A 72,089-nucleotide genomic window follows, 5' to 3' on the forward strand; every position below is an offset into this window, starting at 1 on the left:
TTGAAATTTCTCGATTAAACTCTTAATTTCTGACCGCATAATTGATAGATATTTGTAAATTGACATGGAATTATCGTTTAAATTTGTTAAAATGTATTGCTTGAAAAGACCGTGTATTGAGGATAAAACTTCTACATCAATGATATTTTCAGGTTTCTCATTAAGAGTTTTGTCAATTTCTTCGATCATTTCAGACTTAGTTTTATCGTTTGTTTCAATGGACAATTTCTCAGCGATTGATTGAATTTTTTCATCTTTAAATAGATTGAGATCTTTTTTACTTTCCTTAAAATTTTTCTTTAGTTCACGCAATTTTTCTATATTATACATGTTTTGGTGATCGGCAATTTGATTTTCTTTAACCCAAGTCCTCAAATAATTTAGTTCTTTTTCATAAATATCTTTATTTTTTAGATGATTTTTCGACTTATAATGACGAGTATAGTGATGTTCGAAAATGTCTTTTTTGCAGTACGGGCACTCTATCTTTTTCCGCTCCATATTTAAAGAGCAAAAATTTGAATCTGCCAAGTTTTACTATTTAGTAAAATATCTTTTTATTAAGCTAAAAATAGCAATAATTCAGTAGATTTCTAAGGATTTTTATCAAAATTTGATAAAAATTAGCACAATTTATGTAGAAACAGCGTTAAATGTTTCTATTTATATAGGAAAAATTTAAAGATTTTGATACAAATCAGCAGAATTTATGATTTAACAGCGTTAGATTCTTCTATTTATATAGGGAAAATTTGTATAACTCAGACTTTGAAAAGTGGAGAATTTTACTAGAATTTGACACAAATCAGCACAAATTGTAGTAAAACAGCTGTAGATTGTTCTATTTAGATAGGAAAAGAATTTATTTAGAGATTTTCTAAATTTCAAATTTTTAGTGATTTTTCGAGAAATTTCGTTCAAATTATCAACTTTTAAGCTAAAAATCCGCAATAATTAGAGATATTTCAGTAGATTTTTAGGATTTTTTTAAAAAACTCTAGTATGTATGCACCTTAAGAGCTGTGGTTTTGACCCTAAAAACGTGTTTTTAGGGTCAAAACCCCGGTTTTTTGTGTATTTTGGAAGTATAGTGTTGATTTTTCACCTTAAAAGTGTAGAAGTATTAATTTTTTTCTATGTAAATGGCACTGTTACAAGAGTTGAATAAGGTTGATGATTTAAAGTTCAAAGAATACAAGAGATTAATAGAATTAGAAGAAAATAAGAAATACAAAATTGTGAATTTGGAGAAAATGAAAGATAAATTCGGGTTTACAATAATTGCCGAGTTGGAAGATTGTAAAGTACACTTGCCAAACAGATTTTTGACTGTTTTGGATGAAAAAAAGATTAAAGAATTGAACAAAAATGAAAAATTACACTTGGTTGTTACTGGAAAGAAGACTATTAAAGATAAAGACTGTGTTACAATTAACTTCGTGGAATAAAGATTTCGAAGATTTCTGGATTTTTTCATTAAAACAGCTTATGAATGTAGAAGCAAACATTGAACAGTAAAACAGCTAAAGATTCGGTTATTTTACATTCGTGAGTTACAGATTCGTTTATTGTCCTTTAAACAGTATTTTACATTGATTTTCTGTCTGTCCCAAAAGTGTCCTAGAACCCTCATATTCATATCTACTTATATATATATATATATAAACCAAAGTATAAGTAATTTATTAATATTAAACTAACAAGGAAACATAACTTTCATTGAAAAATTAAAAGTTTTGCAAATGATTCACAGCTGATTTCAAATAGTTAAAATTTAAATAAAATAATCTAAGTTTAAAACCGAAAGGAAATTTTTATTCCCAACAAAATAATGGACAGTTTCAGTCTTCTTAAAGTTAAATCATTAGACATTGTTACTGATGTCCCGTTGTTAATCCTTTTAATTTGTATATATTCTTGGTCGGTGCAAAATTTTTCAATAGTTACTGAATTTGTTAGAGCTATCCAATAAAAATTCCTTAAATGTTGGAGACAACTGCCCGTTATATACATCACAGGTACTTAAAAAGCCCTTTCCCTCTTCCGGTCTTAGAGTCCCAAATTTTAATTCAAATTGATAAGGCGGTTAGAATATCTTTCAGCGACTACCACTTTCATCAGGAGAGCTAAGAATGTCATTCAAAAGATACATGCTCACGATGTTCTTATTTTTCAGTAAGAAACTGCGAGCAAAGTGGCGGACAACTGCTAGTTAAAACCCCACAGGATTAAACTTTTAAACCTCTGGTCCATAAGAAGTCAAACTGAGGATACCGAGGCGCACAATCCTGAAGAAACTCTACAACAGTGTTTGTTAAAGAGTTTCGGACAGTTAACTCTCCAGTCCCAAGTATTGCTGACAACATGACATAACTCTGTCAACTTTTCTTATAAGAATCAGAGACTTGTGAGTTGTTTCTTGATCCTTTCCAGTACTTATTTCAATCATCCTATGTCATTGTGAAGTATAAACTTTGCTCGGATATTTGCATTCTGTATAAGAAAAACGTTATACGGAATTCGTCTCGAACCAAGATAAATCTGTGCCTTGGTAGCTTTGTTAAATTACCGTAGCATATAAGAAAAGTAATTAAGCATATGTATTACGTTGATTGGTTAAAACTAAGAGCAACATATACCTAATTATAATTAGATAGGTAAGGCGAAATGTGAAATTACAAAGTCACTAATATCACGTTATAGATATAAAATATGATGATGACAGGTATTTTGATGAAGATAAGGCCAGTTTGAATGAAGATATTTATAGTTTTGCTGTGGATAAACTCTTCCCGTAAATAAAATAATCGTGATTGACGGCCAGCATCAATTTTTATTCATCAAATTGGAGGCAACTCTTAATCTGTATTTGCATGTAAAACAGCTCTATCAGTTTTATTTCCACCCCATTCAACATATTGGGTTTGGCATTCGAGATCTTTTTATTAACTCAGTTATATTAAATCACTATTTACTATCATAATATAACATTACCATACAGTGTTAAAATCATTTCAGATGACACTTAACGAAAATCAAAATTGAAATAAAAGTTTGGGTTTGTGTACCTTGGTGTATAAATTCTACTTATTCTTGAAAAATGTCAGATGTTAAGACAATCTGTTCGAGTCAGTATTTCTTGTGGATGTTAGTGCCCATTCTCATTTCTGCCTAACTGCAAGTAATATATGTTTTTCCATCTGTTTATACTTGTGATGCTGGTAGTGGTAAAGCGATTCTTTCCTCATCAACGTGTTTTTCCTAAAACTTAATTGTGTAACTATGTTACCTACAGAATAATTATGTAGGTGAAAAATACCTTACAATAATTTAATCAAATTTGGAATATGAAATGCTGTTAGTTCAAAGGAAGATATCGAAGCTTCTCCATCTTTGAAAGCACTTAACTGAAGAAAGCATTGTTGGATGAAAGGTTCAAATTGGCTTGTCAGAAACACGCTATACTGATTGTATTTTAGTGGTGTTTGCTATGAAATAATAAACGCTACCATATTAGATTTGTCCAAACTAGTTGTTTATGCATGAGGTATTTTAATAAGTATTTGCTTAAAATTGTATTTAATAATAATAATTTTACTGCTAATTTTAGGCTTTGTTTTGTAACCAATTGATTATTTTGTTGTTTTTTACTGGAATTGGATATTAGTGAACAAATGTTAGTGAAATTATTTTGGGTTTTATTCTGAACACCGTTTGTCTCATTACAGATTAATCACTCATTGTAATTCAGTAAATTATAAAGGGGCAACAAAATGACAACTCTGGATTATTCTGTTGTAATGAAAATGAAGTTGTTTTTACCGTTTATTACGGTCAATCGTTACATCTATGTTGCATTAATTTCTTTATTTTGTCTCTGAAACTAAAAATATAAATCTCAAATTTTAACAGTAACTTGCAAATAAAAAAAACTATTGTAAAAGTAACACGTTTTTATTTTAATTTTACTGCGAGAGAAGTAAAATAGAGTAGGAAACAGGATTTTTTCGGACATTTGCCATCGTTCAGTGAAACAAGAAAACAGTAACACTACGTTTCGAGATCTGCAATCTGATCTCTTCTTCAGGTAAAGAACTAACCTAATACATAATTACAAACTAAGTTAAAATAAACAAATCTTACTAAAGCGTTGTGGCACGCCTAAGTCAGGAAACACAACCTACATGTTGTTGTCAACTTCACTAACACTAAAGACATGCACTTATACAAAACTATACAAAACACTAATCATTAAAAGTAAACTACGGAAACAGGTCACCATGCGTCTTCACTCGTCTACTGACCACCTACGACTGACCAGAGGGACTAGCCAATGGCAATCGTGACGGCTGGCTAAAACAAGATGGCGGAAATACAAGGGAAGGGGAACAGGAATGGGCCCTTTCGTTATTATTGGTTCATGCGAGATGAACTTCTTAAAAACCATATTGTGACTCCGCATTGGTTTATTACAAATATCCGATCCGTTTGATACTTTTGGTTTTTCCTCTTTAGTTCATTTTTTAGAATTGGCAACCAAAGCGGCCTAATCTCGACTGATGGTTGACTGATTGGTTGGTCTGCCAATTTAATGTATGTTGCCTCAATTAATTTCTTTTGAAGAAAATGTGGTTCCCGATGTATTATGTGGGCTTCATCCCAATTCATATGATGGTCTTCGGACCAACAAATGGTGTGCAATTTTTGACTTTTCTGTGAAACCCTTTCTCGTGTTTTCTTTGTGTTCTTTTATCCTTACGTTTAGTGGTCTTTTTGTCTCGCCTATGTATTCCCTATTGCAGCTACATTTTATACTGTAAACACAGTTTTTGGAATCCTGTGTGCCATTTTTTGGTTTTTGTTTTTACGAGACTTTGTCTAAGAGTGTTGTGTGTTTTAAACGCGGTTCTAATGTTGTACTTTCTACCTACTCTTCTAATTTTCTCCGATTATCCCGGCACATAAGGGATTGACATAAACGCAAATTTATCACAAATCTGTTTTTCTGACTCAGGAATGATTCTTCTGGTTCGTTTGCACTTATTAATTACTAATTGAGGGTATCCATTGCTTCTGAGATCCGATTCACTTTTCTTAAATTCTTCTTTTAGTCCATCTTTATCTGAGCACAAGCTCTTTGCTCTATCAAACAACGAGTAGGCTACTCCTTCTTTGACAGATTTTTGATGGGTTGGATTGATAATTTAAATATTTTCCTGTGTGTGTTATCTTTCGAAAAACAGTTGTCTTAAGGACATCCCTATCTCTTAATACACACACATCCAAAAAGGGAAGCTTGTTTTGGACTTCCACTTCCATTGTGAGGCGGATGGAAGGAGAATACTATTAATGTGATTCAAAAAATTATTTAATTCAATGTCTCCATGAGAAAAAATAACAAAGGTATCATCCACATACCTCCACCAAATCTTCGGTTGAATGAACTGAGCTGAAGCCAAAGCTTTTCGCTCGAATTCCTCCATAAAAGATATTGGCGAAAATAGGAGACAGTGGAGAACCCATTGCCATCCCCTCATCTTGACGGTAAAATTTTACCCTCTAACTCAAAATAATTTGCATTGAGTGCATAGTTTTAACAGTTCCATAATTACTGGCACGGGAAGTTTAGTTCTATCCTTTAATGTTTGGTCTTCTTTGAGACGTGATTTAATAATTCCGAGAGTTTCTGGAACTGGTTACATTTGTAAATAGACTTTCGACATCAAAAACTTACCAGTTTGTCAGTTTCAGTCAACTTTAGGGATTTTGACTTCTCTACGAAATCCCTGGAATTTTTGATGAAAGAGTCAGTTTTTCCTACCAATGGCGTTAAGCTGTCCAAGAGGACTTTAGACAATTCCCTGCAAGGTGAATCACGAGAACTAATGATGGGCCGAAGAGGGATGGTAGGTTTGTGGATTTTGGGAAGGCCATACATATGGGGGATTTTTGAGTGGTGAGGAGTTAATTTAGATCTAAATTTATCTGAAAAAAATTCTTTATGTTTTCTTAAGGTGTTTGCTACTTTGCGTTCAAATGATCAGTCGGGTCTTTATTTAAAACTGTTATATTTGCCAGTATTTAAAGTTTCCGCAATCTTTTCTTTATACGCTACTGAGTCAAGTACCACAGTAGCGTTACCTTTGTCGGCAGGTAAGATTTTGACCGTGTCGTCTTTCCCAAGGATCGACCTGGCCTTTTTTCTCCTCTATTGTCAAATTGGGTTTTGACAATCCTTTTCCATCCGCCTCACAATGGAAGTGGAAGTCCAAAACAAGCTTCCCTTTTTGGATGTGTGTGTATTAAGAGATAGGGGATGTCCTTAAGACAACTGTTTTTCGAAAGATAACACACACAGGAAAATATTTAAATTATCAATCCAACCATCAAAAAATCTGTCAAAGAAGGAGTAGCCTACTCGTTGTTTGATAGAGCAAAGAGCTTGTGCTCAGATAAATAAAGATGGACTAAAAGAAGAATTTAAGAAAATTGAATCGGATCTCAGAAGCAATGGATACCCTCAATTAGTAATTAATAAGTGCAAAACGAACCAGAAGAATCATTCCTGAGTCAGAAAAAACAGATTTGTGATAAATTTGCGTTTTATGTCAATCCCTTATGTGCCGGGATTATCGGAGAAAAATTAGAAGAGTAGGTAGAAAGTACACATTAGAACCGCGTTTAAAACACACAACACTCTTAGACAAAGTCTCGTAAAAACAAAACCAAAAAATGGCACACAGGATTCCAAAAACTGTGTTTTACAGTATAAAATGTAGCTGCAATAGGGAATACATAGGCGAGACAAAAAGACCACTAAACGTAAGGATAAAAGAACACAAAGAAAACACGAGAAAGGGTTTCACAGAAAAGTCAAAAATTGCACACCATTGTTGGTCGAAGACATCATATGAATTGGGGATGAAGCCCACATAATACATCGGGAACCACATTTCTTCAAAAGGAAATTAATTGAGGCAACATACATTAAATTGGCAGACCAACCAATTCAGTCAACCATCAGTCGAGATTAGGCCGCTTTGGTTGCCAATTCTAAAAAATGAACTAAAGAGAAAACCAAAAGTATCAAACGGATCGGATATTTGTAATAAACCAATGCGGAGTCACAATATGGTTTTAAGAAGTTTCATCTCGCATGAATCCAATAATAACGAAAGGGCCCATTCCTGTTCCCCTTCCCTTGTATTTCCGCCATCTTGTTTTAGCCAGCCGTCACGATTGCCATTGGCTAGTCCCTCTGGTCAGTCGTAGGTGGTCAGTAGACGAGTGAAGACGCATGGTGACCTGTTTCCGTAGTTTACTTTTAATGATTAGTGTTTTGTATAGTTTTGTATAAGTGCATGTCTTTAGTGTTAGTGAAGTTGACAACAACATGTAGGTTGTGTTTCCTGACTTAGGCGTGCCACAACGCTTTAGTAAGATTTGTTTATTTTAACTTAGTTTGTAATTATGTATTAGGTTAGTTCTTTACCTGAAGAAGAGATCAGATTGCAGATCTCGAAACGTAGTGTTACTGTTTTCTTGTTTCACTGAACGATGGCAAATGTCCGAAAAAATCCTGTTTCCTTCTCAATCCTTCCATCGTCAAAAATAAACCTTTAAACAAAGAATTGATTCTCGGTACGGACCGGGAACCAGTAAACAAATCAAAGACCTTGAGAGCTTGCATCTTAACATTAACTAAACACATTAATCATTTTAACTTTCTTGCATAAATGTAAGGTTGAAGACCTTATGCCTATAGGGTTAACTCTAAAAACTCCTTTTCATAGTAGGAAAGCCCAGTAAAATTTTGTCTTCTGCTTCTAAATCTTTACTTAAAGAAAGAATTGCATATCATCATCGTGGAAAGATATCTCCTCCAAAAATAGTATTGAGTGTAAAAAAAACTGAATTAAAAACACTGACGGTACAGAATTCAAAAACATTTCTTGAAAGCATCCAAAATAGATGTATAAAAGTTTCTGAAACAGGATAAGAAAAAGGAAAATCTCCAAAACTGGAAAAAATTAGGCCTTAAAAAATGTGATTTGCCTAAGGATGGCAACGTGAATACGGATGCAAATAATAAAAATGTAATCAACCTCTCTTCAAAAATCCTGAATGAAGCGGAAATATCAGTCTTATCCAAGGGTTTAAACTTTTCTGTGGCACAAAAATCGGTAAAGGCACTGGATTTCGTAACTGGAATCGAGTCGGCTGTTTCACAGTTACCTGAGGAACAGGGTGACCGGTTTCGTTGTGAGGCCAGTCTTTTACTCAGAAAAACTTCCTCCCACAAAACCCAATTTGACAATAGAGGAGAAAAAGGCCAGGTCGATCCTTGGGAAAGACGACACGGTCAAAATCTTACCTGCCGACAAAAGGTAACGCTACTGTGGTAACTTGACTCCAGTAGCGTATAAAGAAAAGATTGCGGAAACTTTAAATACTGGCAAAATTTACAGTTTTAAATAAAGACCCGACTGATTCATTTGAACGCAAAGTAGCAAACACCTTAAGAAAACATAAAGAATTTTTTTCCAGATAAATTTAGATCTAAATTAACTCCTCACCACTCAAAAATCCCCCATATGTATGGCCTTCCCAAAATCCACAAACCTTACCATCCCTCTTCGGCCCATCATTAGTTCTCGTGATTCACCTTGCAGGGAATTGTCTAAAGTCCTCTTGGACATCTTAACCGCCATTGGTAGGAAAAACTGACTCTTTCATTCAAAAATTCCAGGGATTTCGTAGAGAAGTCAAAATCCCTAAAGTTGACTGAAACTGACAAAACTGGTAAGTTTTGATGTCGAAAGTCTATTTACAAATGTACCAGTTCCAGAAACTCTCGGAATTATTAAATCACGTCTCAAAGAAGACCAAACATTTAAAGGATAGAACTAAACTTCCCGTGCCAGTAATTATGGAACTGTTAGAACTATGCACTCAATGCAATTATTTTGAGTTAGAGGGTAAAATTTACCGTCAAGATGAGGGGATGGCTATGGGTTCTCCACTGTCTCCTATTTTCGCCAATATCTTTATGGAGGAATTCGAGCGAAAAGCTTTGGCTTCAGCTCAGTTCAAACGAAGATTTGGTGGAGGTATGTGGATGATACCTTTGTTATTTTTTCTCATGGAGACATTTGAATTAAATAATTTTTTGAATCACATTAATAGTATTTCTCCTTCCATCGCCTCACAATGGAAGTGGAAGTCCCAAAACAAGCTTCCTTTTTGGATGTGTGTGTATTAAGAGATAGGGATGTCCTTAAGACAACTGTTTTTCGAAAGATAACACACACAGGAAAATATTTAAATTATCAATCCAACCATCAAAAATCTGTCAAAGAAGGAGTAGCCTACTCGTTGTTTGATAGAGCAAAGAGCTTGTGCTCAGATAAAGATGGACTAAAAGAAGAATTTAAGAAAATTGAATCGGATCTCAGAAAGCAATGGATACCCTCAATTAGTAATTAATAAGTGCAAACGAACCAGAAGAATCATTCCTGAGTCAGAAAAACAGATTTGTGATAAATTTGCGTTTATGTCAATCCCTTATGTGCCGGGATTTATCGGAGAAAATTAGAAAGAGTAGGTAGAAAGTACAACATTAGAACCGCGTTTAAAACACCACAACACTCTTAGACAAAGTCTCGTAAAAACAAAACCAAAAAATGGCACACAGGATTCCAAAAAAACTGTGTTTTACAGTATAAAAATGTAGCTGCAATAGGGAATACATAGGCGAGACAAAAAGACCACTAAACGTAAGGATAAAAGAACACAAAGAAAACACGAGAAAGGGTTTCACAGAAAAGTCAAAAATTGCACACCATTGTTGGTCCGAAGACCATCATATGAATTGGGATGAAGCCCACATAATACATCGGGAACCACATTTCTTCAAAAGGAAATTAATTGAGGCAAACATACATTAAATTGGCAGAACCAAACCAATCAGTCAACCATCAGTCGAGATTAGGCCGCTTTGGTTGCCAATTCTAAAAAATGAACTAAAGAGAAAACCAAAAGTATCAAACGGATCGGATATTTGTAATAAACCAATGCGGAGTCACAATATGGTTTTAAGAAGTTCATCTCGCATGAACAACCAATAATAACGAAAGGGCCCATTCCTGTTCCCCTTCCCTTGTATTTCCGCCATCTTGTTTTAGCCAGCCTGTCACGATTGCCATTGGCTAGTCCTCTGGTCAGTCGTAGGTGGTCAGTAGACGAGTGAAGACGCATGGTGACCTGTTTCCGTAGTTTACTTTTAATGATTAGTGTTTTGTATAGTTTTGTATATAAGTGCATGTCTTTAGTGTTAGTGAAGTTGACAACAAACATGTAGGTTGTGTTTCTGACTTAGGCGTGCCACAACGCTTTAGTAAGATTTGTTTATTTTAACTTAGTTTGTACTTATGTATTAGGTTAGTTCTTTACCTGAAGAAGAGATCAGATTGCAGATCTCGAAACGTAGTGTTACTGTTTTCTTGTTTCAACTGAACGATGGCAAATGTCCGAAAAAAATCCTGTTTCCTTCTCAATCCTTCCATCGTCAAAAATAACCTTTAAACAAAGAATTGATTCTCGGTACGGACCCGGAACCAGTAAACAAATCAAAGACCTTGAGAGCTTGCATCTTAAATTAACTAAACACATTAATCATTTAACTTTTTGCATAAATGTAAGGTTGAAGACCTTATGCCTATAGGGTTAACTCTAAAAAATCCTTTTCATAGTAGGAAAGCCAGTAAAATTTTGTCTTCTGCTTCTAAATCTTTACTTAAAGAAAGAATTGCATATATCATCGTGAAAGATATCTCTCCTCCAAAATAGTATTGAGTGTAAAAAAACTGAATTAAAAACACTGATCGGTACAGAATTCAACAACATTCTTGAAAAGCATCCAAAATAGATGTATAAAGTTTCTGAAACAGATAAGAAAAAGAAAATCTCCAAACTGGAAAAAAATTAGGCCTAAAAAATGTGATTTGCCTAAGGATGGCAACGTGAATTACGGATGCAAATAATAAAAATGTAATCAACCTCTCTTCAAAAATCCTGAATGAAGCGGAAATATCAGTCTTATCCAAGGGTTTAAACTTTTCTGTGGCACAAAAATCGGTAAAGGCACTGGATTTCGTAAACTGGAATCGAGTCGGCTGTTTCACAGTTACCTGAGGAAACAGGGTGGGTGACCGGTTTCGTTGTGAGGCCAGTCTTTTACTCAGAAAAATTCCTCCCACAAAAACCCAATTTGACAATAGAGGAGAAAAAGGCCAGGTCGATCCTTGGGAAAAGACGACACGGTCAAAATCTTACCTGCCGACAAAGGTAACGCTACTGTGGTACTTGACTCAGTAGCGTATAAAGAAAAGATTGCGGAAACTTTAAATACTGGCAAAATATACAGTTTTAAATAAAGACCCGACTGATTCATTTGAACGCAAAGTAGCAAACACCTTAAGAAAACATAAAGAATTTTTTTCAGATAAATTTAGATCTAAATTAAACTCCTCACCACTCAAAAATCCCCATATGTATGGCCTTCCCAAAATCCACAAACCTACCATCCCTCTTCGGCCCATCATTAGTTCTCGTGATTCACCTTGCAGGGAATTGTCTAAAGTCCTCTTGGACATCTTAACGCCATTGGTAGGAAAAAAACTGACTCTTTCATCAAAAATTCCAGGGATTTCGTAGAGAAGTCAAAATCCCTAAAGTTGACTGACAACTGACAAACTGGTAAGTTTTGATGTCGAAAGTCTATTTACCAAATGTACCAGTTCCAGAAAACTCTCGGAATTATTAAATCACGTCTCAAAGAAGACCAAACATTAAAGGATAGAACTAAAACTTCCCGTGCCAGTAATTATGGAACTGTTTTAGAACTATGCACTCAATGCAATTATTTTGAGTTAGAGGGTAAAATTTACCGTCAAGATGAGGGGATGGCAATGGGTTCTCCACTGTCTCCTATTTTCGCCAATATCTTTATGGAGGAATTCGAGCGAAAAGCTTTGGCTTCAGCTCAGTTCAAACCGGAAGATTTGGTGGAGGTATGTGGATGATACCTTTGTTATTTTTTTCTCATGGAGACATTGAAATTAAATAATTTTTTGAATCACATTAATAGTATTTCTCCTTCCATCCGCCTCACAATGGAAGTGGAAGTCCAAAAACAAGCTTCCCTTTTTGGATGTGTGTGTATTAAGAGATAGGGATGTCCTTAAGACAACTGTTTTTCGAAAGATAACACACACAGGAAAATATTTAAATTATCAATCCAACCATCAAAAATCTGTCAAAGAAGGAGTAGCCTACTCGTTGTTTGATAGAGCAAAGAGCTTGTGCTCAGATAAAGATGGACTAAAAGAAGAATTTAAGAAAATTGAATCGGATCTCAGAAGCAAATGGATACCCTCAATTAGTAATTAATAAGTGCAAAACGAACCAGAAGAATCATTCCTGAGTCAGAGAAAAAACAGATTTGTGATAAATTTGCGTTTATGTCAATCCCTTATGTGCCGGGATTATCGGAGAAAATTAGAAGAGTAGGTAGAAAGTACAACATTAGAACCGCGTTTAAAACACACAACACTCTTAGACAAAAGTCTCGTAAAAACAAAACAAAAAAATGGCACACAGGATTCCAAAAACTGTGTTTACAGTATAAAATGTAGCTGCAATAGGGAATACATAGGCGAGACAAAAAGACCACTAAACGTAAGGATAAAAAGAACACAAAGAAAACACGAGAAAGGGTTTCACAGATAAAAGTCAAAAAATTGCACACCATTGTTGGTCCGAAGACCATCATATGAATTGGGATGAAGCCCACATAAATACATCGGGAACCACATTTCTTCAAAAGGAAATTAATTGAGGCAACATACATTAAATTGGCAGACCAACCAATCAGTCAACCATCAGTCGAGATTTAGGCCGCTTTGGTTGCCAATTCTAAAAAAATGAACTAAAGAGAAAACCAAAAGTATCAAACGGAATCGGATATTTGTAATAAACCAATGCGGAGTCACAATATGGTTTTAAGAAGTTCATCTCGCATGAACCAATAATAACGAAAAGGGCCCATTCCCAGTTCCCTCCTTCCTTGTATTTCCGCCATCTTGTTTTAGCCAGCCGTCACGATTGCCATTGGCTAGTCCCTCTGGTCAGTCGTTAGGTGGTCAGTAGACGAGTGAGAAGACGCATGGTGACCTGTTTCCGTAGTTTACTTTTAATGATTAGTGTTTTGTATAGTTTTTGTATAAGTGCATGTCTTTAGTGTTAGTGAAGTTGACAACAAACATGTAGGTTGTGTTTCCTGACTTAGGCGTGCCACAACGCTTTAGTAAGATTTGTTTATTTTAACTTAGTTTGTAATTATGTATTAGGTTAGTTCTTTACCTGAAGAGAGATCAGATTGCAGATCTCGAAACGTAGTGTTACTGTTTTCTTGTTTCACTGAACGATGGCAAATGTCCGAAAAAAATCCTGTTTCCTTTCTCAATCCTTCCATCGTCAAAAATAACCTTTTAAAATAGAGTATCCTTTTCTTATATCCACATAGGTGTGCGGTAAATGTTCGAACATTTCTATCTGGTTTTATGATGATGAGTTAAATATTACTGTATTTATGAATATGACGGTTGTTTTAAGTGTGTAACTCTAGGAAAACTACATTCTGAGAAAACATATTGTATTATGTTTCTAACTATTACGTGCCTAGTTTCGGGTGCAATTTACTTTCAGACTAAGATATTTCTGGTGTCACATTTGAGCTCGCTTTGTTGCCATGATCAAGAAGATATACATAGGCAAGTCTGAAAAGCCTACATCTGTCAAAAGGCAATTAAGATGGATTTTATAATAGTTTTTAATTTTATAACCAAAGTTAGATAATAACTCTGTCTTCCGTATCCGCTTTTTAGTACTGATCAAGCCGCTGCCTTCATAGTATTTGATAAAACATACCTTTTTATCTGAATGTCTTTTTAGACTGTGGTCAAAAATACTCTGTGTACAACAATAGTTTCAGGAAAGGTTTAAATAATAAGTTCTTTACTATCAAGCTTATCTTATCGTTTCAAGACTATAAATTTAAATAAATTGAAATAGTAGTTAGATTATTAAACATGTGGTTTTGCTGTCATATAAAAATGTTTACACACGGTACAGTTGGGATGGGTTTTTTGCAACTATAGAAGCCAGTCTGGCTTATCACGGAGGGATTTTAGAAATAGAAACAGACCTGTATAATAACCAGGGGAGCCTAAGAATGTCCTTGTAATGTTTTAGTACAATCGGTCTAGTAGATTTTACGTGATTGATTAAACACACACACACACACACACACTCACGCAGAGATAGAGATATCATTAGGTTTTTATATAATATTATAATTGTTGAAATTTGTAGTATCTCAACTATTTTAAAAATTATATGTCCTTTTCAGGCACCTCTTTTATATTTCACTTCTAGGTATTACACTGTTGCAGGTATATCGGTTAGTAGCTACCTGATAGCTATCAGTTACAGTTCACAGGCACAATACCCACAGACTTATGAAAGACAAACACGCAATAAATTTGACTTGCATTAATGCTAATGTCATATCTGTATCGCTGGGATCTGGCTATATATTTTAGTGTTATATTCGGTCCACTTCAGAAATGAAATTTTTATAGAAACTACAGCTGGATATATCATTACCCATTTTAACAGTAATTTCTTATACTTATTTTGCATGAGGTATGAGTAAAGACCATTTTTGAATTATGTTTAATATTAATGCGAGTGGTGTAGCCACATGCAGTCATTGAATAAGTATTATAAAATAAACAATCGATTGAGTTTTATCGACTAGTATGAGGCATATGTCGATATTTTACAATTTTATGTATTTCTAGGATATATAAATAATTTTTCTAAATAACAATCCGAAATTAAAATGACTTTAACCTTCTTAAAACAGGAATATTTTAAATAACGGCTTGTCTAGAGGCATATTTAGATATAATTACAAATTTTATCCTGATCACCTTATAATAAATTGTCCTTAGTTCAAATCCAAAAATTAATTATTGAAATAAAAATTGACATTATTTTGATCTTAGAAATCCAAAGGATAGTAACTACTTTTCTGAATAATCAATTATAGACTACGTCTAAATTCCTCCAGTTCTCAATAAACATACTCTCCTATCGGATTGAAGCTTAAACCGTTCACGTATGGTTTTCAAACCGTTTTTGTATTTCATTATTTTATAACTCTTTAGGATAATAAAATAGCTCAAATGATTCTAGATTACTGAAATATTATCTCTCTCGTCTTTTAAAAACCTCTGTGATGAGGAAATAAAATGTTTATCTTCTTAGTCTAACAAGAACGAGAGGAATATCAACTAAAATACAATCAAATATTCTTTTAGTATTTAATTTACTAAATCTCTCTACAATCAGTTAATCAACTGAATTAAAGTACAATAAACTCTGATTATTGGAAAAAATAAACCTTTTGGAATAAATTTAAAGTAGTTATATCAAATAGGCTAATAGCTTAACACTATAAATCGTGACAATCCTCAATAACCGTGTAACACAATTTATTTTGATAATAGTGATATAATAATTTTCCATAAATTGGCTTTGTTTTTAACATGATTTACAGTTTTCTATTCGACCAATTATAGTGATACATAAATCCAAATGTTCATAACTGTAAGTACATTGAAATTTGTCAGAAGGCGTGTGTTCAATAAGCCAACAGTGGTTTGAATTTAAAAATGTTTTTCCTCCAATATAAACTTTGAAATAAGATACATATAACTCAGAAAGTTATAATAATACGATTTAGACTGTTTTAAAATAAGCATTTCTCTATTTATAACAGCTATAAGGCTTTTAGTGTAGATTATATAGTAATATGTGATAACAGTGAACTGATATAGGAGTATTACGGTTAATTTGGTTTTCTGAGATCCATGTGTGTGCTTATTACGTCTCCAATGTGAGATAGATATTGATATCATATCTTGCCATTAAGGAACTATTTTAGTTGAATTCGTATCTCAAATTATTCACGTTTTTAAGTTAAACTTAGGGACATGAACCAAATTAATTTTTAAATATGCTTAAAGGTATAAGTTAGTTTTTAAAAGGGGAGTCGGAATGACCCTATCTCGCCAATGTTAATTTGTATGATTTCAAGTACGCATTACAATAAAACTATAAAAGATATCTCAATTATTTATTTTTTTATTTTAAATACAATCCTTTAGCCTACATTTTAAGCACAGGAAATTTAAATATATTAATAAAAATATCTAATAATAAAAAATATAATAATAATAAAAATTATTATTAATAATAAAAATATCTAATAATAAATCTAATAATAATCTAATAATAAAAATATCTAATATAAAAAAAATCTAATTATCTAAGTAATGATATTAATAAAAAATATGTTTTATTTTTTTAAAATTTTGAATAAAAATTGCTTTGTTTTTATAGAAACAAAGTGATTTAAAATTTATAATAAGAAAAACTACTAAAAAAGCTGTATTTAAAATATTTACTTAAACATGACAAACAATTTTTTTTTTAATTGTTGTGATTTCTCTAATGGTTCCAGAGTTATGTGTACCGAAAGTGTTAAAAATATAACTTTTCGGAAAATTCTAATTAAAGTCTAGGCTAGGCTAATTTCTTTTGTTAATCATACCTTAGAACATTCCAGCTCTATAAGCAGGCTGTTCTGCACCTTCCCCTTCTTCATAAATGTCCTTCCAACTTCCTTTTTGCTGCTGTTGCCTTTCTACGACATTTTTTTTCTATCTCGTCTATTGCTATTTAAGCCTTCGCGATGCGGCACAAGTCTTCACGTTTCAAAGCGGCGGCGACACAATTACTCCCAGGAACTATTCCCAACTTCCTCAGGATCTCACATTTAGCTATATTGCCATCATTGTAGCAAGCCACTGCATCATAAACCTCTAGCTCAAGTACAGATTTCATTATAAATGTTGATTTTGGTAGCCTAGCCCATATTACGTTATTGAGCGATTCGCTGGGGTTTTGGGTTTTTCCATGCAAACACTTAGCTAACGATGCTGGGTTTGCTAAGTCCCTGAAAATTGGCTTTATCTCTTACAAAACAATGGGTTTACATGGGTATGCTGGTTGTGGTCATAGCTTTCGCCAGATTCTAGTGCTTTTTTATACTTACACCACGAGTCCTGGCCATTTGGGCAAAGGCCGTGCTCAGAATTTTCATTTGTCGAACCCATATGGAAGTATTGTGCCCAAACAGCTGTCTTCATTCCTTCTAGAGAGGTAACATTTCTTCTAATTCCTAAGCCATAATACAATAATTGCATTGTGTTTATTGTGCTAAAAGTAAGACGACCCTTACCTCCTATTGTTTTCCCATCAGCCAAGAGAGTTTTTACCCATTTTTTCTTTAGGGACCTAAGTCTACATCCCATCCGTTTCTGGATGTGCCCTATACATTCTTTTTTTCAATCTCATAATCTGGACCATAAGGTTTTTCATTTGAAACTGTACTATAGGATGCACTGTCACCATCCCCTAGATAGTATTTATATCTAACACCATACTTAGCCTCCGACTCTCGAAACATTTCTAAGACGCCTTTCACCTCCATCCCTCCACTTGACCCCTGATAATTAGCCACACAACTAGCATCATGGTTACCTTGAACTCTCTCCTTACACCTGCAATGTTTGCTGAAAATCTTTATGTCAAGCACTTTGCATGCATCCCCCAATGGCACTGACAATCCCGTTCAGAGAAGAATGACCGCGTCTCTGCCATGAGCCATCAAAAATTGCTGTTGGGTCATGTTTATTATCATTATCTTCTACTGCTTGTGTTACAGCTCTTTCCATTGAATATTCACTCACCTCCTTGGCAGCTTTTAGTAAAACATTGGTGTAGTATTTGAAAGCAGCGGGTTTAGGTAGGTTCATAATTCCGCAAACTATTTTTGCTGCCTGCTCTCCTTTCCCAATACTTCTAAAAAGCGTAAGCCGTTCTAACATTGATTTCAGATTTTCCAGTAGGTAATTTACTACTGTTATAAGAACTTATTTCAAAATTACAAGAGTTACACTTCATATGCAATTTTACTTGTAACCCTTGTCTGTTACTTGTATTTAGTGACAGAGACCCTCCCCACTTTACACAAACCGCAATATCACAAAGCATGTTTTCTAAATGGCCTAGATTTATTATATCATTAGGCCTATCAAATACGTCTCCTATATAGTCATCATACTTGCCTAATGATGCCCTTAGTTTCTTTTTTGAAGAGCTTTCCTTAGTACTAATATTGTCAGATGGAGTTTGGTTATGGCCTAGGCCTACCTGTGTGGAGCTGGCAATCGGTTCATTGTTGTTGATATTTATAATTTTACCACCTGGGTTATGAGTACCATGAAATACATTTTTACGTTTGTTGAACACTTTTATTCTAGGCATTATTACTAAAAATTACTTGTAATAATAATATTTGAAAAGAAAACACAACTTGAAACTCACTTTGCACTAATAAAATAGTAAACAACAACAACAGAAACAGGTGACAGTCAATATACTGACTAGTGACAGACTGAGTAAACAGTATTGCCAACATAGCCTTCTCAGTGAATTGAAAAAATAAAGTCAGAATTAGTGGTATATGTAACAAAATGCATATTACTGAAGCATTGACCGCGCCAATAAGAATAAAATGTGCGTGCACTGAGTTACTAAAACTCGAATAGGAAAATATATAATGACCAGAAATTCATAAATGAGGTATCAAATGAAACAAGAAAATCAGTAGAATAAAATAACATTAAAAACTGAAAATTGATAATTTTGACCATTTAAGTCATCCGACTCCCCTTTTCTCTAAGAAACTCATTTAAACTTTCGTAGGTGTCATTAGAAACAACAAATCGTCAAGCAACCAATTAGATTTCTAAAAAATAAATCTGAGTAATCAAATAGAATAGGAGATATTCAGTACGTATAAGCAAACCATGCAAAAAGACATTTTTACTGATTGGGATTGTGAGAAATGTCAATAATCCTGATAATTACGTTTGCTAGATTAGACAATATTGGTACCACTGTACTTTAACTGCTGTACGCGGTATGTTGGCGAAACTGGGGTGTAATTGGATTGCAATCCTTTGACAAATTACTACCAGTTGCCATTGTTATAGATGGAGCGAATTGGATTGGAATTGTTGTTCAGTTTGTGTAGTTCCATGTGGTTTCGTAGAATCTAGTTAAACATAGTAACTTTACGTTTACTAGAACATTTGCATTTAGTTATATTTTCATACGTATATACACGATATGTTGTGAGAGGTTGGCAAACCACAAGATATGATGCTAGACACTAAAACAAATATCATTTATATATATATATTCCTACGTTGTGCTAGTTGAATAAAAAAATATTTAACTTAACTGCCGTGTTTGTAAAAACATTATATTACTTCAGTTAGTAATTTAGGTGTTGGAATTTTATTTCAACTATAACATCTGTTAGAGTGACATCTGTCCTCCTACCATCCACACCTAATTTTAATATTAACAACTAACTGTGCATCATTAAATGTTGTCGATACTCACAACAATTATTATCTATGGTCTAGTATTTATTTGAATGGAGAAACCTGCAATCACTACTTTTTAACACCGACTGACTCCCTCACTTTAACCTTACCCTATCGCGGGACAAGTCCGAACCGTCCTTGTAGATATCACTTATCTAACCAGCTGATTGAACATTAGCGAACCGGTGACAAAAAGACCACTCACTCCCCTCATTAAAGAGTCCAGGAACTGTTGTTAGGTTATTGGACATAGAAGATGTTCATAATTTCAGATGTGTCTTTGCCAAGTCATATAGAAATAACGGGTCGCTTAAAATACAAAGTGAAGAACCCACGCGACGGGGGCACGCGCGTGACCTATGGCAGACGGAGACATTCTCATCGAGATAATTGACCTAAAAGAGGATGTTACGCAGATGATGTCAGAATCGTCTCACTATACGAATGATGGAAGTTATTGATCATACTGTTCCGCTTTTATATTGTGAAAAGTAACAATTATGTTAATTTCGGGAGAGATAAAATAAATTTAGGTAAAACGAGTGAATTCTAGTAAGCTGTTGTAGGTTCTTTGCCACAATTTTTCCATTCCTTGGAATAACTATTAAGTAAGATAAAGAATTCCATAAGATGTGCAGTGGGGTATGATGTATTCTTGTTCTGGACCTAACTCCAAGGCAGCGATGCTCATGCCTAATCTTCCAAACAGTTCAACTTAGCTAGTAATTCATTTTTATGAAACGGCTCCATATTGCATGTTGTTGACTGTGGAATACTGTAAAATATCTGAGGATGTAGGTGTGATAGGTGAGACCCTGCGTAACAGACCGCCAATGACAGAGCTGATCTAAGCTCACAGACGCAGAATAGAGCCAATTTGTACTCAACCTAGTTTTTCTGTGTAGTAGAAAGAAATTCCCTCTAAGAAAGGAATCAGTTGTTAGCTGCGCTAGTTTTGAAGGATGCATTGATGGACTGAGGACACAAGTGATACCGTACATATTTTATTTCAAGCTCACCGATTGAAAATATTAAAACTAATATTCCACAAGGTTTTAATACACGATAATACAACTCTGCACAATGCTGCGAAACACTTTTGGAAGCTGCATCACGATATTTTTACAATAATTTGTAAATGTTTACTCTTACGATCAATTATCGTTTTGTCATATTTAAGAACCTGCCTGCTTAATTGTGTAGGGAGAATACATAGAATACTGGTAAATACAGTTAGAACAAAGAATTTAAATGAAGATCTGAAAACATGGAACGCTGCCTACACGAGTAAAGACATCGAAAGCCACTCAATCTTTGTAAGCACTTGACCCAAGAGGCCATTTATTGGGCGACAAGGTTCTAATTGGCTGTCAGAAACACGCTATACAGAAGGGATTGTAATGGTGTTTGGTATATAATTACGAACCTTAAGATTACTTTCATCACTCTGTATAATTTCCCACTTAAAATTTCATTGAAAATTTTCTTTACTAATGAATAATCACTTCTTTTTTTGGAGTTTATTCTTTTAACTATTATTTTATGACTGCTCGTATTGTGATAAATTCATGAATGTTGATTTTCACATAAAACCCAAGCCCAATAAATGTAAATTTAAATCATATTCCATTCTCTTTGTATTTTAGGAATACGGATGGATAAGTTTCATTTGAAAATATCAATCTAAGTCATATTAACATCTGAAATATTCCCGCAATGCAGTTCACTGAACAACATTGACGTTAAACGGAGACAAACAAATAACAAAACTGGGTTTATTCAAGTTACAAGCCAATCTCGTCCCTTATATTGCTCATAGCTATTAAACTTAACGGTCAATAATCCATGTATATTGAGCTGTGATGTCCATAAAACGTACAGTACATATCAGACATTATAAACTACATGCTTAGTTCAAATGTTCATTGTTACTTAATATCTATAATATATTCGCGTCATAAAAAACGGTAAACGTTTCAATATTTTTTTGCTTGTCTCTTGAGAACTTGTCAATCTTCAATTATTCCGCCAAACTTAGTGGTAAGGTTTAAAACCTTTCTACTAAAAAATAGAATTATGTGTTTATTAATAATAATGTTTCCACAAATTGTTGTATCGTGAATTGTTGATTTTTGTATTTCGCTAACTTTTACCTCTACTGCTGCTTAACTGATTTGCTATTTATTCATCTCTGCAACAACCTACTTAAGATAATAACATCGTTCCTGTACAACTCTTCAAAATGGCAACTATTTAAATTTAATTACTGAAATAAATAAAAATTTCAATTTTTATAAAATTGACTAAGTGAAATTTTAGTACTCCACTTAGCTTCCTCGTTGTACAACTTTAAAAACTCAAACAAACATCTGTAAAAAGTGTTCATTTAGTGCATTGGTTCATTTAGTGCATTCATTTTGGCTTTGGCGTTGTCATACAACCTTCATCAGTAATTGTGGATTCTTTTATACTGGTACTGGTTTATACTGATTTATACTGAGTGTTTAGTTTAAACTCTGACGCATTAACACGTCTACAAAGTTGACTGGCAATGTGTTGTCACCGCCACTACGATTAAATGTGGTAATCAAAGTATTGCAGCCAATTTTTGTGTCTGTGAAACTTGCAATGCTGTCTTACCAGAAGTGGTTCAAACATATCATTGGATGAATTAAATTAACTTTTTGATTATACATTACTTTAATATTAACCATAAAAAACAATGATCATTGTATGTATTTGAACTTTTAACAATAAATTGACTTAATAAATTAGACTTCGTATGACAGCTAGATTGATTTTAGAAGAAACTATGAGCGTAGTTATTGGAAACTGTAAAGTAGAACACAGACAGATATTTATTTTAAGTATTTAAGGTTCATACTAATATCCAGTAGTATATTGTCTAGAAACCAACTATTCAGCAAATAGTGTTTCTCACTAACCACAATTTGTCTTCTTTTCACTGAATAGTTCCTTGTCTCATTTTCCACAACTTAATAAATCGCGTTGTATTACAAGACCTGTTGTATTACAAGAATTGCTTGTCTAAGGTGTACTCAAGTTGACAAACAAAGCACAAGAGACAAACTGCCCCGTCTCCAGGGGACAACCCAGTCTATTACGGGCAGTTATCGACCTGAGGTCCATATGTTTGTACTGAGTCCAGATTCTATTATCTCATGTTGTCAGTTGGCTCTGCAACTTTGTTTAGCAATTAGCTTGACCAAATATAATATAAAAATCTTTAATATTTTGTTATTTCATACAAAATGAAATAATAAACATATATCTGCAAAATATGGCCTATATAGTAAACTAATTTGTATTTTATATCTAATACTTATATATCTTATCTAACTGTATATTTTATAAAACTGTACAGATACAAATGCTTTCATAATGAAACTATTTACGTGTTTGTTTGTTACGTGTTTTTTTTTTTTTTTTTTTTTTTTTTTTTTTTTTTTTTTTTTTTTTTTTTTTTTTTTTTTTTTTTTTTTTTTTTTTTGATCTTAACCACTTTTTGGAAATGTATTGATTCTTTCCAAATCATGTTCTTAAATAGGGTAATAATAAATCAGTTTGAATGTAAACATATGGCATTTCATACATTTTAGATTCTTTTTTGTCAATTTATGTTTTTAAAATAAACCCTTTATTATAGCCAAAACATCCTTTGCTTATTTGATTTGTAGGCGTTTTCAAATTGACTTGATTTGAAGACGTTGCATGGTCTTCAAAACCACCAACCTCTAGCCTGCGAGGGTAGTTACGGTGGAGTTAAACTACAAGTTTAGAATAAAATGAGCCATCGAATAATCTTAAATTTACTAAGGCTCGAAGAGACGAAATCAATTATATAAAAAAAATTAATGTTGGAATACTTTATCCATAAATGGATGCCGTGTGAGCAATGGTAAATGCTCATTTGAATTGCAAATTACGCCGGGTAGAGAACCTAGAGGATTCAGATTTTAACCATTCGTTTTCTTTTATAAATACATAAAATATGAAGTGTATAAAATGTTTCACTCTTCCCACCCACCCCCCCCCCCCCAAAAATTGGGAATTTGAAAGGATATATATATATATAGGAATTTTAATATAAAACTAATTTGAAGGTCACGTTACAAGATTGGTAATGATTAAATTAGAGGTCTCTTAATTTGACTGCTTGAAACATAGTGTACTCATTTTTGGCGAAATAGTCCGAAATAAGCTTTTCGGTGTTGCATTACCAAGATCTTTAAATTTATGTATCACTCCTTTAGGGTCATGCCATTTAAAGTTTTTGGATTTCTCTCTATTGGCCATTTTGGGGAAATGGGCGGGTGTAATTTAAAAATGCATTAAAAATTACCTCAGGTAACAAAATCAAATGTTTAAAAATGAGATTAAAAATTCAGAACTGGACCAAAGTTATGTATGCGACTTTTATGACACCTGGGACGTGCTTTCACTTATAAGCTTTAATTTTTCTATTAGAAGATGGTATTTAACCTTTATAAAATGGATGCAGGTACTTAATGAATGTTACATTGTTCTTTTTTGGATTTCTTAATGCACTGATTAAAACAGTCGAAAACGCAATCAATGAAATGGTTTTACTATGTTTATCAGCTAAATTCAAAATGAACAATATTTTTAGTAACAGCCACATTGTTAAGCTAAACATAAAAAATAGTCTAAATATAAAAATTACATGGTTACTGCAAGTTTTCTATAAAATTACATATATATATATATATATATATATATATATATATATATATATATATAAACATATGCGTTTAAATAAACAAACTAACATATAATCGGAAGACCAAATACCTGTCGAGCGACTTTTATTTACATTGAATTTGTATAAAAGGCAATAGCCTTATTTAATTTTAATAAACATTGAATCAAAAAAATTTACTTGCTCCGCCGGGACTCGATATAAACACACACACACACACACACACACACACACACACACACACACACACACACACACACACACACACACACACACACACACACACACACACACACACACAAATATATATATATATATATAAATAAATTGAAAAATGTTTTTAATATTCTATAAATTTTAGACCTGGTATTGGTACATAGTCCAGAAACGTTCATCTAGTATAATTTTTTCCGACTGTTTCAAAGTGAGTCTTTAGAGTTCTGACTATCTAATGTTTTAGGATATTTTCTAAGGAACATGAGTACTTATCTAGTCACTAAAATATTTTAAAAAAACTTTAAAACTAATGGGTACTCCTTACAGAATTTACACACTATACATTTTAACAATTTCTAAATAGTTGGAAAATTAATTAAACATATGGTTGTGCTGTCACAAAATAAATGTTTACACGGTTGATTACATTTTACAGGTTCTTTCAATTAATATTCTACAACTTTAGACACCAAGAGGGGATTTTCAGTGGGGCGTAGCCCTGATGGGATTTTTTGCTGCTTTAGAGACTAGTGGGGAGTAGCCCGGAAGAGTTAACGAAATACGAATAGGCATCCTAGAGACCCTAGGAACGTCCATGTAAGAATTTCAGTACAATCGGTTAAATAGTTTATACATGAAAGCAAAACAAAGGCACTTGCTAAGACGGTTGTTTTATTAAACAATTAATTTGCAAACTTATAAAAGCTTATTAACTCCGCTGGAGAGTTTCCAAACAACAGTTGTTGGTTATTCGTTTGTTGCAGCTTGAGGTTATACTTTATGGTGGAGACTAATGTCAGTTTAAAGTTTCACATAACTTTTTCAGTGACACAACTTTTATAAAAACTGCAGCCACAGAATACCACGTTTTCTAGTGAAAGTTCACCTCACTGTATTTACTTATTAAAGTTTCCCTGATAAATTCAATTTATTGTATATGTAATAAAATGTATATAATCAGTGTAATACGACATTAACTTTTTAAATCACATTCATTTAAATTGTAATAGGAGTAAGAATAAACAGGACATCCATATTAGACAGTGAATTACCTATCCCGTAACATACAGTACAGGTGGATACTCAATAATAATTAGAGCATCCCCTATAGTAGGGGAGCTTAGAGCGTTCGCCATCACGTGGCACCAGGTGGTGGAAGTGGCTTTAATTTGGCCAACAGGCTTCCAGTCTCATAACTGTAATATAGCTTCCAGCTCTATTCCATCTTAGTGCTACCATACATTACAAATGTAATATCTGACTTAGGCTTCTCGCGTGATACCAAATTATTTTTTTTAATATAGTGATCTAAAATCTAAATTATAAATTCGTAATGATTATTATTGTTGACCAGCTAAAAGTACTGTAACCAGGCGTATAAGTTCTACCACAATTGTTATATACGTTGTTAGCACCTGTCTAAAAGTTTTTTGGTGTATTTCCAAAGGTACTGTTAGGTAGACTGTATACAGAAATTGTAATTTTATCGTTACACTTCTAATATGTTAAATCCTGGTATAATAGATAAAAAACTACCATATAAATAAATATATATAAATATATATATATATATATATATAAATAAAACACGTGTGTGTGCGTGCGTGCGTGTGTGCGTGCGTGTGTGCGTGCATGTGTGCACGTGTGTGTGTTTTCATCTGAATAAAATGTATTTTGTGTGTCACAAGGAGATGAAAATAAATATATCTTTGATTGCAGGATCGTATTTTCTCATACAAGCATCAAAACTACAGCTTTTTGATGATTTAATATTAGTATATTTCATATTCATCCGCACTTCAGTGTATTATATTAACAATCATTCGCAATATCCAAATCAGTTACTATGTCTCCTTAAGTCGAAGAGGCATAATGTGGCCTTCACACACACGCTAAAATTTACATAGTTCAGGATAAACAACTTTTACAGGATACCGTATCATTGCTATGCTACCTAAAAGATTACTAGCAGTGTATTAGACAGAGTAATGTAATGGAAATACTCTGTGGGCGGGAAATATTTCGGGCAGTAGAAACGTGATACTCAGGACATTTGCTGGAAACGTGAGAAGCCTCGCAACGTTTGATACGTCTGGGGAATAAAACGTTTTGTGCTTATTAACATTTTATATGGGTAAGTACAGTTTTAGTTATTTTTAAAATATTTATAACTGAACATAATATTGAATGTAACTCACTAAAGCAAATTAATAATAAAAAATATAGGAATAATTTCTAATCAAAACTAATCACATTTTTATATTTAGTTTGATGAGCCAAGAGTGACGGTCTATAGGTCAATGTGTATAAATGTGTTTACTATATGTATCTATCGACACGATATGTCTAGCACCAATGTAGTTGCCAGAATAAAATGTAATAAATATGTAGGTATAATATAGATAAGGAAGACTGTCATGTTTGTATGTATCGTCCTACAAATTATCTCAAAACTTATAATAAACTGAACATGCATGTATGAATTACAGATAGATAAAATTGAAGTCTTCTATTTCAGTGATTACATCTCCATCAAAATTAAATTAAAGTGTGTGACGGTGGGTTTTAAGTATAACATGCTAAGAAAAATATTATTCGAGAAAACTTATCGATCCATATTTATCGTATTTGGTACTAAGCCTCTCTAAAGAGGAGCCAGATCTAGAGCTAGCTTAACCCTTTGCCTAGGCAGACTGGCAAATGTCTTTCAGGCTGAAGTTACAGCCCTTGCATAATGCGCGAGTTTTAATGTGGAAAGAGGCTACAAAGGCAAAACCATCTACATTAACTCCGAAATCAGGTTTGCTCTGCATGCCTTGGCCAACCATGATTGTATTTCAAAGAAAGTATGAGAATGCCATAAGGTCATGAAATTGGTGACGAAAACCAATAAAGTTATTCTAACATGGGTGCCTGGACAAAGGGGAATCACAGATAATGAAGAGGCAGACAGTTGTGCTAACTTAGGAGCCAACTTACTGATCCTGCACCAACGTATGAGGTTTCATATAACTTACCACGTACATCGGTTGCCAAGTGGTGTTTTAAAAACATCGACAACATTGGAGAAAACTGAGGGGAACGAATAAGCAAAGCGGATGCTGAACGGACCATCAAGGAACATTGCAGCAGATGTCCTTAGAATGAGTAGATCGGAGATCAGTAAGATGACTGGTTTAATTTCAGGTCATCGGATATTCCGAAGCCATCCGAACAGAATAGGTATTTCGGTTCAAGAAACACTGTGCAGGAAATGTGGCTAGGCTGACGAAGCAGCCGAGTTAATAGCGTCATATTTGAATGTCCGGCATTACAGACCAAACGCCCAAGGTCCCTAGGTTTTCTTAATAATACAGAAGAGGGGTTGGAACAGGTAAGCGTTGTTGAGAGGATCTCGTGGTTTTGTAAAGGCCTGGGATTTGACACAGCTCAAACCTAGAAAACGCAGGATGGCTGAGAGGGAACTACCAGACCCAGGAAACCTGGCCCTCTGTTAAAAAAGCCTCTCTAAAAGAAGTATTTAATTATGAATAAACACAATTCTGAAAAAATATTACTCGTTAAGGGCTAAAAGCGCCATTGTCATGTTAATATGCACTTAAAAATATTCTATATTACCGGAAAATATGCAGAAAATATCCCAGCAACGGGAAACGTGATACTTTGCCTGAATTTCCCCTCGAACGTGACCAGCCCACAAACGTGAGTTTGATAGAAAAGTCACGTTGCTCCACACCTGTTTGAATCGCTTTCCATACACTATTACACAGTTTTTCAATCTACATCATAGTGTAAACAATATTGATTTGTATAAGAATTTGCTATCGGTACTAACCAAAGACGTAAGAAAGAAATCTACGGCTATTTTATACGTTGAAGTCGAACCACGCACCCTTATTAGTAACTATCAATTTTAAAAACTGACGATTAATTTTAAGTCGATGTATTTCATGAACATTTCCTTACATCGTAGTTCACATTGTAATAAAATTCTGTAATTTGGTAGTCATATAAATAATTAACATTATTGTTAAAGTAAATAAGCACATTTTGTTCATTTCATAATAGTGAATTTTTTTTATTAAATATAAAAATGCCTCTTTCAGAAAGTTTTGGTTTATTTGGAGGGAGGATTTTTGTAAGCGGAATAATCGTTTAAAAATATCTGAATAAAAATTTGTTGTATGTTTCAACTGCGTAATTTGCCACTGATGAATCCACGGAAGCAGGCTGTTGTCACGGGTCTCGTCAGTGGCGTAGCGAATAGGGGAGGGGTCCAGGGGGTCCGGACACCCCCCCCCGAAATTTTAAGACATATTAAAAAATAAAGCATGGAGCAGGAGAAAAAAGGAGAGTTATCATTATTCTTGTCTATAAACATTAAATTAATTTGATGTAATTGATTAAAGTGACTGTTGTTAAAAATATAATTGTCCTTTCGTTTAAATCATAAAGTATCAAACGATACTTTTGGGCTCGGCCTTTCGGATAGTGTAATGTAATCACGGTATTTCTATAGGGCGCGGTCACGTGACGTCGCAAAGTAACCTGAACCGTAACACGGCGAACAGTTTTAAATTAGCGACCACTTCGTTCAAATTCGTCTTGGGGACGTAAAATTGCTGCTTAGAATTAAGTTACGACGTTGATTTTAGGTGTCATTAAACTGTAGACGTGTATATAATTATCGAAAAAAAATATATAAAATCACTTTCGGTCGGAAAATACACTTGAAAAACACTACTGATTAGAACTTAACTAATTTTGACTTCAGTGATTGAGGTAAACGTGGTGTTTTCCATTGAGTTAGGTCAACGATTTTTATTATCATTAAACTGCACACTGTACCTATATAATTATCGAGAAAAAAAATCACTTCCGGTCGGTAAATACCGAAGAAAAGCTATCTACAGATTCAAGTTTTGACGATTTTGGATTTCACTGGTTGAGTGGTTGAGGTAAAAGTGGTACTTAGACTAATACATATACAATTAATTAAACCTTATAAGGTTTGTATTCATCGCTAAACGTCATCATACTACAATACAGTGCGGACCAGTCTGTGCGCGCGGCTTTGGAGTTACTACCCCCTCTTCCCCCTGCCGAACCTTACTGGCCCAGCCGGCCGGTTGCACAAACAAAACAACTAGGCAAGGTCAGACAACAGAGCTTTGCATCTCGGTACGTCATTCTGTTCTTGGAACTCGTTGCTATTCAACGGAACTACCTTCGTGTATTTTCGGAAATCGTCGTACGTTCCCGGCGGACAGTCTGCTACTACTACTTGCAGTCTAGCTTCTGTTGAGGTTATGTTTTAGATTTAAGTTACGAGTTTTATGTTTACACAGTGTGATATTCGCACAAGTGAAGTAAATAATCAAAGTAGTGAAGTTGTAGTTTTGTTCAGTTTATTTAGTGTTGGTTATTATATTGTTCTTTAAAATGAAAAGATTCTTATCTTCAAATAAAACTGAACAAGGAAGTAAACAAAGTAGTGATTCCGCGTCAACTTCTGCAAATAGCGATGCCGAGGCAGCTGAGGGAAGCCGTAAACCAAAATACAGAAAATATGACGATAATTATTTAGATTTTGGTTTTTCTTGTATTGAAATTAATAATGAAGAGCGCCCGCAACGTGTTGTTTGCATGAAGGTTTTATCAGTCGAATCTATGCTGCCTAGTAAACTAAAACGGCATTTAGAAACTGTCCACTCAAACTTGATAGGGAAACCAAGAGAGTTCTTTAAAAGAAAGGAAACTGAGGCAGTAAAACAAAAGGCTTCTTTTTCTAAACATTCCAAAGCTAACAGCGATGCACATTTAGCTTCATTCAAAGTGGCATATCACATTGCAAAATGCAAAACGCCTCACACAATTGCGGAAGAGCTTATTTTACCAGCTGCCGTTGACATGGCTAAGATAATGATTGGCGAGGATGCAGGGAAGCAGCTTCTTAAAATTCCTCTGTCAAACAATACAATAAGCAGGAGGATTGATGACATATCTGAGGACATTAACAACCAGTTTATAAATAGTTTGAGAGGTAAAGAGTTCGGAATTCAATTAGACGAGGCTACTGACAGTCACAAAGACGCTAATTTAATTTGCTACGTTAGGTATGTGAATGAAAACCAGTTGATAAAAGATTTGTTGTTTTGTAAGGAAATTGAAGGAAGCACCTCTGGTAAAGAGTTGTTTGATATTGTTAACAATTTTATGACGGAGAATGATATTAACTGGGAAGACTGTGTTGGGGTGTGTACTGATGGAGGCCGGTCAATGTCAGGCCACTACCAAGGACTGCAATCTCGCATTCGGGAAAAAGCCCAAACGCTGTTTGCACACACTGTATTATACACCGAGAAGCACTGGCAGCAGCAAAGTTCAGTTCAGAGTTAAGTGCAGTTATAAAAACCGTGATCCAAGTAATAAATTCTATCAAAACAAAACCAATGAAAGCCCGTTTTTTTCTAAACTATGTGATAACACAGGCGCTCAACACTCGTCGCTTTTGTACTATAGCAGTGCTCGATGGCTATCTCTGGGCAATTCTCTGCTAAGATTGTTTGAGCTGAGGCAAGAAATCCAAATTTTTCTGAGTGAAGACAATAATGCTCTTGCTGATATGTTTATTGATGAAAGTTTTCTCCTTAAACTGGCGTTCCTGACAGATATTTTTGAACGTTTGAACATTCTTAACAAGTCTTTGCAGGGGAACAATACGGATATTTTTCAATTGACCAGTAAAGTTGAAGCATTCAAGAAGAAACTTATGCTTTGGGAAAAAAGTTTGAAGAATGGAGATTGTTCGATGTTTTCAACTTTGAATCAGTTTCTTAAAGAAAACGATCTTACTCTGAAAGAAGAAATGAAAACAATGTTGACTCAGCACTTGTCTAGAGTACAAAGTTATTTTGAAGACTACCTGCCAAAAGATGAAATCAAAGCGCAGCAGTGGGTAAACGACCCTTTTCAAACTGAAATGCCTGAAAACTTCAGCAATGAAGAAGCAGAACAGCTAATTGACATTTCAACGGACTTGTCATTGAAATCAAAATTTCAGTCCCAATCCTTGTTTGAGTTTTGGAACGGTATTGAAAACGAATTTCCACTGTTGAGCAAAAAGGCTTTGCGTGCAGTTATTCCATTTGCAAGTTCTTACCTTTGCGAGTGTGGTTTTTCCGCTGTTGCAGTGATAAAATCCAAGTATAGAGCAAAGCTTAACATTGAAAAGGAAATTCGGGTTGCTATATCAAAATTTACACCCAGGTACAATGAGCTTATAAAAGACAAACAAGCGCATCCGTCCCATTGAAACAGAAAGTTATGGACTTTGTTATTTATGTATAATACTGTATTTTTCAAGTTATCATTTCATTTCTATTATAGAATTTTCTTATAAAGGGAGTCGTGTTTTTCTTATGGTTGTTTTAAGTTATTATTAATACATTTTTTGCAATAAATCAAGTACAATCCAACTTTTGTGTGTTTAATGATGTTTTTTTACCGTTGTAAGAACAAGGTAAACCTGGTGTGTTGTTAAAAAAGTAATAACAATCTTATTAACAATGCTACGTAAAGTATAATAACAAATAACTATTAAATTTTATACTAAAAATTTAATTATTGTAATTTAAGTGCAATGCAAAACGGATAAATTATACTAGGTGCGCCGCAAAGCCATGTCTGTACTCAAAGGGAGCCGTGGGCCAAAAAAGTTTGGGAACCTCTGAATTACATTCATCCGTATCCACATGTGTATCTACATGGGTGTTCTTATTCGAGAGGATAGTTTAATATTATAAAACCTGATGTATTTTTAAAGAAGATAAAGTAAAGTAAAGAAGTAGAGTTATTGCAAAAGTCTGAAACAATTGATGATATGTCATATAAAAATACTGTTTTAGTTTTTGTATTATTACTCGAATGAATGAATACACATGCTCTGTACAGATCGAGGACTTTACCGGCGGACCGCTACGCGCTGACAAGATATCAAATATGGGCGCAGAAGAGTGGTTAGTAAAGTGCAAAATCGAAAAGGACTATGCAGCCGCAGAATGACAATATTAAAGAATAAAGAACCCTTTATTGTATCACTTGGAGATGGTTCGGATGCAGACAGCAGTGACAGTAATCCAGAAGAAGAGGGCCATTTGAATGAGATTGAAGAACTCCGATGAGAAAACAATAATTCTAAGTCACATTTGTTGTTAGAAAATTATATGTATTCGAGCTTTTAAATTTACAAAATATTATTGAAATGACTGAATAGGCAAATATTATTAAAGCAACGATAGGACATATCTTTTTTTTCATTGTCATAGTGTCGTTTATCGTGTTTTTGAAAAAAACTTATTTGTCAATACTAATCAACAAATCGCAATCGTGAGTTTAATCTGACGTTAAAGACATTTTTGCGCCTTCATCTCAGCGGTGAGCACGTAAACGCAACCTGCAAAACAGAGAGTGTTTATTTGTTTACATATAGTCTTACAGATAAATTCATTGTTATATGATTGTTGTAAATCGTAAATTCATATAATTTACTGATTGGATTAACAATTGGTATGTTATATACAGTAGATTTAAATTTGTTATCAGTATAAAGCAAAGTATTTACAATTGCTTTAATACTATTTCAGCCGTTTAAAAGTCTCCATCCCGCCACTTCCGGCAGAGACAGCTGACGGTACTCCACCAATCAGATTATAGCACTTTGGTTCCGTTTCCGGGCGCTTCCTCAATCAAATTTCCTGTCACTGGGTGAACTTTGCCAATTATAACACATCAGTGTTCAACGTCGACTCGTCATACCAAACGTTGCCCTTCATTCAGCAATAGATTCTTCAAATATTTACTACCAATCTTTCGTAAACTTCATATTATTGTTACATAATCCAATTAACATAAATGAAGGGGTTTTTATTGATAAGTAGGCTTATCTATACTATTCGTATGATATGATAATTGGACTCATTAGGTAGTTGTGCAATGTGTTTGGATTCACTGGTACAAATGCTCTCACGCATGCACTCACAACACTAATAGTTGGGATGATATGATAATCATCGACCTTGTTCCCAATGTGCTTAGATCAATTAGTGCTTTATTAATTCTTATTGCATACAGTTAATTTTATTTTATATGCAACCTTCATAGAAATATATTGAAAACTATTTCAAAATCTACGCTCTTGTGAAATAATAAAGCGGAATTTAAAATGCTACATTAAACTTTTAATCTTATTTAACGCGCCACGCATTTATTGTTTAATACTATTTCCATATCAAAGAAAATTAGATAAAATAATAAATGCTTGGCGTGTGGAATATATATATTTAATCTTCTTGAAATTACCATGAACATAACAATGTTGAAAAGTAGTTTATTTACGCCATCATATCAGGGCAGACAAGTAGTTAGGGGTTACACTGGACAAATGTGTTACTGTGTGTACAATAGTAAATGGTGTATAATCTTTCAATTTATATGTGGTACATTGTATGTAGTGGTAATGACCATTATTGGCTAAGCATTAGTGAAGCCTATCAGTCGAGGGACCGAAAATAATTTCTGACTATCTGCCTGTCAGTACCATATCTAGAGAACAAACTAAACTATATACTTGACGTTTGTCATGATTTTCTTTACAAACAACATCGAGTTTAATAATGTATTAAGTCACTCCATGGTATTTTGCTGAGCCTTATAGAAATTGATTCCCAAATTGATTTTTCACAAGTATCATTTTATTAGAGGAAATTTTTGTAAAGTTATCAGATTGTTTCAACATTTGAAATCGTTCAGTAACACAATAAATCAGTAACATTATGTGTATATATATATATATATATATATATATATATATATATATATATATATATATATACACGATATATATATATATATATATATATATCGATAAGTTACCTTACCTACTCAGATAAACAAAATATGGGTATTGGCTACTAGATTACATTTTTTTATTTTAAAATTTATCTTCAATTTATGCTAAGTCTTAAACTTTGGGAAGGAAGATGACCTTTGGGGTCAAGACATATGGATGGACACGTGAACTGTCCATCTGAATGAAATATATACATAAAGATCAAATTATATCACAATTAATAATTCTTGTTATGTTGTACATATAGACTTATGAAAAGTGGATATATTTGTAATTAGTTTAGAGGACATATCTATAAAGTATAGTTACTATCTCTGGGATTCAAAGAACTATCTATTCAGATTTATATATTTTGATTACATTCACAATAATATAGCAATTTCTTTAGCTTGGGGATTTAAAAAAGGTGCAAGAACGATGAAATAATGCATACATCGGCTTTTTGGCCTATTAAATGTTATCGTCTTGATGTTTTCACAAAAAATTATTCTACACATCTTCGTTGACGCTCAGCCCAATAAATGTCGGCCGCCAACATCCAATGCATCTGTGATTGTTACATTTCCACTTACCACTGAAATTACGAACGTGCATGACTGTTGCTATTCTGCGAAATTAAATCATGATATACCGGCATAATTGTTTTAAAAGTTGTCACTTTAACAACCTAGTTTTATAATGTGACAACCATGCAAATACTGTTAATGTCTGTGTGCTGTCACAGTTATTCTTTTTATAACTGATGTTGCATGATGAACAAGTGAATGTTTAATGCTTTTATTGGATGAAAATTTGTCCGTTGGTGAATAAAAAGAAAATACGAGTATAATGATAACTTATCGACTATTGCCAGCACGCAACGGCGAGACTGTAGCGTGTCCACTGGTCGTGTGGTTTTTATCCGATTGTTTGAACTTCTGAAACACAGTTCTTCATGCTTGTTGTTGTACTTAGCGTTTAGTAAAGTAGCTATATTTGTAATAAAATCTGTCGTGTATAATTAAAATTACCATATATTTAGAAAATTAAACCACTCCTGATCCAATTTTCGAATCTTTGAGGAATTTAGCAGATATGATTTACCAATTAAATGTTAAGGAGAAGTTGATTGATCTCGTATGGCGTTGGAGCCTCTGACTAGTATTATTTCCTAAAGTCAAGTCACCTTATTGATGGATTGTTTTTATCTAAATTGGAAATAATGTTCCGTAGAATGTGAACTACTAACTCGGATAATTCTCAATGTTCTTTGAGCTAAGGAAGGCTAAAGTCCAAGAATCAAGGCAGTTTTTAACAAAAGCCACCATACAAGTGTTTTGGACCACTTATTTTATGGCATACAGAACGAATGATAATTGGGATTTGTGGTGAGCGCCTTTAAAACCAAGGAACAGTCCAGACTAAAACCAACAACCCTGGATCATTCAGAAATGTAGGGGTTATGGAAAAATATCAACTTTTTGGAACAAATTTTAATTTCCTTATAATTTGTATTCACCTATGAGAATAAGCTGACATTACATGCATATTATTTAAAGGAATACACTCATCTAAACATAAAATAATAACAAAACGTATCATTTCATTTTTTAACAATTTAGTATACAATAAATTGTAACATGAATGACTTAAAACTCCGGAAATATACTTACTACTAACTGAGCTATGTTTGAACTACTTCTGAGTTTTAAAATTTTAAACAAATATAAAAACACTATTATATTATGTAGATGATAGACCCTGTATGTACTCAACAGTAGAGAGCTGGGCTCATAGTTATGCTACAATGGACTAATAAGATTCAATAAATAAATATGCTTAGTAATTCCTTTAAAGGATTGATCAGATTAGAGTCCGGATAACGTTGGTGACATCGCAGTGAATGTTTTGAATTTCTGGCCATTGATTCTCTAAATCTAGTGTACTATCTAGACTGGTAATCCTTAACTTAAGTGCTAGATTATCTTTCATCGGAATCCCTTACTATAAAGAGAATTCTTGAAATTCATATTTTCGAGCTAAGGTTTTAGACATAGTAAATGTGGCTGCAATTTTCATATCATGAGATGTCACATTCTTAAACATCAAAGTCTCATAACACCTTGGGAACTCTGCATTCCTCAGAGACCAGTTCTACCGTAGATACCAACCAAAAATGTTGATAGTTAATTGTGAAGTACAGACCTAGCCTAAATTTAAGTTATTATATGCTTTATTACTTCGAAATGAATTATATATTTAAGAGGTACCTTAATAACTTTACAGAGAGGAGCATTATTTGCAAATTCTGGTTTCTTTCCCTTCACTCTTTTCTTCGGCCAGTGAAATCTACGGAATGTTCCATTAAACCTACTGTGTACTCCTTATCCACGATAAACTACTTCATGAGCTTCTCCTTCCTCAATTGTCCTGAGAAGGCGAAACTGAATTTAATCTTCTGGTTTCTGTGTGCTGATGAAGTTACAATTTTAATTTATAGTAAGTATAATAATACAAATTTCATTTTTATAGAACCTCTTATAACCTATGTTTCCAGATCCTTTAATCCTTCTATTCCCAGAAATTCGTCATCTTTCTGTCACAGATCATTGGCCAGAATATCACTATGTCCTGTTCTGTTTCCTCCTACTGTAAAGATATAAATAGTGCGTATTCACCAATTTTTATATTAGTGAATTTATCTTAAAAAATGAAAATATGCACATTCGCCATGTAATTACTTTTCTTATGTGTAATTCTCCATTTCATCTATTTAGAGAAATTTCCATCACCCACTAAAGGATTTTTTATTTATTTTTATAATTTATTTTATTTACTTTACATTTTTTTAAAAGGTTTTATTTTGATATTACTTGTTAAATAGTGTAGTAATGTGATGTATGCGGATATTTTTACATATATGTGTATTCTAAACATGTAGAGTGAAGCATAACCTCTTAATCATTGATTACGAAACATTTCGTCACCGTGTCTTCAAAGATATATATATATATATATATATATATATATATATATATATATATATATATATATATATATATAGAAATTATATGGAAGGTTTTTTTCACCATGATGAAGTTTTCAGACCTTGCTCCTTCTTATATGGCAACACCTTTATTGATCCTTTTTGACAATATTATTAAGAGTATTAGACGTACTGGTTAAAAATTTAGAATATTGCAGATTTTCCATGTGAAAAGGATAATAATTGACAGAATCAAGTGACCGAATTTAGCATTCTGCACTAACTAATTCATTTCATTTGGTGAACTTAAATGGTTTGTTTTTCTTGTGTATGTATTGGAGTAGTCAAACAAAGAATTATAATAACTAATTAAGTCAAGGTTTAAGATACGTGAAATGGAAAGATAAGGCCTGCTAGCAAATCAATTTTACGGTTGATTAAGTAAAGTTTCTGACAACATTATATTTTTAAACATATAAAAAAGATACGTATAAGTAAAAATAATTTCGACAAATATAATTTCATTATTTGAAGCTATACTACAGCTTTTTTAACTATTTCATTGAAATTTGAAACATATTAACGTGAAGCTGTTTGCATAGGGCAAGTTGAGAAGCCATATATGACGTAGTCTATGGATAACATATAAACGCTAGAAAATGTCACAAATATAACAATCAGTTTACAGTTATATATTCTCAATATATATTGTTTATGCGTTCTCGTATTGGAATATACTCGTATTTTATCCAGCACTCACATAGAGTTAAGTATTTATTTCACAATAAATCGTTAAACTCGGATTTTATCAATTTTGTTTAGATAACTTAAACTACTGATGTTCAATCAAAGCTGTGTAAACAATGACAACAATTTCTACATAAAAAATCCTATTTTCTGTTAACAGGCAATATAATACATGTAGGCTGCTGGCGGAAATGGAAACAAAATCTGATCAGTTAATTGACATAACGAGATCAGTTGACAGATGTGGGAGAGCAGTACAAATTCGCTCTCTATTTGATTTCAATCTAAATCATTGCTTATTAGGTAATAATTATCATTTCCTTTGTAGCACAAAATTGAGTAAGCAACATTAATAAAATGTATTAAAAGTTATTTTTAAGAAATCAAAAATTTATAGTTTAAAACACATGATTTTGTAAAAGAATTCGTAAAGTTTCTTAGCCATCAGGAATAGGTACTCTTGTTTGCAATGAACTTTATTCTTTTTTTTGACTAAAATAGCAAAACTGTTGACATTCTCAACAAACAGCTAAACTTGATATGTTAAGGACGTAGTGCGGTGGTACACGGACACGCACTCAACTCCCAGAAGTGAATGTTGGTATTGTGGAATCTAAGGTAGCTACGGTGTCTGTCGGTTCATAAATATTTCACAAGTAAAACACCGCTTTTACAGATATTGCCTCTATTTCTCGAAATATCACAAATATCACTCGTACTTTTAGATTTTTCTGTGTTACTTGTTTTAGCGCATATTTACTGAATTCCTACTAAGATGTAAGCAATTCCTATAAATCATACGTGATAAAATTAAAATAAAGTACGTATACAATGCGACTTTTGAATTCGTATTTTTTATATTTAATTGTTTTTAAACAACAAAATTAATCGTTTCCAGTTAGTTTTTATTTCAATTAAAACTATTGATTAACTCATCTTCTATCTACTTAATTAAGAACAATTCTATGCATATTGCTTTATACAAAAAATTTGATTAGGAAATAGGTATTAATGTTAAACCAATGCATCGCGAATATTACCGAAACAAAAAATATACCTTAATTATGAAAACCGTGTATTTATACACATAAAGTAGTTGCAATGGGGCTTCTTTGACATTTTACTTTATCCAGCTAAGAACTAAGCTAGGTAACTTTACAAAGCTGTTTTGTCACGTGACTTTCCCCACCATCCTTAACTCATTACTTTGTCAACGTGAGTTGACTATTTTTTATAATGTCTGGTGAAAGTGATTATTTAACCAGAACTTTTATTGCTTTAGACAAATCACGTTAGTTATTATGAATAATGACTGGTAAAAGTTTTTAATTTATCACATTAACGAGTGAATTTGTTGATTATGCAGAACCAAACATGATACATAATGACAAATTAATCACTATAACTTGTAAAATTTGTAAGATCAGTATCATATCCCCCCTCCCACGACTAGTACATTACAGGTTAGTTGCACTAGATAGATTCCTCAACCCCCGTAAAAATTGTACTGTAAGTCTGTTATATTATTTTATACACTCTGCAGTAGTCAAGATCTCACTGTGTTCGTTTGTTACCTACAACGACTGTCTCGTAGTGTGTAGCACGTCGTGGCATGTTCGTGCCTGTCCCTCTCTATCATTTCTTCTACCAGTGTACACATACCGTACAACAATGTCTGAGAAACCCATTGCAAGTACTTTTATGTATAAATTGATGTCATTGTTTACACTACTTTGCTGGAACATCAATAGTGTAAGTTATCTAAACAAAAATTATAAAAACAGAGTTTTAAGAACTATTATGAAATAAATACTTAACTCAGTGTGAGTGTTGGATATAATACGAGTATACTCCACTTATTTACTATTTACCCCTGACAGCATCCGCTATATATTTGGCTGGAAGGGAATAAATGGTTAGTTCACAATACTCAGAATTATTATGTGTATTGTCAACACTCTTGTGCAAGAAGTAAAAAAGCCTCTAAGGATTCCTCTAAATTCCCTATCTTCGGCACTGCAAAATCTTTTACATATTCAATATACGAGTATCATTTCATTCCCTTTTATAAGAAAGCTATGTGAATATAAATTTGCTTTTCTAATCAGTTATTTTTAAGGGTATGAAACCATTTAAAGTCTTAATTTTAAAGTAAACATATTGGCTGAGGGTTAGCGAAGTATATCTATCACTCGTGGTGCTGGAAGTTTTTATTTCTGTCTATATTTCTGTCTATCTATCTGTCTGTTCGCACGATGTCTTGTAAAAGAACTAACCTACTCGTACATACTTTACATTTTGCATGAAACTTCATTCACATACTACCAACACCGAGTTCGATGATGGTCTATGTCATTCCAAGGGATTTCGTCGAGTGTTAGAAAATAATTTTACATTTTTGTTATTTATAACCACGATGACAACGACGAAATAACAGAATATATAAATTTGTACATAAGCTGAGTACAATAATATGAGATTTTAACATGTGGCTTATCAAACACATGAATAATACTTATACTGTAAAAATATAAAATAGAAGAGTAAATTCAGTTAATGACAAGATGTGATGTAAGCACTCTCTATTGTTGTAATACCCTTCTTATATCACCGGAACTTTTATAAAATGCTATAAAACCAAACTTTATGAACATAAACTTGAATTTGTCGTGAGGCGAGATATCTTGAGAAAGATTTCATATTACAAATTTTGTATGTATCTTAATTTTTACATAGGCAAGAATGAGTTCTATGATGGTGCATATCTATGGATAACTTTTTTTCTGTCTGGGGAATCTAAAAATGTCTTTTCTGTATGTCTATCTATCCACAGGCCATCTTGAGAAGGAAATGAACTAAGCTTAAATTTCATATACGACCTAAGCGTAGCCTGGTATACGACAACGTGGTAATTTTATAACATTTTACGGCAAATGTTCACAACCATCCCGTTATCAAGTTAAAATACTCCATTGCCAAAAGTAGATTTAAAACAAGGAACCAATTATTAAAACATTACCAGACGTATTACTATATATACCTAAATTAATAAATATTACAAAGAATAACCATAAAAACAATGTGTATAGCTAGCTATTATAGTGGGAGGGGTTGATTCAATGTGAAGGTTGTGTTTAGCTCCACGTCATCTCCCGCTCAGTGCAGATTCTGAAACCTGACATTGTCACAGACTTGACTCATAGAATCTGGAGTCCACGTCAGATACAAAAAGTCGACCTTGAAGACGTTAAAAACAAACTCTGCATCGTTTCGATATGTATTTTCAGAGCCTAGATATAGACATCCTAGAATACAAAAGAGCTATCCTGTTTTACCCAGCAGCCAACTAGTGTAAACAAGATGAGACGTTCTCATTAGGCGCTGTACTGAGCGGAAGATAAAATGGAACTAACTCAACATTAGCATGAAATGTAAATATGGAATTCATTATGCTACCCCTTGAATTACTTTATGTAAAGGCCTTTTTTTAACATACTCAATTGATTGTCGTTTTAAAACATGATAAAGTAAAAGTTTAAAGCATGTCTCAAAGTGTAAATCTCTAATGTAAAGCTAATATTTGACTGCCAACAACTTTAGTTACTGTTGTGTTTCCAGTGTTTACACATCCTCATTGTTAACACTTGCATTACCACCTCAAACATCCTGATGAACATCTTACAGTATCGCCTCAAATAAGCTTACCCGTCGCAATTATTTTTCCATATCGTCATGTTACTTTTCACCTTTCACATGGTAGGTAGAATTAAAGATAACTATAGTGTACTGAATACGAACCCTTACCACAAATTCAAAATAAAAATAGTTTCAGAATTTCGAGACACTTAAAATACAAAATATAGATTATTTTTGTAGTATTATATTCAGCTGTTTATAAGTAAGTAACAGTCACCACTTGAGGTTGAATACCATATTATTTCAATATAAAGTTAAAGTTATACATATTCATAAATTTGATGATACTTTAACACGACCAATGGGTAATTTATTTTTTAAAGGAAAACTATGTGTAAAAAATGGTTTAAAACATTCAAACTATATTGTATGAAAATAATATAGTATTAAATAATATACTATATATTTTAGGTTGTAAATCACAAAATGTAATGGACGATTTCGTGATCTGGCTTTATTATTGTTTTAGAATAAAGCTTCAATAATTCTGTCTTGTATAGGAAAACATACACATTGATACTACACAATGATTTCAGCCTAAAGTCAAGCATTGGATGAATCTGTTGTAATCTCCCACATCGCTCAGCTGATCTCATTCTGTCAATTAACTGATCAGATTACGGTTCCGTTTCCGGCCGACAGTTCACTTCTATAACCGCACATTATGTAGGCAGTGGTTTGCACTTTCTGCAGATCAATAAATTATTGTTGTATAGCTAAATAGCTAAACTTTTCTTAATATTCACTTTTCGTTTAATCTTATCTTAATGTAATCAATAAAGACCAAAACTTAAAATAGGAAGCAGAAAATTCTGAAATAAATATTTAGTTTTGCGAGGGTGTAAGATCAATATAATATAACCAAGTTATGTTTACTTCAATGGGGTCACCCTAAAAGCTTCACGAAAGTCAATCTTCACTATAAGAACCCTACCTGGTTTTGTTTGAAAGTGGTAGTGGAATTTTCATAAGATAAATATCGATCGTTAATCACTTTAGTTTTGGTTGAGGTCAAAATGGGAGGGTTTTTATAAAAGATAAGAACATGAATCCTTAATTATTTCTCAGTTCTTATCTTTTCTAGCTTAACACGCTTACCACTATCAGTTTGACACATTAATAATTGGTATTTTATAGTCAGTCAACTAGATAAAGAAACTGAAAGTCGCTAATTTAGGGTATGTATAGATTCAGTAAACGGTGATAGGCTATAACATTTATTTACCTGTCTAAAGGTTGTTTTAAGGTAGCTAAGAAAATTATGGCATGAGGAAAAATTATTATTTCATATTTTAAACCTTTTAAGGACTCCAATTTCCGCTAAAAACCAGCCCACCTGCCCATTTATTGTTATAAGATAAATATAGAGTAGTAAGATATATATTTAGTAGATAAAGGGTTGGTTTTTGTAACACGTACAATATTTTACGTTATTCCAACAAACCAACAGAGAAAGATCTTAGGGAACCCCGTTAGTAACTTTTCGTTCTAAACAGAATAAAGTAAACGTTTGACGCAACCCTCAGAGTGCAAATTTATAATCTACAGCTAATATGTGACTGCCAACAGCCTCAGTCGCTGTTGTGTTTCCAGTTTGTACTCATCCACATTGTTAACACTTGCATTAACACCTCAATAAAGGGTGTCCTATGAGTAACTAAAAAAACTTCTCAGGTTTTCTCTCATCTCTCAAAATAATGAAAAACGTTCGTATTATCATATGTCCGGAAACACTTTGTTAGTGATCTACGGCTAGCGAAAGATTTCGACCGATATTCTAGGGAAGGACGGAAATAAAGCGAAACTGATGTTAAGGCATAAAGATAAGTTGTTAAATTTATTGAATTTTATGTAATATTAATTGAAAAATATAATACAATATGTCCCAGAACCACCCAGTTCTGAGGTATCAGACAAAATATGTAAAATTCGGTCTCGAGAAACATATTTTGTTTAGACCTGCAGTACATTAACTTAATTAAATCGGTGTTAAACACACACATTTTATAACCAACATTCATATATAGTATAATTCTGAAGAGAATAATGTAAAATAATGTCAATAACAGAAAAGAACACAAAGTTTTTAAAAAATACAACATATGAAGAGTGTTGTCTCAACTACCCTTACCTCTCACAGTTCTTGTTCCATGTCGTTATTTTAACTTGTCGCTCTCAAAGTATAAGACCATAATAAATGTTTAACACAACCCTCAAAACATACATCACTAATGCAGGGCTAATATTTGACTACTAATAGCTTCATTAGCTGTTGTGTTTCCTGTGTGTACGCATCCACATTGTTAACATCTGCGCTACCACCTCAAACATCCTGTTATACATCTTACAACATATGTAATGTCGTCTTAACTGCGCTTACCTCTAACATTTATTGTTCTATACCACGACATATGTAATTTTAGGATACAAATAGGTTACTTGATGCCTTTGTTAATTAAATATTTGGGTTATTAAAAATAAATCGTTAGCATAACTTTTTTGTGAGTTTTGCGCAGGCAATACAGTATGTAGAAGCGTGAAAAAACCACTCTGGAGATTTTTCAAAATAAATTAAGAATGGGATCGTTAAACGAGAGTTCATTTACTACACTCCTATAAACCACTTCTTGTATCGGCTTGGTCCCAAAGCGAGAAATCCCACAACGAAGAGTCCCACAGCAAGGCATATGACAGCTCAGTGTGTCACAACAAGGCGCCTAGTTGGGGAAATATTTACCGTTTAGTTCTTCGTTGTGGGGTTCCTTGCTGTGGAGAGCATTATAATCGTGGAAAAGTCCCATAACGTCAAATATGGACTATAAAACGAATACCATAGAAGGAATGTTTTAATGAAGAATCCCACAGCAAGGTGATGAAGGGGAAGGCCTGGTTCGCGTAGGGAACTTTGGTGTCTGAGAGGGAAATTCTTTAGCAGCGGGATTAAATGGCGTCACAAGTACACGCATATTTCAAAACATATGGTGTAGTTAGCTTAATCAGTATTTTGCTGAAAATTGTGTCGATGGATTTTTAGGTGTTTTCTGATTTGTTTCTAATTTTATTGTCGATTTTGATAGAAATTATCAGCCTATAATTGTAAAAGGAAGGGGTAATTTAATGCGCCCCGTTCTCTTTTGGGGTTGTTTTGACCGGACTAAAGTTAGCAGACGTAAACTGTTTTACTTGACCCTTTTTTGCTGCAGCATATGCTCCCACTACCCTCATAAAAATAGTCTGATAAAAACAAAAATTATTTTGCCATTTCGTAAGCCACTCAATTATTATCTAAGGTGTTATCCGACAGATATCGTTATATAGCAGAAAATAGCTAAACAAAGTGTATCACAATTAATTCACTCTCATAAAACATATATTTCTGCATTTATTGTTAACAAAAATAGTTAAGTATGTAACTTAAATTATTGTATAAAAATGGAGACAACTGGCTCAAACCTTTCATGCACAATCCACTATATATGTGAGAGGCTTTGAATCCAATTGATGGGTTTTATTTTTAGAGCCACTATTAGACACGATTAAGGCTCATAATTATTAATATTCTATAGCTTTATTTTAATATTTAGGATGCTATACTTAGCTACTAATGAATACTATTTAATTGTAGTTAATTTGTCAAAATAAGTTATATTTTCTTTTAACATTAGATTTTAAAGTGAAATACATACTTTGTAACCATTATACAACAAAATAGTTTGTAGCAGACAACTAATAACAGATGATTTGCACGCTTATGTGACTTAGCGACTAGGTGGTGGGGGGCAGCACTCCGGCCTGTGTTATTGTCTGGACTTATTCTAATACACGTTTTCTTCGTGTTTACACGTGGGATTCATGCCTACTTCGTGGTTCCAGCCTATTTGAGTCTGCACTTTGTGTTTATAGATTTTCTTCGATGTCTATGAATGTCACTATTCTATTCCTTTTAGTGAGTTTTGGCACATGGTGATAGCTTCTGCTTACAAAGATATTTAATGAGAGTAGAATTTGTATTCAATAATTTTGGTCGCAATTTAACTAGGATAACTGGTCAAAGGAAATGAAATTTGAAAATTTTAATACATGATACTCCATAAATAAATTAATATAATTAATAAATGGCAATGTAAAATTTCAAGTTTACTTCATTCAAGGTCACTTTTAATTATTTGGTTTTACGTGGAATGGGCTATTTTATTTAAGATGTGATCGCTGATCCTTAAATTTGTTTTGAATGTATTGTTAAATTTTACTTGTCATCTACCCTTATCTGTGCTGCTGCAATTCTATCGCAATATCGGTATACTGTTACATAACGGAATTGAAAACTGTTAAATATATGTGAGTTACAATCTATTTTTCTTTGCCATGTTTTGGGTGAGAGGCATGAAATAAAAAAGGTAGTCAAAACATTTTACTAAGTAGTCCAATAAACCGATCATATTTGACTAATATAGTTTCGACTAACAAGTGATGAAATGTGAAATATTTTACCTTACCATGTGACCATTTATGTGGTACGGTCAGGCGATAAATAGGTTTATGATAATTCTCTCTCTGATAATAACTCTCTTTTTTTCTCTTCCTACATCTTGTTCATAATTACTTTTAACTCTTTATGCACTTAGATATTACACATTTATTATGCAGTTTCTGAGTCTAACCTTTAAAGTTGAAAATAAATTGCATAAACACAATAGACAGGGGTTTGTGTTGGTGTTCTTTTCAATGAAGTATTAATAAAAGATCAAACAGTACCGGTATGGTTAGAACGGACATGCTTGTCTTATAGTTTAATGTATTCAAGGTTACCTTGTTAAAATTTGCATATACAAGGATTCAACTGTGTCAAGGACCAAACATACAATGACTTACTTAGTTTAAACATTTTCTTATTACAGTAGTTGACTAACAGATTAAAGCCACAGCTATTTTTACTGTTTTGATTTAATTTGATTCATAATCAAATTAGTGTAGTGTAATACTTCATTTTGAATCTTGACACACCATCTCTAATAAAAATTTACGATTATTGAAAGAAGTTACTAACACAATACACTTAAATGCTTAAGAATCATTTTACATTAACACAAATCAAGGAAAACGTATCAATAATAAAGACGGACCTGTTCCAAATTCAATTCTACTCTCATCTCTATTTATTAAAAAATTAAAATGTAATTCCGTTTAAATATTTTTTAGTGACTAGTCATATTTCCAAATCCTTTACCAAACGTTTTTGTAATACCTATTATTTAGAAAAACCTAAATATTTATTAATTTGTGAAGTGCCTCATGATGGAATCATTGATTTCAAAAAGGCTTTGCAATAACAAAATAGATACTGGACAATTTTTATTTATTTACCAGTGATATTAAAGTTTATAAATTGCTTTATTCACCTTTTGGTGACTAGATACTATCCTAATCTGTTGATGTTTACTGAAGTAAGAAGTGTTGATGGTCCAAAAGTTTTTCTATAGTTTCCCTATCACACTAATTAGCCTACACATCATCTGCAAGAACGAATGTACAGAATTTTGGAAGTACGACTGTCATTATATACGATCTCTCTGACATATAAAGTCGGAGGTGAAATCTACAAGCTTCTCTTCTACCTTGTGTTTTAGAGGCAACTGACTCAGCGAAGTACAACAATAACTCTGAGTTACACAGACACGCGCGACATCTGGTGTTTTGTGCTACCATCGTTGTTATAGTGTTACTACCATTGTAGAAGTACATACACAATACAGACTTCAGTTAAGATGGAAGTTTATTACCTAATATCTGAGAATGTAGTATAGATTACTTACGATATTACATGTAGTATTGGAGATTAAAGCTTAGATAATTCATTTTAAACATATTTAACCATTTAGTACGCAGACACATTTTAATAATAACAGTTTAGAGTAGATTACATTGTAAAATTAAAAGGAATAATAAGGCATAAATCCTTTATTACCAATATTATCTTTATTCGTGTGTACTATAATTAATCATTTGAAAAACTATGACATAACACTAGGTGTTCGTCCCTCTGCATATTCCTTTGACTACTATCTGGTCGTTATTACATTCTTTAAATTCGTTATACTAATGATTATCTTGTATCTCAAACATCATTTACTGTAATTTTGAGTGTATGTTTGGATTTGAAACGGCAAAATAAACCGTACTGAAACTGAATCAGTTTATAGTTGTCTTCACGATCAGCAGTTTCAACTTATATTTGCTGCTACGTTTTCGTTTTTATTATTTCTTTCTTATTTGTGATAAGTTTTTGCTGACATGGTGCTAACTATTAAAAAACTTTTATCGTAGAGTATTTTGTTTGCTCATACAAAATTGGTCGTGCCATGAGCTAAATATTTCATTACACTGCAGTAAGTTTCCATGAAAATGTTCACAAAAAATCGCCATTTAATTCTGTGATTATTAGTGCTGTTCAAATGTGTTTAGGAACAAGTAATGTTTAGCCACAGCGGGAAGGCTGTTCACTTCGCCCAACTACTGAATATACAAATTAAAACCACAGAAAACAAGCCGAAACCGATTATCGTTTATTAAACTGATAATAAGCAATACGTCGTTAAGAAGAAAATATTGGTGGTTTTACTCTACAAGCTACAAATTGGGCAACCTTTGGACTGTATAAACAAAACAGATTCAGAGTTCAGTACTGCGCTTCAATGTTAGCAATGTGGTAGGGAGAACCTGAAGTTCTAACTATTGCGTATATGATTATTACCTATCTGGCAATTTTTGTGGGGGGGAGTGGTTACACCAGGTAGGATCTAATACCTCATCAAATATCAAAACTATCAGTAACTGTTTATATATTGCTTTATTCACCTCTTATTTACTAAAAGCTCTTTTATTATATTAACACTTACTTGTAGACTCCAAACGCTTGACTAGTTTTTACCTAGTCTGTATTTTCTCTGCATTTTTCACCTCACCATAGTTTTCAAATGAAAGCCATGTGCACCAGGGTTTTAAAGTCCTCACATTCTTCTAGAGAGGCCATAGCATAGTAAGAGTGTAACCATATGGTGCACTGTGTCAGGGAGGGGGATCGTTGGTCCATACTTTGTTGAAGGCAATAATAGAAATTCCGTTAGTGTAGCCTAAACCAGAACCGATGTATGGTAATTCTTGATCGTTTTACTGGAGATCTCAGGAGATTTATTCATTTCCAAATACTGCATTTTCGTCCAAAATGTTTCAGCAAGATTGCGCAATCAGCCACAATACCCTAGACAACATTGCTTTCTTTCAATAAACTTTAGCATCCGCTTCATCTAACAAGAAACTTTCCTTACCTTTCCCATTCTCCTTATCCTAAACCACTTGACACCTAGGGAATGTTGAAGGAGATGATTTTCCGTAAAGATCCATCGTCCAATCAAGGAAGAAATAACATGTGTATAATGAGCATGGAACAACTAATTTTCACCAAAATGGTGATAAACATTCTAGAACGGTACAAGTGCTACCCCAAACTGAATGGAGGTCGTGTTGAACATGTACCCGAGTCCAACATACGTTGCTTCCTTTCACGTGTTTACTACGATAAAGCTATTTACCAGTAAATGAAATCGCAAAATTACAGCACTCTTTTGTTAACTGTAAACAATTAATTACAACAAAATTGTAATATGTATTGTTATATATATTTACGATAGAGTATCTACTACTCATATATATATATATATATATATATATATATATATTCAATAAACATTGTATATAAAATTCAATAAAAGTATCACAAAAAGTACTTGCTCCGCCGGGGCTCGAACCCGGATCTCATACTTGCCGGGTGAGCATGCTACCACTACAAGACAGAGCCCTTACTTTTATTACTCAATGATATTGTATTTGGTCGTTTATGTCACATCTGCGTTTAAACATTGTAGTCTAAATATATATATATATATATATATATATATATATATATATTTATATATTTATATATATATATTTATATATAGAATAATTATTGTATATGTATATATATATATATATACAGCAATTAATAATTCTATTTATAAACCGAATGAACGAATTTCTGGCCCATTTAAGTACTGAAAGAGCCATAATATCTTTTGCCACATTTCAGTCGAGAAGTGTTTGTCAGTTGGCGAAAAAACATACTGATACTAACGAACAATGAAAACAGAGAACTCCGTGGATTTAATTGGTTGTCATACTATGTTCATCAGATTTTGTTGTAAAGTCTAACGGAGGCAGCTTCGTTACGAAATACATGGTTGGATTGTTTTGTGTACAAATAAAACTCACGGAATATTGAACTTCACAGCTAGTTTTAAACGTTAAAAATACATACTTCTTTGCCAAAAAAACAAAGAAAGAAATTTCAAATATAATGTTGTTCCACTAATATAGGTAACATTAACCAAGACGTATATTTGGTGTTCATTGCTATCATGTTTATCCATATAAATCCAACATTTCATAACAGAGAAATGTCTCACTAAAAACAAACCTGAAATTTTGCAATTTCATTCCTTTTATTCATTTCCTGTTATGTTTCAGTAATGCGACACAATGATAAATTTCTAATAAATTTTTAGTGAATGAGTGGTGAGAAAAACTTAATAATATTTTCATAATTTATTCAATTTAATTATTATATCTACAGGTGATTTTCACTCAGGTGGATGATTTATACCTTATAGAGTTTTTTTGTACTAAAACACACTCAAATCATACTGTCGTTGAAAAATACATGTTTATATACTACAACATTTAGTAATATTTAAAGAATGATTGTTACTTATGAAGTACAGCGTATAATAAAACGCTGTAATATTCACTAATTAATTACAACACAATCTGTACACGGACACGGATTACCACAGAGTAAAATCCCTTGAACATAAATTTAGACCTGTTTTTAGAAAAACACTGATTCTAGCAAATACTTTACATAGGCAATAATCTTGCTGGTATTTTATTAGAATCATGGCAATAGTACAAACATGTTTCTTACCTAAATGATTTTTAATTTTAATTTAAAGAATATTTTGCTATGACAACTAAAAATGTATAGAAACTGGTTGATCTCGATTTTCTATCTCAATCTCAAGTTTATAGGTCATTGAGATCTTTTAAAAATCATTTACTCTTTTGCTCCTTACCAATCCACTCACGGGCCAATGAATGACACGTGACTAGTAGAATTCTCAAACAATCAATTGTCGAAAGCGCTCCTGAGGCCTAATTGTATAACACTCGAAAAAAGTAAATAAGTAAAGTAAAGTAAAAGTAATACATAAAATAGTGTGATCATGAACAACAAATCACATGGTCTTTACACGCTCAGAACAAATTTTCAGTCAGTCATGAACGAAAGAGTAAAATGAATTAAAAGTATTTTGACGGTAGTACACGTAATTGCCAAAAAACATCTAATTGCATACAATTATAACGTATATGTTTGTGTGTGTGCGGTGACAATTCAAGGGACAAATGTTCAGGTGCAGTTGGCAGCACTGTGTCAAGTGACATATTGCAGATGTCGGCTGTACAGATGGGCTTGGTAATAGCGGGTAATATATCACAGTTATCACCCTCTGTACAGCAACAAAGGCAGTGTTTAGTTCACTATAGATACATGTGTGTGTATGCAGTGACAATTCAAGGGACAAATGTTTAGGTGCAGTTGGCAGCACTGTGTCAAGTGACATATTGCAGATGTCGGCTGTACAGATGGGCTCGGTAATAGCGGGTAATATATCACAGTTATCACCCCTCTGTACAACAACAAAGGCAGTGTTTAGTTAACTATATACCATCCTACCAGGTGAGTACTAATCTTCAACTGCAATCTAATAAACGTTTCTACTGTACTGTTGTAGTCATGTTTATAAAATTTCTTCTAAACGTTCAAAAAAGTATATTAAAGTTATTCAAATAATAGTTCTCTTAATTATTAGGAACATAGATAACAACACTATTTGATTTTATATCCAAACATTTTTTAAATTTCGCAATTAGTTACTAATAAAATAATAATAATAATAAATGTATGTATTGGTTAGGCTGCTATCCTATTGTTTATCCATCCTATTGTATAATATACGTTATTAAGAGCACTTACCACATTTTCCAGTAAGGCTTACTTGCTGTGTTTTAAATTTGCGTTAACAATTATTTCATCATCATATTCTATAACAGTGACGCCTGATTTAATGATTTTTAAAATAGTTCGTTCAAAACCTGATTTCATCCCCAGTTTACGCTACTAACCAATACTTGAACAAAGCTTACGACTTAACTTGATAATAAACATGCAGTGCAGGATGAAAGTGTTTATAACGTGGTAAGTACCCTCTAATCGTAAACATAATCACCGTATAGTGTGACTAACATCACTTAACTTCCATATCGCTCAATCTATCTCTTATGTATTTTAAGTCAATTTAACTGGCATTAGTTCAGACATCTAACATTTTTTCCGTATAGATACACATAATAACTTGCGTCATTTTCATGACAGGCAACTACTAAATAATTACTTACTAACTTAATAATAATCATACAATTAGCTACGAGTATAAACAGTCAATAGATGTCCTTCAAAGATTTCGAAGATATATAAACATACATGCAATCAATAAAGAACCTGATTAAGTGTTTTCTAAAAACATATAAATTAAAGCGCTACATAATCTCTAGATCGCGTAGTGACATTTGAGGTATGCCTCTTCCTGTCCATAATATTCATTTTCTTATCAAATGAGTGTACTAACATCAGAAATTTTCATGATATCAGAGAGAGAGAGAGAGAGAGAGAGCGCATACATATTTTTGGCAAATAAGTAAAGTCTTTTCCCGGCCTCAATTTGTATTTGGAGTGTAAGCTTCCAGTCTCGGCGGGTACTATTTGGAGTAAGCTCTTCCGTGTAGGAGAAAAAGATACTGAAGCTCATAGAGAAGTAAGATTCTGTGAATCGCGAAGTGTGTTATGGCCTTAGGTAACATCTTCCATTGAAGCCAAACTGACTATGTCTAAGCAGGACAGTATGGTGTCGCCGATCCAGAAAAAAGTAACGTCCAAAATTCTACTTTAGAATTGTACAGGCATCCATCCTTGTACTAAAACACATTTCTTTCCCTATACCTACTCTGAAACTGACCAAGCATCACTGTGTGTCACATGATCAAGTAAGGATTAAGCTTATTCTTTCTGAATGTCTGAAGTATTGTATGTGGGGCCACACACACACTATGCATTTTTAAGTTAAGTTTAACCGTCACTGACCAGGGGCTCACACTGCGTACGTCTGAGTTGATTTTATCAACAACCTCGCTCAACATGCCCGGCTCATACGACAAGTATGTCTGATAATCATCTGAGAATAGATGAGGAAATAATAGCACACAGATATGAGAAAGTAAAAGGGTATAAACAAAATAAAATTGAGCCAATGCAGCTGCCTTGAGAAACTCTATGTTATCTAAAAAAAAAAAAAAAAAAAAAAACAGCAATGATAAGTTTCTCTCATCTTATTCAGAGCTGTGAAAACTGTTAGCTCACAAAGCTTTTTCGGAAAACAATTGAATTTCTTCTTAGACACCAGCATATGACTTATAAAGTTCAACTTTTAATAGCGAATAATAAATAAAACAACAAAGTTAACTCTTCCTATGCCCTGTTCGCCTATCTAATCATTGTATGCGAGGGCAATACAACTACATAAATATATCACAGACACATATCAGATTACTGTAAATCTAGATTGAATTTAAGTAATTTACTTCCTTAAACGTGATAAACTTATAAACTACTCTCTTTCCTAAACATTTGATTTGTATGAATACGAATAGTAGAAATTGTTGAGGTAATAGTTAATAGTGAAGGAAATACATACATTTCAACAGGCAAATTGGTATTCATTAAATAATGGTTTGCAGTTATTCATGTTCTTTAAAAAGGTTTATTGTCTTTGTAGCATTTTAGCATAGTAACGTATTTAAAAGTAAATGCGTTTAGTTTAAAAAATATTTAATTTTATTTCGATAATAAAATATATTACTTCTTTTATAGACATTTTGTAAATAATTTACTACTTCACTATCCGGTATCAGTAACAACAGCTATTACAGTTTACTACTCACAAACTTGAATGACTCATAACGCAACTTAACTGCTCCATAAACTTGATAATAAATCCGCTAACATGGCGGTAGCTGTTTTGTCTGTGGTAATGTCAACTTCTTCTAAAATAACGAATGTTAATTGATCATCTATAACTATGAATAATGATGAAATAAGCTTTATGACGTGAAGATTTATTGATGTCTGCTGTCGTTTTCTGAAGTAAACTTCTTTCTTAAAAGAAGCTATCTTAAAATAATAAATGTTAAGCGGAAACAGGCAATACCAGAACTTCAAATCTACGAATGAGTGAAAAAATTCGGAACTATATCGTGATTTGCTTAAGCTTAATAAAATATCGATTAGCCTGAGCATATTTAGATCCAAATCAAAATAAAGAACATCAAAAGCTAGATATAAAAAACGTCTTCCATACTTCCATAAAAATGTACCTACTTCAATACTTGTGCTAAAATCAAACAACTAAGTAAAAAAATTAATTTGTATTTGAAATAATACAGAATTACGCAAATCAGAGCTGACAACCACCCGTTTCCGAGCAGGTACGTTGCTGCGCGTATTGGGAGCCGCCTAAAAACTAGCGGGCGGTACATCGTCTGCAAAACATTTTTATAACGTATTTCGGACTTTTAATAATGATATATTGGGCAGCATGTAAAGAGGACGAAATGCTTTTTATTTTGGTAGAGGTTTCGTTATCGATCCTAAAATCAAATCTTTGTTGATTATCTATGTTGGGTTATACATAATATATTTTAAAGAATATAGTTTTCTTAGAGTGTGGTCTTATAAATAAAATTATATCACTGAATTTCTTCTCTGACAAGGCAGATTTAATACCATGCTTAATACTTGTATAGAGTACAACCTATAAGCACAGACTATAATAACAAGTATTATTCATTCATTAAACACAAATGCCAATGCACAATGCCTAGCAATATTCAACTATCGAATTTATCCATTACTATTTTGCACAGTTTTGAATTTGAAAATTTCCTTTCATTGCTTATGAAACATTACACAATATATTTATAGACGGATAAATGTTTATAATATATCAATATAGAATTATTTGTGTTAAACATGTGTCCTTTATAATTTGATCCCACTCTAAAAAGAAAGTGTAGCATTTCATGTAGCAACTTTCATTTCATCAAATTAAAATTGTTATTTACCTTTTAGTCCCTATTATTTTAGGTTGGATAAATTTTTCAGTATCTGAAAATCGGGGATTTTTACTACTCCAAAATAATATTGCTTACATTGCGATTTCTCTTATATTATAACTAATTCGTTCCTGATATCCTCTTTTACGACTTTATTTTTGTAATGACTTTGTTTGGGATTCATCGTAAGTTTCTCATACAATGATGAAATTGTTGGGTTACATACCAAAAGGTTTTAATTAGATAGTAATGTTGCACCATTTAGTGCTCAATCCCTACAGCTGAAATTTCAATTTGTACTCTATTAGTTTATAACTCGTGATTACGTTCCAAATTACTTTGGTTAACACATTCCATGTATTCCCGACATGATATTTGTGACTTTTCCTCCTCTGAATTATCTTTCTTCCTCTGAAGTACAGTTTGGACGTAGTTGCGGACTTTGATTGTAGCCTTGGTTTCATTTGGAGGTTCCTTATTGTAATAGTTTAGGTTTTAGTTTGTATACAACTTAGCAGAAGTGTGATTTCTAAGGGGATCTTTTTTTCTCTGCCGACATAAACTGGACTAAGACCAGAGGGAATTTACCATCTCTCCTATAATATAAAAAAGGTGTTAAAAGTTGATGGATCTTCTGATGAATGGGTTAAAGCTGAATGGGTGTACAGAAGCGACATCCTGTAGTAGTATCGTGTATCCAGAATGATCATCGCTTCTTCTTTCTTCTCCAACCCTACCGATACAGTACTCTTGAATCACATGTTGATCTTCCTATTTGGTAACATTAAAACCTTGTCGATTACAGATTTTTGTCGCTTCAATTCCAAATCATTCAGTTCATTTTTTGATCCCTTATTTACTCAATTATTTTTTTTATTTCTTCAATGCTAGCTAGTATGGTGTTTATTGGTCAAGAAATCAGTCATGACCATGATCTGATTTTATATCATATATGTGTATACGTACATACAATTATTTCTCAGCGTTACGACGTCTCGCTGAAGAGGTTTTACAATAAATGAAATATTTTTATGGATAGACATACGAGATGCAGTGCTATTGATTTATTAATCGACATGGATGATTATATATTACATTTATAACGATTTCTTGTACCTTAAATTGCTTACGTAAGGCTACTACTGTCACATAACTTATAGTAAGTATTTGTAGGGTAAAGTTATTCTGTTTATAACAGTTTTCTAGAAAAATACCGAAGGGTACATGTACATGTAAAGTACATACATTTTTTGTACTGTAAAGTACATGTAAAAATGACTTTGGGAAATTTGTCCAAAGAGAAGTGTAGTTATCCAATTGTTAATTGTTATATGGTTAATTGCTTTCTTAGTATCTGATGTGTATCAAGTTTCATTTTAGTAATTTAAATTTTTACCAGACACAAATGTGTGTAGTCCAGAAGTGGAATAACGAGAAGACCAGCGAGTCAGGGTTGTCTCACGATGCGAGAATGTTGCCATAAAAATGTGTCCCTTGGTTTACTTGAACAATTGATAAAAATAGTAAACATAAGTTGATTAACCACTGTTATCGTGGGAATGAAACAATTCCGAACAATGTTGTTGTGTGGCAAACTTGAAAGATAAATGTAATGGCTCCAGTTATAGCGCCGTTTCGCAACAAGAACCGTCACTATTCAGGGCAATCTGATGTACAGTTTTGCTCAGCAAGATCTACAGGGACCAGAAATATATGTAGAAAGTTGATAGTAAAACCTGCATACTAAGGGATAAATGTGCAGCAGTTGGAATTCTATTTCATACTGATATTAGTTACAATGTTTAAACTTGTGACGGGTTGAATAGGACATTAAAACACAGTCCACGCATAACTCCACGTTTATGATCATGTTTTATAAGCTACAAAAGCAGTCAGTATTCGATATTGCAGTTTTTGTTACAGTTTTATTACCTGTCTCTGTTACTGGCTCACAGTGTTCTGAACAGTAGCTTATGACTTACGATTATATCAAATCAACGGTATTTTATACAGCAGTAATATTTAAATTAATATAGAGAACTTTTCTGAAAACGTTTTATTCTCAAAAATTAGCTTACAATAGAGGGTAACTGGATTACGGACATTCATGTAACATTTTTTGTTGCGACTAAACTGCAACGTTTCCAGAATTAAAATGTGGTCTATTTTAAGACGCCAAATTCTAAAACAGAAGATAGAATGATTATATCTTCTGTCACAGAAGAAAGGATCTTCTGTAACAGAAGATTAGAATGATAAATCTTACAATTAATTTAGCGATAAATACACTGACGTCACAGTTTAAGAAAAGCCGTACTTCAAAACCACAAAAATGAACATGACATCCAACTCCAATAAACTAAATTGTCTATCCACCCATATTCCCAACTACCAATGCTACCCTGCCCACACATGTAACACAGAGCCACTGATCCTGGAAATCATGAAGAGGCACAATTCCTGTTCCGTCTCAAATTACGTGATTATGATGCGTCCATCACGTGTTTTAGCTGCACATATTTGTCATTATGTATTGATTTTAATTGAATTGGCAGAGTTAACTGGAGCTAGATTTCAAGTATTCTTATTGTATCAATGTATGGATTTTTGTTTGTTATTCTAACTGCCTCATCCTTTTACATTCATTATTAGTTGCATCCTTTTAATAATAATAACTAGAAATATAGCAAATACCATTTATTGAAACGTTAAGTGGCTGTAATTTCAACTAGTTAAGAAAGTTTTTTTCAGTTTATAAACGTTTAGCGATACAATCATAAAGTGAATGTTTTTGAAACTTGACAAATTATATGAAAGAAACTGATTTAAGCCCGCGTGGAACCATCCAGCTGATCTACGAGACAGTTACTTCCAAACTACTTATTTTGCTTTTACCCACAGCAATAATTTATGTCTTGTTCATTTATTATGTCCTGATATTAACGCAATTGTAAAGTTATTAGCAGGAATCAGATAATTGCGTTGTACGGAAGGATCTACCGTTGGCTTAGGTGGTATTATAAAGGTATTGTGATTACATGAAAGCCGCGGAGCTTGCTCTAGTAACTAACACCAGTAACGACACCTGCGCCTCTAGCGGCGGTTTACATAAGCCGCTTTAATGAGCGGTCTCTTGGTAACTTACTCGAATTGTTTTCTCTGGTTGTAGATTAGAATTCGTGGATGTTTCTGAACATTTGTTAAATAGTTTTTATATATTATAGAGGTGCCTCGAGAAAAATTCCTTAAGTAATAATATGAAACACCAATAATGCTTCTTCTGTGTTAATTAATTGGAATGTATAATATATAGAATAAAACAACTGGATGGAGGGGTACTTTTCATGCACACGTGTATAAAATAAATGGAGTAAGTTATGCTCAGAAGGTTCATACATAAAAATACATATTTGAAATCAAGATGAATTTATTTGTAAATCAGATAATTTTTATCCTTATATCACTGCTTACTTTGTGAACACCATTTCAGATCACTGAAGAACGCTCTTTTATATAGACAATCTAATAAAATATATTGCTTAATTAGCTTACACTAGTTTATTAGTCATGTATTTTTTCAAAAGGTTTATATAATAACTGTACGGGAAATATGCAGATTCACTTACTGCGTTTAAGAAAGAAACATGTTTGCACAAACAATTCCTGTTACATTATGCTTAACCTTTCACACGACATAAAAACGTGAGGTTGTACAAATAATGGACTTTGCGTGTGTCAAGTAAATAAGAGCCAACAATAAAAAAGTATATTATATTTTTAATAATGCTAGTGAACCCTTGAACTTTCTGTTTTTATATCAGTATCGTGTTGAAGGCTAATTATGTAATTTCTACACATCAATCTGCAACTCTGATTTATATTACGTTTGAGCTTATACTTATGAGAGGTAATAAATAGTTGTCGTAATATTAGGAAAAGTTACTTTTATTTCAACTCATGCAAAAATTATAATTAAAAACTTCGAGTAGAATATTAAATAGACGTCCATGGTGTAGTACTCTCTTTCAACAAAGTTTGCATAGAACTTGACTACTGTATTTGCACACGAAAATAACAAAAGGGTAGAAAATGTAGAAGCATATTATAGTATAAAATATAAATAAAGTTTTAACTACTTTGTCGCAAAAGTACCTCGCACATAAATATTAAAGTTTGTGACAGGTCAAATTACGACATTTAAATATTCGCGGGGAATTAGCAGACTGTGACGTCAGTAAATCACATGTTATCGGAATTAAGATTTATTTAATTAATAACGGAGAAATATATTAAACTTTATACGGGAACAAATTTAATTAATTAAAATGAGTTAAACATAACCAAAATTCGTGTTTTACAAAAGTACTAAATAAAATTACGCAGAAAAGCCAATTGAGGGATAAAATGACTAGCGTATTGATGACATCAGAAAGCACATGTTGCAAAAAATTTAAATAAAAAATCTATAGTAAAATAATAAAAGAAAATAGAAAGACTTAAATTGATCAATTATAGTGAACGTAATAAATTTCGACAATTATGAGAAAAGAATCAAATTATACTCAATCGTGAAGACGCTGATTTGAACGGGAGAGGGGATGAGTATTGTTTGAGCCGGTATGCGTGGTTTTAGAGGGAGAATCCTTCTTCTCTCTCTGGACTTGAAGCAGCGAAGTCGTGTACTCATGTAGATCCTCCTGGTACAGTAGTGATGAAATATGAAACTGTACAATAGTGCATTGAAGTTGTAGTCAGGGATGGGATGTTGTGTTAGTGAACAAATTATCAAAGCAAAGTGAGTAGAATTAGACAGTATAACATAAAATAAATTGACGTCAAAGTCATTTGCTTTGTCTTTCATTGACAATCCCATCTACAAAGAAATTGATAAGTAAGAAATTAAGCTTTAACTTAAAGAATATTACTTTCAAAACTTTTTAGATTCAAAGTGATTGATAAGAACAGTGAATATTTAGTGAACCTTATCATGATATAAACAATCATATTGATCAGAACTTTCAATAGAGTAATATTAAGTTTGAACCATAATTCAACCTACTAAAAAACCTGAGATAAATATAGACCCAGTGCCAGTGATATATAACGTGTAGCCTACTTTCACAAATACAAACTACACTTCCAACAACACCACAGACATTAAAGTTTGATCGTTATTTAAATACCGACTTGGAACAATATGAGTCAGCCAACAGGGGATTACAACACATGTTAAAAAGCGGTTTAAAAAAACTGATCGTAAGCAAGTCGCACAACCAACGAGGGGCAGCACGCTTGCACAACAAACGGGGGACGACGAACGTAGCAAAATCGCACAGCCACCGTGGGGACTGGATCGTAACAAGTTACAGAGTTGGTTTATTTATGAAATGTTAAGGTAAAAAAGCGCAGTGCAGATGTATAGTTAGTACTGTAGTTGAAGTGGCGGTGTTCACACCTCCAATTACTAAAGCCGTGACTGCGCCACAACACGGTAGATGGCGTGACAGTCATTGTTGTAACTGTTACTTTACTGTCAGCTTTACTCCAGTTTAAGTTATTGCTGCTGTCTTTCCTGTTCTGCGGTCTCAGATCCTTTACAGACAATTACAATAATAAGGCTCGATATACAAACTGTTGTAAGATAAATTTCCTATCATCATGAGTGCTAGCCTATGGAGGGCCATTCTTTGAAATTGATGTTAGGAATTGAATGTGCTTGAACATTTTAAGCCTAATAACTCATTGTGGACTATTGCCGACTCGATATTACCAAGACAAAAATGAAGCTTCATACAAAGTTTAAGCCTTTAGCTCGACATTTCCTAGGGAGTAATATGTTTCGCCAACACTCAACCATATCACATGGATGAACGTGGAACATCCTTGATCAAAGTCTTGTATTTAAAAAATTAAGCTTTATGAATAATTGCAATTTCATTCCGTTCTCAAGATATTTTGAGTAAAAGTTGTTTCCTAAGGAGCGGCCATCAAACTCGATGTACAAATGAATATGCTTGCAAATTCAAAGTCTACACCTCACTTAGCATTCGATACATCTTTTGGCTAGACATATAGAAGATAAATTTGTCTAGCTCCCTGGGTGGTAGACATCGAACACTCAGCCCATAATATTTGTTTGTGACACAATTAAAGTTGTGGGCTAATTATAAAATGTATAATGGAGTAACTTGTTTTCTTGGGATGTTAGCAGATGACAATGAAGGGGCCTAGATGTGACTGTCAGACAAAGTATACCAGCAGTCACTAACAAAACACCAAAAACTGCAGCTATTGACTGACCCACATTTTCACTACGTATATGTAATGACTGTATAAATAAAGGTTAATCTTATAAGAAACCTTTGCACTTGCTTCCGGAGTGACAGGATATACAGGGGGCTTAGGGATCACCCGCTGTAGAAAACCCATGGGGAGAGATAGGGGACACACTGTGTATCAGTCATGTCACCTTAGAAGAAGCTAAGAGCATTCTCTCCAGTCAAAGCAAGCAACGGGGCAGCACTCCTTCATGCCTCTTAACACTAAGAGAGTTTCACCTTCTCTAACAGTCCGTCTCTAATCTTCCATAATAGACTAGACTATCGACCCTGGCTTTCAAATATATCTACAGTATTGTGCCACGCTTAACATCATAGGTTATCAGGTATAAGTGACAGAGCGGTTTTAGCTATACCCACTGTAAGTTCAACTGGAAAGTATAAACCAGGTTCTAAGTAGTACCTATGTAATAATATGATGAATATGATACATTTCATTGCCATAAGAGGTATATTTGACGTAAGTATTATTTCAAATAGAAAAGTTATTCAAACTATCCATACAGTCATACAGAATAATTTCAGCTTCAAACAACGTGAATACCGCAATTTCTACATATATCACTAAAGATTAGGAGGACTCCTTATAAGGACGCCTCATCCTGCTTACCACTTGCTGTGCTTTGTTTGTTTTCAAAAAGTATGCTAAAAGCACTCTGTAACAAGACTTACTGCAATGTATGGCATTACATTCCAATTCATACTCACTGTATTATTCTGTATCCTTGGTCTTTAGAGGTGATATTAATTGACATGTGATCTGTATAGTGCATTTCTCATTAATTGAACATTGTCTTGATGCATTCCATAGTTTCCTCATAATTAATTCTTCGAGAGAATAGCTCTTTGAACGATGTCTATGCATATATCTTTGATTTGTTTCTTTAACCACTATAAAGAGGCCTGTTCCACAAACTTTCACATTTTTATAGCATTTTTTAGAAGTATTCCCTATACAAATCTTGTTCTTTTAAATGATTAAAATATTTAATATCCTGAAGAATATGTTGGCTCATTGAGGTAACCATTTATGTACCATTTGATTAAGAAGATAACCATATTAATTGTCAATTGTCAATGGGAATTATAATCCAAACATCTTGTAAGATATACGTAACACCTAGGAGATTACATATCCCCCACCGTATTTGTGTGAGCTCCAGTTAGGAAATAATAAAGTTTTTGGCGATTGACAGTCATGTGTGGTCACATCTTTGAGTTTAGTTTATGCTTCTGTTTAATTTTCCTTTTAGCTTATATTGTATTTCTGTTCAGCAAAAAATAGTTTGACAGTTTCTTCTATGAAGGCTATAACTTCTGCTAGGAAAGGCGAACTAAAGGCTACATAAACCTCACGTAAGTAATTACTACAGTAAACCGCAGTGTTGTGGTTTGAAGTTAATTTGCATTCATAATCATTTCTAGACGGAATTCCAAGAACAATAGTTCAAGCTCAACTTATTAATTTTAAATTTTAATTATGCATTTTCATTATGTAAATTAATAGGTACAAAGAAAGACAGTAACACGTTATCTTTGAGCTCTTAAATAATTGTATCTTAAAACTATGTTATGGTCATAAAAATACCATTGGTGCTCTGGTGCATTATTCTTATAGTACACATGCTTATTAGGCTGTTTGATTTCTCAAAAGCTTAAAGAATATGGAATTTTTCTCAAGTTTTTTTTTCTTAAAAGCAGCTGAACTCAGTAACTTTATAACAAAGGCTTCTGTTCCCGACTTGACAGTGCTGAAATGTACATTTCTTGGAGTTCTTACAGTGTAAATTTTTCCTCTTATCAAAAGTCTTCGGTCTCTTCATAGTGAGTGGTTGCATTGAGAACGCAGTTTTATACCATTATATTAATGTAAAATTATATAATTTAAATGTTTGACTTTCTTTTTTTACATGGAGAAATTATTTTTATATTAAAGAACAGATTGGGTTAGTTCAACTTCTGTACAAACTAGACGCACGCGCGAGCGCACATAAACAATTAGGTGATTTATTCAAAGTCAGTTTGAAATATAAAACTTGATGTTTTTACTGAGGATTTAAACTGTAGCTATCTAACTCCGAAGCTTTCAAACATGTTTTTTACATATAGAAAGAAACACAATTTTTTCTTTGGCTGATTTACAAATTTTTCTTTACTCTTTAAATTTAATAAAACTTTAGTACTAATGATTATATACAGAGTGATACAACAATGAATCCTAAACGTATATTTGGAGAATCTTTAGAGCTATAACAAAGAAACACAACCCCTTAAATTAAACACAGAAAATCTATTAAAAATCCTTTTATAAAAGTTAGGGTTCTTTGTTGCCAAATACAGATGTCCCAGATTAGAATCTCAAAATGTTCAAATATCAATCCTGGACATATAGCACATTATTTGAAGCAGAAATATATATGTGAATTTTGTTTTCAAAATTAATTTATTACTTCAATGTGGTGAACCAAATCATAAAATATTAGCATTTTCCATAAATCCCGATATATTCTACTACTTTAAAAATAAAATAGTGAAACAAACATATCCTTTATTTGAAATTAATTGTGTTTTAAATTATATGTCACATGCACATATTTATATGTCAAAATTTTCACAATCCCTAAACATAAATAGCCATGACTCAAAAAAATTTTATGGTGGCGTATTTCATGTTACAATTCATTTTTAACATCTTCAAAAAATGTATTTTTTTATTCAAACCAAATATCTAACCGTGTTTAAGTAAGAACAATATAACTTGCTTTAATGTTAAAAATTAAAAACATACACTATTATTTCAGTAGATTATACTTTCTACGAGCACATTCTCAAATGTAACTCCACACATAGTACATGGGCTTAGTAATCTTCTAAAAAACATTTTGTTACATTTTTTTCAATTAACGTATAACCGTTTCAAAATAGCGTACCAGAAAAAAATAAGTTCCAGAGTTTTAATAATATCCTTTTTTACATTATAAATCCTTAAAATATTTTGTTTGCAGACGATTTATTAACTGAGCGCTAGTGAAGCCTATCACTTGAGGGGTAGGAAGAATGTTATATCTGGATATCTGTCTGTCCACAGGACATTTCGAAAACGAACTGACGTATAGACTTGGCTTTTTGCATAAAGGTTAATTTCTCTAGAGGAAAAATCGGGTTCTGTGATAGTGCATGTCAGGGATTTGGCTGAGCGTGAGCAAAATCTTTTACTTTGGTCTTATATTATGGGTCTTTACTATGGGTAACCTTGATGGCAACGAGAAAGTTGAATGAGTAAATTTATAAGCAAACTAGTACAATTATATGAATTTTAACATCCGACATAGTAAGAGAAGTAACCTAAAGGAATTATATCGATTATAACAATTTGCAAGCAACGTCAGAGAAATCTGTTACGCGGCACGTAGTTTGGCGTACTCCTTCATTGTATATATTTATTGGGTTTTCTTTCCTTATCAAAAATGTAGAAACTTAATACGCTACCTCTTTTAGTAAATTACTATAATATTTATTCATATATAAATACAGTATAAAAATATAAATGTTTGTAATTACGTTCATAATTTAATCAATAGTCAGAAAACAACCAAATACTGAACTGTAGCAGTGGAGTAATAATTTCATGGAATAGTTATTGGAAACAAGATTGCTCCCAGGCTTGTGAGGAACATCTCCATGTCAAACAGTCTATAATGTAAATTGGTATATTTAATGCAACCTTTACCTCACTTAGGATAAAGAAGGATATGAATATTGTATAAGCGGAGAGGTTTGGTCTCATGTTCAGAGGGATATTGGTATTGCCGGGAGATCTCTCTTGAAACCATACAACAGGTAAAAATAAATGTTTAGTATGAGCTTTTTTATCAGTATCAAGAGTACAAAAATTATCATTTCCTCGGTTAGGATTTAAAATGAAATATTTTAATATTTTCCTTCGAGGAAAAATTGCAGCATTTTTTAAGAATAATACTAATGATATTATTATATTTTATGTTTATTCCTAACTAAATTATTATAGCTGCAGCAGCAACAGTAGCAAGCACATCTTTCACGGATATCCATTGTACTAATCTGTAGATAAGCGCACGGATAGTGGAAATACAGTTGCAGGCTTTGCTAGAGGAAAGATACATGCAATGCTGAACAGAATCAGAGCCATAAAGGAGTAGGAATCTTTAAAAATTCAATGTTTTTGTATTTTATAAATATTTCTTACGGTGTTTATTTTAAATCTCATAAAAACACAATACAGCACATAAACACACACACACACACACACACACACACACACGAATTTAAAATGACATAATAATTCTACAAATATATTCGTATTGGTCTATGATTCATAACAAATAAGATACAAAGATTCTTTTTTAAGCTTAACTTACTTATGGAACGATTAGTAAGTTAACCCTGTAAGTAGAGTCATGATGTGTGTTATGTGGTGTGTGAATGTGACGATTTAGATTGCTTGGTAATTAAAACAAGAGTAAAAACTGAGAATTAAATTTTGCACAGATGTATAAGGCCATCTTTGTCCTTTTTGTTGAGACCAGCTAACAAATTTACACAGCAAATTTTTGAGTATTAGCTCAGTACTATAAGCTTGAATCGTCCTAAAATTACGTCCCTGTTTATGTATATCTATAAAACAATTTACGCTCGTTTTTTGGAAACTTTACGAGCTATAGAAGAACACGTAACAACATATGTTATTGTAAATCTAAATTCTAAAACATATTTCTGTTGTGTCAACAATGCATAGTAACTTATATATAACCATATCTTTTCCAAATGATGACCAGTCACCATCTTGAAACCTAACAACACGTACTACATACGATTGCGTTGTTTTAACTGTATATGGTTGTTTCAGAATTTTATGACACGAAATTAAACATTTTAGTTTCGGTAATGCATAAAAATATAAGTGGCAAGATATTACGAAAATAACAATATTTCATTGTCATTGAAAGACAATTCATTCACATACACTGTATAAAGTAAGGAGGATATCGGTTCAAGCATTATTACTGTTAAGTATAGAGATATAAATTTTGAAAATGTTTAATTTTACTGTTGAATTATAAGATCTATTAGAAGCTAACCAAGAGAAGTGTCACTCACCCAAGAAATAGTCTCACGGATGAAGTCACACAGCAAACAAAGGTGTGTGAGATCAGACCTCATAACAGAGAGACCCTCATCACTGTCAGTTCAGGACACATATTCCAGTCCTGACTGTACTATGTCCATATTGACCACTTGATCCCGCAAAATATTTTTAATAAGGTAAACTGTAGTTCATCGACTTCAATTTATATTGTACTTTGTTTAAATATAAGTTATATTTGTTTGTCTGTCAAAATCGAGGTGATTTAAAGTTCAAAAAGGACCAGAGAGAGCCTTCTTAAATTCATGTCATTGTGTCCGTCTGTCTGGCTGTCTGTCCGTGCAATGAGTGTTTCTAAACAGGTCCTAGAGATTTGAAATTTAGTACATAGGCTTTCCTAGGTCCATGGATTTTATTGTCAAACTTCAAAAGTAAAAGTGAAATGTTTGCATTGCGCAGTTATGAATAACAATGATGGCAACGAGAGCATATTTTGTATATCGCAGAAAAAACACTCTAATGATACTTTATCATGTGACGAAATAACACATGTGATCTCCCTTCGGTACGGGATATTGTAATATTCTAGGCTTTCCGTTTTCAGTGATTTAAAGTTTGAAATTTTTCAGTGATCACAGAGTTTACCCTTGTTTTTAAATTGAGTAAGATGTAATATTATGAATACAATCATTGAGTTAGACAGAAAGGTCAGTGACTCTTACCCAAGCACGTCTATAAAATAATATTTGTCTCATTGATACAGATATCTCAACAACTGCTTATATATATATATATATATATATATATATATATATATATATATATATATATATATATACTAGCAGACCCGACAGACGTTGTCCTGTACACACGTCTTTAATGCGAAAATTTTAAAACTTTGATTAATCTGTAACAATCTGGGCTGTTTTGATAAAAATGTCTATTAAAAAGTTATTACAATATCTAACTTCATCACATGTACATTTAATCACACTTCGACCAACCGATAGTGTGTGAGTATAACATGAGTGATGTGAAATGTAGAGGATGTTTTAAATGAAAACTTACTTAATCTGAAGGTAAAAAAGTTGAAACAAACGATTTTATAACAGGTATATTTTTTTCAATTTACAACTTAATGTATCGTAATGCCATTGAATGTACAATATTTTTTGTTAATCCTTCAGGAACAAATTAGATGATTTTCCGATAGGGCTGAAGTATAATAAGTGACCTCCATCACAATCGAATTATTGATATTTCTGAATAGCCTATATAACTACTATCCGAATTAGATTATAGTTATGTAAAGCCTGAAGTATAATAAGCGGCCACCATCACAATCGAATTATTGATATTTCTGAATAGTCTATCTAAACTACCGAATTTCATTATAGTTATTTAAAATTACAGTATAGTATCGGAACTGGCCAACAGAATATAATTTATCTAAAATACTAAATAAGTATTCCGTATAGGGCTGAAGTATAATAAGTGGCCACCATCACAATCAAATTATAGATATTTCTGAATAGCCTATCTAAACTACTAAAATGACGAACTGAATTAGATTATAGTTATTTAAAGGCTGAATTATAATTAGCGGCCAACATCGCAATCAAATTATTGATATTTCTAATTAGCCTATCTAAACTACAGAATTTCATTATTTTTTTTATTTTTTTTTATTTGTATATTTCTTGTGTGCGTGTGTATGGAGCTGAACTCCTCCTAAATGAGTGGACCATCTTGGAATGTTTTACATTGTATCCAGCAGAATGCGCTACGATTTCAAATGTTTTCTATTTTAATTCCAGATTTTCCTGACAGTTCGTGCTGCTATCAAATATGTGTGTTGTTTTGTAACATCGTGTAATTATTGTGTGAGTGCTAATTGTAATATTACATTGATAGAGATTGAAGATGTTTGAAGTATATAAAAAACTATAGTTATATATTGAAGTTATTGAACTAATTTTGAAAATTTATTGAACGAAGTGAGTGTATTGGTTGGATAACCTAAGTAGCATACAAATCAAAAGGTTGTGTTTCTATGTGTGAATAACTATTGTTAACAGTTTGGTCACACAAGTTCAAATTAAGTAGCATATAAATCACATGATTGAATAACTATTCGTCCTCTTCCACGAAGACGTGGCATTTTTCTGTAAAAATAAAATTCTGTATAATAGTACACAATGAATATGAGTAACTTATTGAATATGTAATTTTAAGTAACTTCTAGATAAAAATGTATAACAACGTAGACTACGGTATCTAAAATACTAAATAAGTATTCCCTATAGGTCTGAAGTACAATAAGTGGCCACCATCACAATCGAATTATTGATATATCTGAATAGCCTATCTAAACTACTAAAATGACGATCCGAATTAGATTATAGTTACTTAAAGGCTGAAGTGCAATAAGCGGTAACCATCTCAATCGAATTATTGATATTTCTGAATAGCCTATCTAAACTACTAAAATGACGATCCGAATTAGATTATAGTTATTTAAAGGCTGAAGTATAATAAGCGGCCACCATCACAATCAACTTATTGATATTTCTGATTAGTCTATCTAAACTACTGAATTACATTATAGTTTTTTACAATTACAGTATAGTAAAAAAATTCGAAACTGGCCAACAGAATTTAATTTATCTAATATACTAAATAAGTATTCCCTATAGGTCTGAAGTGCAAACTACTGAATTTCATTATAGTTACTTTAAATTACAGTATAGTATCAGAACTGGCCAACAGAATTTAATTTAAAACCAATTCCAACATTATTAACAATAGTTATTGACACATGTGATTCTCTATTAATTTAATATTACAATTAGCACTCACACAATAATTATACGATGATACAAAAACAACACACAAATTTGATAGCAGCACAAACTGTCGGGAAAACCTGAAATTAAAATAGAAAAACATTTGAAACTGCGATCGTAGCACATTCTGCTGGATCCAATTTAAAACATACCAAGATAAAAAAACAATGTATTTATAAACAAAAAATTAACTGATCAATCGCTGCACACTTAATATTTACGAATTTCAGTTAAAAGTGTATTTTACTAAAACTGCCAATTTTATATCTGGATAACCTCTATTGATATTCCTGATTAGCCTATCTAAACTACAGTTATTTAAAATTACAGTATAGTATCAGAACTGGCCAACAGAATTTAATTTAAAACCAATTGCTACACTATTAACAATAGTTATTCACACATGTGATTTGTATGCTTATTAATTTGAACTTATCTGACCAATTTTGACTGCAGATTAAAAATGTAAATTACAACAAATTATTTTAAATCCATTAGTTTAAAACTTGATTATCTAAAATGTTAACAATAGTTATTCATAGGAACACAACCTTTTGATTTGTATGCTACTTAGGTTATTTGAGGTAATGCGACCAATAATCTCTATTAATGTACTATTATAATTTTAGCACTCACACAATAATTACACGATGTTTTATTTTTTATTTTCTTCTTTTTGCCTGTTGGCTTTTATAAACTTATAACGCGGCCACGTAGTACACTTTTTATAACTTCATTCTATTATATTCTAATGTTATTTGCCGTAATTACTTTTGAAACATGAACCTTACAAAACAACACACACACATTGATAGCAGCACAAACTGTCAATTTCAGTTAAAAGCTAAAACTTCCAATTTTATATCTGGATAATCGCTATCCTCCAAAGTGAGTACAGAATATATTAAAATAAGAAGTGGTGTTATTTTTATATGTTTATGCTTACTCTATGCTTTCAAGACTATTATTGATTAAACTGTGTTGTAATATTATAATGTTTACATAGAACAATTGGTGAAAATTTAACTTTGCAATCTGCATTAGACTACTGATCAAGCACTTTATAATAATGTAATCTAAATGTAAACAAATGTTTCTGCCTCTTTGGTGAACTTCAGCTGAAAATATTCACAGCTGTTAAGTATCAGTTCACTTTGTATTACGTGTCGTAGCGCAGTCTGTCGTATCCAATATAAAACACTCCAACATCAACAACAATTTATAATTAAAAATTTAATTATATTTGACCGAATAAATAACTATTATGAAATTCAGTAGTTTGGATAGGCTATTCAGAAATATCAATAATTCGATTGTGATGGTGGCTGCTTATTATACTCCAGCCTTTAAATAACTATAATCCAATTCGGATAGTAGTTTGGATAGGCTATTCAGAAATATCAATAATTCGATTGTGATGGAGGCCACTTATTATACTTCAGCCCTATCGGAAAACCATCTAATTTGTTTATGTACATTCCTGAAGGATTAACAAAAAATATTGTACATTCAATAGCATTACGATAAATTAAATTGTAAATTAAATAAATTTACTTGTTATAAAATTAGTAATTTAAAATTACAGTATAATATCGGAACTGGCCAACAGAATTTAATTTAAAACCAATTGCTACACTATTAACACTATTACGGAAACGTATTCAAAATTACGTCAATGGAAACACCTGGTCTCTGAGACCGCGTTTTCGTTTTTGTAGCCTTCTATCACAACACTTAAATATAAATTGAATATAAAGGTCACACATTAAAAAAATAAGTTCCATTTGTTATATGATATTTATTTTAAGTACATATACAAAAAAATACCATATATTACAACAAAAATTTGATAAAAAGATAAATTATTTTTCTTTATCATAAATCTAAATCCATCAAAGCTAAAATTTAATTATGGAACATTTATATTTAATTAATTTGTTACGTACTACTAATATAATATACTAATAAAAAGGAGGAAACGAGTGTCTATGGTAGATAAAGAATCTAAATTACTTGTATTTTGCACATTCTAAACAAACTTTTCTACTACACTCCAAACACACGGGCTTTTTGCAGTCAATGCACATGTATGCAGTTTTTCTTTGTTTTGCCCATGGGCAAGTAGAACATGTTTTCCTTTTCTCCATTTTATCAGACGGAACTTGTGGGAGATTGGCTTGAAGCTGTCAGGCTTGAGGCTGTTGATGTGGCTCTGGCTGCTCTTCACCCATGGTCTTCTCTATGTTCGCCTGTAGTTCACGTGGAAGGTTGGTGTTCATCAATCTTGCTTGTACATGAGGGGCAATGAGTTGGTAGCCCAAGGCTTTTATGAAGTCAAAGCGTGTCATATCGGGTTATGTCCTTGAAACTCATGTACATCACAAATGGATTTATGGTTCCTATGCTCACAAGCCTGTAGAAGACAGCAAGAGGCCAAACGCCTGGTTCTACGGCTTGAAGAGTACACTGCACATTTCATGTCGAGAAGATCTACTCCACATTTTTGTACTGTTGTAGTACAAAATAATTTTCTGGCTTT

Source organism: Homalodisca vitripennis, unplaced genomic scaffold (assembly GCF_021130785.1).
Source record: "Homalodisca vitripennis isolate AUS2020 unplaced genomic scaffold, UT_GWSS_2.1 ScUCBcl_183;HRSCAF=1533, whole genome shotgun sequence".
NCBI classification, from domain to species: Eukaryota; Metazoa; Arthropoda; class Insecta; order Hemiptera; family Cicadellidae; genus Homalodisca; species Homalodisca vitripennis.